This window comes from Quercus suber, unplaced genomic scaffold (assembly GCF_002906115.3).
Source record: "Quercus suber isolate HL8 unplaced genomic scaffold, Cork oak 2.0 scaffold_14, whole genome shotgun sequence".
NCBI lineage: Eukaryota > Viridiplantae > Streptophyta > Magnoliopsida > Fagales > Fagaceae > Quercus > Quercus suber.
Genome location: NW_027069479.1, coordinates 1903047 through 1960864, shown reverse-complemented (window position 1 = coordinate 1960864; position 57818 = coordinate 1903047). Strand labels below are relative to the sequence as shown.

Here is a 57818-nt window from a genome sequence, read left to right as displayed (position 1 = left end):
TATTCATATTGCTCACAATGATGTCTTCCATGAACGGACTAAACACATTGAGATCGATTGTCATTTTATCCGTTTTCATCTTGTCCATGGTGCTCTCAAGCTGATCTCAGTCTCCTCTAAAGATCAACTTGCAGATATCTTCACCAAGTCACATCCTAAGGGACGCCTTCGTACTTTGGTTGACAACCTCAAGTTGGTCTCACATCCACCTTGAGTTTGAGGGGGGCTGTTAACATATATAGTGTTGTGGGCTTTAGGCCCAGTTAGGTTACTTGTATAGCACACATATTTACTTGTACTGCACACATATGCCTCCTATATAAAGGCATCTATGTACATTCTTTTATATAAGAAATACAATACAATCATTCAGTATTTCTAACAAAGGCGAAGTGGATGGGATTCAAACCATACGGGTATGGGTTTTAAGGTTTCAAACCGCCGTAGCTTCGCCGATGGTGGACCTGAAAAGCCATGGACACAACCGAGTGGGACAGCGGAGGGACAAGGAGGCAAGGTAAATCACGTGAGCACACCCTCAAACACAGAGCCTAGTGACCAGACGAGGGTAGGCCTTAGGTCAGATGAAAGTAGAGAGGCAGGGTCTGACTTACACAAAGATGGAAAGGTCAACGAGTTGGTGGAAAAGTTAAAGAACAAGGAAACTACTTTGGATGACAGAGCATGGGTTTTGATAGAGGTTAAGGCAGTCAAATCAACGGATATGTAGTGGGAAAAAGATACGGTCCAAAAGAACGAGCCCGTTTTTTATTTCAAGTTAGCGCCAAAGAATTTGACCGTAGGAAAAGAAGAAAGCCCAAACACTGAGTTGGGCCCAGTTGCAATGACTTATGACCCAAAAGAAGGATGGGTCTCTGAGAAACTCGGCCCAAACAGCAAGCATTGGAAAAGGCTTGCAAGGGAAGTGAAGACCACTGGGAAGTGCACGACTGGAAGTCCAGGTAGCCAGAAAAGGGAGGGCCCAACGCCACTTCAAGAACTTGATCCTAATGTACTCAGTCAGAAGAAAAAGAAGGGGAAAACTAAGGTAAACGATATCTCTGTGCAACACAATCATATGGATGGCGATGAGGCGGTGGCTGCAATGCAGCCCCGCCGAGCCAAATGAGTTTACTCGCATGGAACTGCCAGGGATTGGGGTCTTCCCTAGCAGTTCGAGTTCTCACCGATGAGGTGAAATCCAAAGACCCAACACTGGTCTTCTTAGCAGAAACGAAGGTGAGTGCGAATTGGATAAAGGGGATACAACGAAAAACTAAGTACACTTAAGGAATAATTGTGCCTAATGACGGTTGAAGCGGTGGTTTAGCTTTACTGTGGAGAGAGGGTACTGATGTGAGGTTCAAAAGCTGCTCCAATTCACACATTGATGTAGTGGTTCACGGGGTTGGCTCTTCCGAACCGTGGCGGGCAACAGGTTTCTACGGTCAACCTAAAGCCAGCAAGAGAGGCATGTCGTGGCAGCTCCTAGAAGTGCTTCGCGCTTAGTGCAACATGCCGTGGGCGGTGCTCAGAGATTTCAACGAAATCTTGCACCCGGGTGAGAAGTTGGGTGGGCCAGAGAGAGAAGCAAAACAGATGGAGGCTTTTGGTGAATGCCTTGATCGATGTGGTTTAGTTAATCTAGGTTTCTTTAGACAGAAATACACTTGGTGTAACGGCAGGCACGGAGACCAGAGGACAAAATTGCGGCTAGATCGAGTGGTGGTAAACAGGGAGTGGCTGGAGAATTTTGCTGATGCAAGATTAGATCATGTCTCAATGCCCATCTCGGACCATTGTTTGCTGAGTCTAAGATTAAGCAAGGAGCAGAAGCAAAGACCGGCCAAGAAGAGGTTTATGTTCGAAGCCATGTGGACTAGAGATGACAGATGTAGAGAAGTTGTGGAGGCAACCTGGGATCCAGTAAGAGGGGACCCAAATTGTCAGATCACAGATCGAATTAAGAGATGCCAAGAACAACTCCAACGGTGGAATTGGAGGGAATTTGGCAACGTGGGGCATACTATAAAGCAGAAAAGGGAACGGCTCCAACATCTCGAAGCCTTAAATAGTCTCCATGATAGCATGGATGAAGTTCAGAACCTTAAGAAGGAGATTAATGAAGCTCTATCTAGGGAAGAAATGATGTGGTGTCAAAGATCAAGGGCGATGTGGATAAAGTGGGGTGATCGCAACACAAAATTTTTTCATGCTACCGCCAGCCAAAGACATCAGCGAAATAGAATTACGGGACTACTGGATTCAGATGGCAGGAGGATCAGGGGGCAATGGAGGGTATTATTCTTGACTACTTTGAGTCCATTTTCAAGTCAGACAACCCTTCAAGCTTTGAGGCCTGTGTTAGTACCATTACACCTAAAGTTACTCCGGACATGAATACCGCTCTGTGTCCTGAGTTCCATGCTGTTGAGGTGTGGAATGCTCTTCACCAAATGCATCCAACAAAGGCACCAGGCCCTGATGGTATGTCTCCCATTTTTTATCAAAAGTACTGGGATTTAGTTGGTACAAATGTGATTGATTGTGTGCTAAAAATTCTTAATACTGGAGTGATGCCTTGTGGTGTGAATGAAACCAATATTTGTCTTATTCCTAAAACTAAAGCCCCCCGTAAAATTACTGAGTATGACCTATTAGCTTGTGTAACGTTATTTACAAGATAGTATCTAAGGTTCTTGCTAATCGCCTAAAAAGGATTCTTGCTGAGGTTATTAATGAGTCTCAGAGTGCTTTTGTTCCAGGGAGAATCATAACCGATAATGTGCTAGTGGCCTTTGAGACTATGCACTGCATTGATGGGAGGAAAAAAGGTAAAGAGGCTCTGATGGCCTTGAAGCTCGACATGAGCAAAGCTTATGACAAAGTGGAATGGCTTTTCTTGGAGATGATAATGAGGAAGTTGGGATTCCACGATAGATGGATAGCCCTTATGTTAATGTGCATTACTACGGTCTCCTACTCGGTTCTGATAAATGGGGAAGCAAAAGGCAATATCATTCCATCACGAGGGCTGAGACAGGGGGATCCATTATCTCCCTACTTATTTTTGTTATGCACAAAGGGGCTGTCCGCTAGGTTGAGAAAGGAAGAGATTGAGGGCAACATTAGGGGAGTCTCAGTTAGGAGGGGGGCACCACAAATCTCCCATCTTTTCTTTGCTGATGATAGCATAATATTTTGTAGAGCGACAGTGGATGAGGGTAAAAGAGTACTAAAAGTATTGGAAGAATACGAGGCTGAATCGGGGCAGAAATTGAATAAGGAAAAGACTTCCTTATTTTTCAGCAAGAATACAAACAGGGAGTCCAAGCCGAAGTGAAACAGCTATTTGGGGCTCAAATTATTCAGCATCATGAGAAGTATCTCGGGTTGCCTCCGCTTGTGGGGAGAGGCAAAAGGAAGGCTTTTAGTCGTATCAAAGATCAAGTTGGAAGGAAAATAGCCGGATGGAAGGGTCGGTTACTCTCAAATGCGGGTAGAGAGATTCTTATCAAAGCGGTAGCACAAGCAACCCTTACCTATACTATGAGTTGCTTTAAACTCCCAGATACGCTTTGTAAGGAACTTAATTCTATGATGAGCAAATTTTGGAGGGGCAAAAGGATAAGGAGAGGAAGCTGGCTTGGATTGCGTGGGAAAAGCTTTGTACAACAAAAGAAGAGGGTGGAATGGGTTTCAGAGATCTCAAAGCGTTTAATCTTGCGCTACTTGCCAAGCAAGGGTGGCGTATCCAGCAAAACCCAAATACATTAGTCCACAGGATGTTCAAAGCAAAGTATTTTGCGGATACGACGTTCAAGGAAGCCCAACTAGGCCGTAGTCCCTCATATCTGTGGCGAAGTTTGATGGCAGCCAAGGATATTGTAGTAAGTGGTGCCAGATGGGTTGTGGGTAATGGGGAGAATGTGAAGATCTGGGAAGATAGATGGATCCCTACTCCGGACTCTTTCATGGTGGTAAGCCCGAAAACTCTTATGGAATCAGAAATGGTGGCATGCCTCATTGACAAGGAGACAAGATCCTAGGACATAGACAAGGTTAAGGGAGTTTTTTTGCCACATGAAGCAGATGCAATTCTGGACATATGCGTGCCTTATAGAGGTTAGTGTGGAATCTAAATTGCCCAAACAAACTAAAACAGTTCCTGTGGCGCTCGTGTAGGAATATTTTACCAACAAAACACCAGTTAAAATCAAGGGGTGTTGATATAGATGTGGGGTGTGACTTTTGTGGGATATGTGAATTTGTTGAACATGTGTTGTGGGGATGTAAATTTGCTGCAGAAGTTTGGGGGGAGTCAAGACTCAAGCTGCCTCTTATACCTTACCCAACAGAGGAGTTCTTAGAGGTTGTGTGGGAGATTAGGGACAAAAAACCCGATATTGATTGGGAGCTGTTTGCTGCCACAGTTTGGGGTTTATGGAACCAAAGGAACACAGTTAGGTATGGTGGACAACGCAAAACTGCTCACAGACTTACCCGAGACATGGAGGAGTATTTGAGGGAGTTCCGTCACGAAAATTCCCCCCCTTGTAAGCCCTCTAGACCCTTTGCTCCAACCTGGACTCCTCCCAAACAGGGCTGGTATAAAGCCAATATGGATGGGGCTGTTAGTAAGGAGAGGGACTGTTGTGGGATTGGTGTGGTGATTAGAAATGCAGAGGGTCAGATTATGGGGGCAATGAGTAAAAGATTGGAGCTTCCCCTTAAGGCTTTGGAAACAGAGGCTATGGCAATTCAGGAAGGGATTCAATTGGCATGGGACCTGGGTTTGAGGGATGTTGTGTTTGAAAGTGATTCCTTGACTGTAATCTCGGCCCTTTCAAGTCCTACTCCCCCACCTTGGTCGATACAAAAGGTGATTGAAGAATCCAAGCTGAGCCTCGGATGCTTTAACACCTGGTCTGCTGTCCATGTCCGTCAAAGTAGGAACATGGCTGCCCATCTCATGGCAAAAAATGCCATAACAGTTTTAGATAGTGTTGTATGGGTTGAGGATATCCCACCCTTTATAGCTATGCAGGTCTCAAAAGATGTATCAAGCTTGAATGCTGATTTAGGTTAATGAAAATTTCCAGAGTTTCTGATTAAAAAAAAAAAAAAAAAAAAAACTTCATGCACGGAAAATTCTGCTATTTGACCAATTTGGTGGACCGTATCGAAGTAACATCGGCTTTGGTCCACGAGAAATTAATGGTTGGGTCCACACGCAATTTAAAATAAAGCACATTTAATTTTGAACTATTTTCTGTTACAAACGTAACTGCTAAACAAGTGTATATGTGTTTGAATATGGCTTATTTTGCTAAAAATAAAAAAAAAATTTATTGTTAAAAGTACTGTAAATAAAGGTAAAAGTTAGTTAAAATAATACAATAAAACCCATAAATATTGTCAAAAAGTGCAGTTAGATCTATAAATAGTAGCAAAAATAAGTTGAATAGTAAAATAATTTTTATTTTTAATTTTTTTCCAAACTCGCACATGTCTGTATTGTAAAAGTCTGTAAACACAACTAAATGATGGCTGTGAGTGATACGAAAAACTCAAAAAATCAGTGAATCAATGTGAAAGCAATGATTCACCCATCATGCTTGCACATATTATCAAGGTGTGATAAATTTGGTGATCCAAAATCAACTAACATGTACTTACGTAGATACTAAGCTAAAGTCTATAAATCCAATGGACAAGCATAACTCATAAACCCTTTTTCAAACAAAAAAATTTTATATATGACCGTTTAAAAAGTGAGAAAATTTACTTTAGTCAATAAGGCCCATGACCCAATAAGGGAGGAAAATCTTATTTACAGTTCTATTTTGATACTTGAACGTGCAAGTTAGCTTTACCGTTAAAGTTAAAAGGGGAAGGAAAATTTTAACAAATGTCATGTTTAACCGCAAAATAATCTCATAATATGGAGACCAAAATATGGTATCTAGCACACTTTGAAAATCAAAATATGTAATGAGATTTAAAATATTTTGACTTAAAAATTTTTAAAAATGAGATTTACAAGTCATTGCCAAATTTGGCAAAACTAAAAATTTTGGTTCAGTGGAAAAATCACACTTCAACTTGACCAAAACAGACCGATTACACCCTGAGATTGAAGATCATCATCAAGGTTTCCAGCTGAAGTCCAAATCCATGTTAAGATACAAAAGTTTTTATTTATTTATTTATTTTAAATTTTAAATTCTATTTCATTTATTCAATTTAAAATTTTTTTATCAAGTTTTTTCATCACACCTACCAATTAAGGGTGTGACGTGTTGAACTAATAAAATTCTAAAGATTAAGAGGAACTGAGGGAAGAATGGCTCTTCGGCTTAATAAGCTTCTTTGAAATGAAAGTAAAGAAATCTGAGAAGCAATGGTGTAAGGGTCATGTTTTTATTTAATTGGCATATCCCTTAACAAAACACACTTTATATGTCATTGAGTCTTAGTTCTAGCGTGTTCAGAAAGACCTTGAAGTTGTCAAACAAGTGGTATTATTAAAGACACAAGATTGCTCAAGAAAAACTGAATTTGCTAGTCCCAATACCTCCTAAATACCTGTCGATTTATCGAGATTTAATGAACCTCGATACCTAGCTTGACATCTCTAAATCTATTGAGTTTCAAGAATATTGAATGTAAAGGTCTATTTTCAGCCCATGATGACTTGACTTTCTTGGTATTCGTGTACTAGGGTTCTAGAACATACAAAAGACATATTTTAATAGTCGTTATTATTGATATAGAGAGATAAACACAAAAGAGCATTCACATCAATGGAGCTAAAATTTTTAGCTTTTAACTCCTCAAAAACCTACTTTATTTATTTTACCACCTCATTTTATAAAACACCCAATGTCAATGGTTTTATTTTAACATTCAACATATTAAAATAATATAAACAACACAATAAAATAATATATCCAACACAATAAACAATAGCCACAACCACCCACTATCGCCATAGCCACGGAAACCACCATACAACCACAACCACAATTACCACCACCCACAACTGCAACACCCAATCATCACAATCCCTTCATATTGCAACCCACCAAACTCAAAATAAAATAACCACCCAAAACCACCATCACCGCCACCCACAAGGGCCACAACCCCTACAAATTAGAACCCCTACCACCCCAAATCAAATCACAAACCCACCAAAACCCAGCCACACTCACTGAAACCCATCCACACCTGCTAAACCACCGTGAAACCCATGAACTAAGCAACCTATATTGTTACCGATCTCAACCTTCACGACACGCCCACATTGTCACCAATCTTAGTTGTCCTAATTTCGAGTCAAAGGAGATAGGCAAGAGAGGAGGAAAAAAACAAGAAGAGAAGAAAAGGAGAGACATGGAGATGCTGAAGAGAAAAAGAATGGCAAGAAAGGAGAAGGAGAAAAAGAGAGAGAGGAAAAAAAATTGAAAAAAAAAAAACACAAAACAAAACAAAAAGAAGAGAAGAAAGGGAGAGACACGGAGATGCTAAAAGAAAAAAGAAAGAAAGATAAAAAATATTTTAAAAGGAAGAGGAGAGGTAATGAAATAAAATATTAGTTTCTTTTTATCTTTTTTTAATAACTTTAGAGCTATAGTAAAGTGCCAATGATGGCACTTTACTATAGATTGGTTGCTAAAATTTTTAGCTTTAGCACCATTGATGTAGCTTGCATTTTTGTATTTTGGTTGCTAAAATAACTTTTAAGCAATTTTAGCACTATCAATGTGGATACTCTAACAGGAGTTATTGTGATGTTTGTGTGCCTAGATTTTTGTGTCAAGCTATTTCCAGTTCAACCAAGTGTGGATTGAGAAACTTTGTAAAACTACAACAATTAAAAGGGTTGCTGTAGAGTTAATAACGTCATGTATAAATAGATTTGTGCAAAAGAGAAGTATTTTACAAGATCAAGTCTAATTGGGGATTTGAGCTAAGACTGGTATAACTCATTAGGTTCTATAGGGTAAGATTCCATGTCCTTGTAACCATTTTTTCTTGATTAGGGGATTCTTCGGGAGTGGTGACTTGAAATTCACCAATTGGGGTTTTGCTTGAGAGGTTTTTCCCCATTGTGATTAAATTGTCGTGTCAAACTTACTTTCCACTACATTTACTTTAGTTTGGCAATTTGTTTGTGCCTTAATTTGATTTATAGGTAATATTAACTAATTAATCAACTTGGGAAATTGAATTAATTAACTGGGGTCAATTTATAACCCAACAAATGGTATAAAATATAAACAACATTAACGATGCCACTGTTTCCACATATTGGCTAAGTGCATTTAGGTAAGAAGTGCTGCAATTATGACAATGTATGCGCTCAAAGGTATCAACATAAGTCCATAAAGGATTTTTTTTTTTTACAAGATATAATTCTACTATAACTTAATTTAAGTGTAATAATAATATAAAATTTTTTTACAATAATAATATAATTTTTTTTAAAATTATAAATTTGTCCTCAAATGCATTACAATTTACAAGGCAACATTCCTTGGACTTTCGGTAATTTGTCTATTGAAATATTACACCTTTTAAATAACATGCTATTAGGAGAAATACACAACGTTTGTCTACAACTAGCAGCTTATACTCATTGATCTATTTAAATCTATTAAACAATAAATCGCAAGGAAAAAAAAAAAGGCTCTCAAGGGACTCTGACATGCCAAGGTTGGAGTGGTTACAGACTTACAGGTGAAAACTTAGTGGCAATGATCACTTTGAAGGAATCATCTCACCCAGATTGCCACACTTAAAAGTTGATGAAAGAAATTGCCACAATTAAATGTACAAGGACCAAATTGAAAATAAGAAAAATGTACAAGGGCTAAAAATGTCGTTGGGACTTTTATTATTGATTTTGTTTTCTTTTTCTTATTATATTTTCTTATATGTATATTTTTTTTGTTAACGTATTTAATAGCATAAATAATTGACTCTTTATCATAAGTGTCACACTTTATTAAGAATTTTTTTTTTCTTCTTATTTTATGAATGTAGGGTTCAAAACATAAAAAAGAAAAACAATGGTATTGGAAAAATGGTAACTAATAAGAGACATTACTTTAAATCAAAGATAAACACACGCACACAAAGAGAAGATGTTAATCAATTCAATTCTTTGAAATCCAGCAAAGGGAAAAACAGGAATCTTCTTCAAAAGCCTGTACCAGTTTTCAACAATCTTAGGATCTTAGGAATCTCATATGAAAAAATTGAAATTAAAAAGAATATATATAGTTAAATCCTAAATTCTATGAAAAAGATTGGCATAGAGTTCAGTTAAATTCTATGATCTAAAGAGAATATAGAGTATTTTGCCCAAACCCAACGCAAGCTGAATCAGTGTCGCCTCCCCTATTAAGAAGAAAGTCGTCGATTTTTTGAACAAAAAAGCACGCCAAATTTTAGCCAAAAAGTAACGGAAGTTCACACTTCACACCCAAAATTCCGCTATTAGACCAATTTGGTGGGCCGAATCGATGTAACATCAGCTTTGGTTCACGAGAAATTAACAATTAGGTCCACACGCTATTCAAAAAAAAGGCCGTCTCAAAAATAAAATAAAATAAAATAAATAAAGGCCCTCGGTCAAAATAAATAAGGGCCCATTAAATTTCATTCAGAAAATTCCGCTATCAGGCCAATTTGGCGGAGAAATTATTATTTACGTTCGGAAGACTGTTGATGTGATCCGAGATTACACCATCTATGTAAATAGATATGTGAGCTTCCTAATTAGTACAAGAAATAAAAATTACTAGATGATGTCAAATTTGCATAAATAACAATATTTTATTGGTTAGGAGGTAGGGAAGGATCACGTCAACAATCTTCCTAATATAAACCTAATAATTTCTCAATTTGGTGAGCCGAATCGATGTAATATCAATTTTGGTCCACGAGAATTAATAATTAGGTCCACACGCTATTCAAAATAAAGGCCCATTAAATTCCAAATTATTTTCTATTACAAACATAACTGCTAAGTGCCTATTTGGTAGTGGCTTTTAAACAACACTTTTCAGTGTTTAAACAATAATAACACTTCTAACACGTATTTTTATAACACTCAAACACATATTTCTACAACACTAAAAATTGAATAACAATACTTAAACATTAGTACCAAACAGACCCAAAAATGCGTATATATATTGCAAAAGTCTCTAAACACAAATAAATGATGATTGTGAGGGGTAGGAAAAACTAAAAAAAAGTAGTGAATCAATGTAATATTAATGATTCATTGATCACACTAGCACACATTATCAAGTTGTGATAAATTTGGCGATCCAAGATGAACTAACATGTATTTACATGGGTATTAAGCTATAAGTCTATACATTCTCACAAAAAAAAAAAAAAAAAAAAAAAGGAAGAAGCAATGAGTCCATAAAGGATTTTTTTTTTTTTTTTTTTTAACAAGATAGAATTATACTCTAACCTAATTTAAGTGTAATAATAATATAAATTTTTTTTACAATAATAATATAATTTTTTTAAAATTATAAATTTGTCCTCAAATGCATTACAATTTACAAGGCAACATTCCTTGGACTTTCGGTAATTTGCCTATTGAAATTTACACCTTTTAAATAACATGCTATTAGGAGAAATACACAACGTTTGTCTACAACTAGCAGCTTATACTCATTGATCTATTTAAATCTATTAAACAATAAATCGCAAGGAAAAAAAAAGGCTCTCAAGGGACTCTGACATGCCAAGGTTGGAGTGGTTACAGACTTACAGGTGAAAACTTAGTGGCAATGATCACTTTGAAGGAATCACCTCACCCAGATTGCCACACTTAAAAGTTGATGAAAGAAATTGCCACAATTAAATGTACAAGGACCAAATTGAAAATAAATTATTGATTTTGTTTTCTTTTTCTTATTATATTTTCTTATATGTATATATTTTTTTGTTAACGTATTTAATAGCATAAATAATTGACTCCTTATCATAAGTGTCACACTTTATTAAGAATTTTTTTTTCTTCTTATTTTATGAATGTAGGGTTCAAAACATAAAAAAGAAAAACAATGGTATTGGAAAAATGGTAACTAAGTGACATTACTTTAAATCAAAGATAAACACACTTACACAAAGAGAAGATGTTAATCAATTCAATTCTATGAAATCCAGCAAAGGGAAAAACAGGAATCTTCATCAAAAGCCTGTACCAGTTTTCAACAATCTTAGGATCTTAGGAATCTCATATGAAAAAATTGAAATTAAAAAGAATATATATAGTTAAATCCTAAACTCTATGAAAAAGATTGGCATAGAGTTCAGTTAAATTCTATGATCTAAAGAGAATATAGAGTATTTTGCCCAAACCCAACGCAAGCTGAATCAGTGTCGCCTCCCCTATTAAGAAGAAAGTCGTCGATTTTTTGAACCAAAAAGTAACGGAGGTTTCACACTTCACACCCAAAATTCCGCTATTAGACCAATTTGGTGGGCCGAATCGATGTAACATCAGCTTTGGTTCACGAGAAATTAACAATTAGGTCCACACGCTATTCAAAAAAAAGGCCCTCTCAAAAATAAAATAAAATAAAGGCCCTCGGTCAAAATAAATAAAGGCCCATTAAATTTCATTCAGAAAATTCCGCTATCAGGCCAATTTGGCGGAGAAATTATTATTTACGTTCGGAAGACTGTTGATGTGATCCGAGATTACACCATCTATGTAAATAGATGTGTGAGCTTTCTAATATCTATGTAAATGGATGTGTAAGCTTCTTAATTAGTACAAGAAATAAAAAATAAAAATTACTAGATGATGTCAAATTTGCATAAATAACAATATTTTATTGGTTAGGAGGTAAGGAAGGATCACGTCAGCAATCTTCCTAATATAAACCTAATAATTTCTCAATTTGGTGAGCCGAATCGATGTAATATCAGTTTTGGTCCACGAGAATTAATAATTAGGTCCACACGCTATTCAAAATAAAGGCCCATTAGATTCCAAATTATTTTCTATTACAAACATAACTGCTAAGTGCCTATTTGGTAGTGGCTTTTAAACAACACTTTTCAGTGTTTAAACAATAATAACACTTCTAACACGTATTTTTATAACACTCAAACACATATTTCTACAACACTAAAAACTGAATAACAATACTTAAACATTAGTACCAAACAGACCCAAAAATGCGTATATATATTGCAAAAGTCTCTAAACACAAATAAATGATGATTGTGAGGGGTAGGAAAAACTAAAAAAAAGTAGTGAATCAATGTAATGAATTATGAAAATTGTGGAAAATATTTTCATGTGTTTGGATGTGTTAGGAAAATGCTATTTTCCGGAAAATTTTTCACATTTTCCGGCAACAACAACAACACCAAGAACAACAACAAAAAAAAATTCCGGCAATAACAACAACAAATTCCGGCTCTGGCGACAACAACAACACCAACGACAACAATAACAAAAAATTTCGGCAATCACAACAACAAATTCCGGCTCCGGCGACAACAACAACACCAACAACAACAAAAAAATTCCGGCAACAACAATCAGTTCATCCAAAACAAAAAACAACAACAACAATCAAATTAAAAAAAAAAAAAAGAAATTGAGAGATCGAGGATGAGAGAGCGTGGAGGCGATGGGTGGATCGGCGAGCTCGAGGAGGCGATGGGTTCGTCGTGCTCGTGCTCGTGCTCGTGGGTCTGGGTCTGGGTTCGCCGAGCTTTGGGTTCGTCGTGCTCTGGGTTCGTCGTGGGTGAAGGCGTGCTCGTGGTCTGGGTCTGTGCTCGCCGTGAGCTGGGTTCGTCGTGGGTGAAGGCGTGCTCGCCGTGATCTGGGTTCGTCGTGAGTGAAGGCGTGCTCGCCGTGATCTGGGTTCGTCGTGGGTGAACGCGTGCTCGTGGGTCTGGGTCTGTGCTCGCCGTGATCTGGGTTCGTCGTGGGTGAACGCGTGCTCGCCGTGATCTGGGTTTGTCTTGCTCTGGTCGTTCTCTCTGTCTCTCTCTCTTCGTTCTCTTCGTTAGTTTGGTCGTTCTCTCTGTCTCTCTCTCTTCGTTCTCTTCGTTAGTTTTCCGGAAAATTTTATTTGAAGTGAAAATAACTACTGAAAATGTTTTCACCCGATTTTGGCATAATTTTCGGTCAACCGGAAATTATTTTCCGTTTGACCAAATTTGAAGTAACAACCAAACACACTATTTTCCGTAAAACCATTTCCTGAAAACGTTTTCACCCGAAACAAACGGACCCTTAATACCAAAGTTGCAATTCCTAGTTTAACCACATATCGATAAGAACGTTAATAATTGTAATTTCCAAGTCATGCTAATTTATTTAAGTGGTGCAGTTATTTAAGTCATGATATAATAACATTTAATTTCTTGTTGTCAATTACTTATCTGCAAGGAGTAGACGAGTAGTGTATTGCTTTAAAAAATGAAAAAGAACTGAAGTAGTGTAATTTAGTTCTTCGATGTTTATATCACATTATTCGATACTTATAACACGTTCTTCTATTAACGCAAGTTTCTTCAAAGAGAACTTTTGACTACCCTTCGTAAGTTCCTTCAATTTCTTAGTTGTTAATTTGGTTTGTATTAATTTCATTACTATTATTATTGTGTTTTTCAATCTCTTCTTTTCATAAAGTCTTATTGATTGAGACATAATTGCACCCATCCAATTCACTCGCACACGCATTTATTCTTCGAGTTTGAAAAAATTGTGTAAATCAAGTCTGTAAGCAACTCTAAAGTCGATATAAACAGTCTCTTTTCTCCTTTTGTTTTGGTCCTAAAGTATTTTATTTTCCTGGTTGAATGGTCCCGGATATAAGAACTTAATAATGATATTGAAATGATAAATTGGCCTAGTTGGGTGTGGATCAATTGAACTTAACCCAGATCTTGACTTTTCCAATCGTAATCTAAAACATTGATATTGAATTTAATTGACAATGAGGTTATCAGATTTTGACTTGTTCAACTCTCCCTGCATCTGCATGGAAGTTTAATCCATTGACATAGTCCTTCCTCATGCACATTATAAAGGGAGTATGATATGAAGATCGATGCACAACCATTCAATATCTATATAGTTTCATTAACAATATATACATAACATAAGCTGCCCTTGAGGATCTCATTTTTAATCATGTCTTCTTTTGCTAATAATGTCATTTTGCTATGGTTTATTGTTATCACATTTCTACCTTGTTCTTGGGGTCAAGAATGCAGCATAGAACAGAAGAGAGCTCTCTTGGAGATCAGAAACTCCACAAATGGTTCAGTCTTCGCGGACTGGGATGGAAGAGACTGTTGTAACGCACCTGGAATCACTTGTGACGGTATTGATGGGGGAGTTTCAAGTATTTATTTGCAAAGTGACAATGCAACATCAAGTAAATGGTATCCAAATGTAACCCTGTTCACCATATTCGATGAACTGCAAGTACTGAGCCTTAATAGCATGAACATTGGAGGAGAACTTAAACGTGAGAACTCTAACTCGATTTCTCCATGATTTACTTTATGCTTCTCACGTAAGTTTGGGTTTTTTTTTTTTTTTTTAGGAGGTTTAATAACATTTTTGATAGTTAAAAAAATTAAATGTATATACTATATTCTCTGTCTTAAATTGTTGGTCTTGTTTAGAAAACCTAATTTTTTAAGGGAACATCAATTATATTCAATTTCCATTATGACTTGATATTATATATTTCATTGACTTATACAATAAAATAAAAATATATTATATTTCATTGTCAACAATTTCAATTTTAATTTTAGGCAAAATTGAGTATACTAAATTGCTTGGGAGAAATATTTTCTTTCTCCTACCATTTTAATTCTTTGCCCTTCTGATTATATACGGAAAATCACAATAAGACCTCACATCTCAACTTACTTTGTTGCAGCCTTTTGTGAATTGAAGCGATTAAAAAGTCTAAGTTTGTTGGATCTTGGGAATAATTTAATGGAAGGCACTATTCATCCTTGTCTTGGGGGGATTGAAAAGCTTGAACAACTTGTTCTATCGGGTAATCGCTTTCATGGTAATGTACCTCCATTATTATTGTCTACCCAAAGCAAGATTGTGTTGTTGGATGTTTCTAGTAATCAATTAGAAGGGGTATTGTCATTTTCAATTTTTGCCAACGTTACAAGTCTCGATTACATTGATCTTTCCAATAACTACTTGGAGGTTGAAACCGAATCTCCCTCATGGGTCCCGACCTTTTATCTAACTAAGCTGAACTTAGCAAATTGCAACCTCAACAAGAAGAATGGTCACGTTGTGCCCAGCTTCATCTCCACCCAACTTAGTTTGAATTGGCTAGACTTGTCTCATAGCTCAATAGAGGGAGGCATACCTTGTCAGCTGTTGTTCAACACAGGTATCCAAGGTTTATTCTTGAGAGGCAACAAACTCACAGGTTCTTTTCTTGATTGCAATGCTAAAAATCAAACTTCATCAATTGTATCATTTGACATATCTGATAATCAAGTCAGAGGCCCTCTTCCTGAAAATATTGGGCATCTTCTTCCATTGTTAGAGCATTGTAACATGTCCTCAAATGCATTAGAAGGCAACATCCCTTGGACCTTGGGTAATTTGTCTCTTGAAATATTGGATCTTTCCAATAACATGCTCACAGGAACAATACCACAAAGTTTGACTAAAAATGGTAGCGCACACTCATTGGTCTATCTAAATCTATCAAACAACAAATTGCAAGGAAAAATGCTCCCAGGGTACTCTATCATGCCAAGCTTGGAGTGCTTACAACTTAGTGGCAATCGCTTTGAAGGAGTCATCTCACCCACAATATCAAACAGCCCCTCCCTGGTAATCCTAGATGTTAGATACAATTACTTGTCTGGAAATATTCCAAGGTGGTTGTACAATCATCCTAGCTTGGTAGCAGTTCTTTTAAGAGGAAATCGCTTTGAAGGTCACCTACTACGAAGAATGTGTCAGATGAGAAGTTTGCAAGTTTTGGACATCTCTTTCAATCATATTTCAGGAGGTCTTCCCTCCTGCGTTAATAACATTACATTCTGGAAGAAGAGTTCTCCTACTGGCTCAAACTGTTTCACACAGAAGGGTCGATTGAGGTACCTTAAAAGTTTAACTGACTTGTATTTTGAAATTGGAACGTCCTTGCTAATAAAGAATATGGAATATACTTTCAATGGTCTCCCACTCTCATTGATGACAGGAATCGACATGTCATCCAACCAACTAACAGGTAGCATTCCTTCTGAAATGGGAGAATTGTCACAACTTCGGTCCTTGAACTTGTCAAATAATTTTCTAACAGGCTCCCTTCCCATTTCTTTTCGAAACTTGAAAAACGTGGAAAGTTTGGATCTCTCTCACAACAAGTTGAGTGGGAAAATCCCTTCAGAGTTGGTTGAACTCACTTCTCTGTCGGTATTTAGTGTTGCCTACAACAATCTTTCAGGAAGAATCCCATTTGAGCAGCAATTTTCAACATTCAACATGAAAAGCTACGATGGCAATCCTGATCTTTGTGGAGGCCCTCTGCCAAGAAACTGCTCAACCCCAAACCAACCGGATCCTACACATAAGAGGGATCAAAAGGACCAGAAAGAAGGGACTAGAGTAATTGATAGCCCTTTCTTCTTTTATGCATTTGTTGCCGTCTCTTATGCATTTGGGTTTTGGGTTTTCTTTGGGCTCCTAATCATTAAGAAGAACTGGAGGATGAACTATTTTAGAGCTGTGGACAGATATGTTGAGTCATTTTTGGAAATGTTTTCCAAGTATTGGTGATATACTGTCATATTTGTCGTGGAAACAGTACTATGTGAGATTTGTATTTCAAAGCAATTCTTGTTTTCTTCATAGAATTTGTAGCATTGAGTGGTTCTAAGTACAAGGTTGCAGCTTTTTGCTGCCTGTGATATTTGTGTTGTATTTTATTATACTTGATTAGTAAATTGCCCGATACACAATAATTTTATGATATTTTATGTATAATGGTTTGGAAAATGTTATACGTATGTTATAATGAAAAGGAAACTAAATTAGAGGATTTATGTATTTCAACGTTTAAAATAGCAGCGTTTTATGTATTTCTATCTTGAAATAAGTTCAGAATTTCAGTAATGACATCTTTTAGAAGTGCTTTTGGTTCTGGTTATGCTATGGCAGGAACCAAAATTTTCTTGTGTTTCTTTTCTTGATGGGACTTCTCAATGGATCCTTTTTTTAATGCTTAGTAGAACATGTAAATATGATTTGTATCCATGGAAGTAGACATTCCCACAATCCAAGCGTGAGATAGCTCAAATTCTTTCTCAAAAGCGTAAGATAGCACTAATCAATTTTTGATGTAGGTGAGGATTGAGTCTTAAACCTCTTATTATCAAAGACTTTAATTTACAAATTGAGATAACTGAAACCTACATATAATTATTAATTTATTTGTTTTCTGTCTCTGTAAATTATTTATTGTTGGATTTAGTGTGCCATTTTATGTATAAACATATGTTAATGATTATTTTTATTTCGGTTTATATAGTAAAATTGACTCTTTAAAGTCAAATCCTTACTTTATCATTTATTGGAATTTGATACCATCATTAATTAAAGTCATTAATAGAAGAAATGAACAATATAATACTATTTTTTTTTAGAGAAATAACATGTCTATAATATTTTTACAACATTTTTATAACAAATCTTAAGTAGTAAATTGTTATTAATTATTATTGTTGTGGCAAAAAAGTAATCTTAGTGTTGAGTTCAAATTTGAACCAATAACAACTAATCACTCATGATTTATTGTAAAAATACTGTGAAAATGTTGTTGATGTAGCATCTTTTTTTTTTATAGGAAAATGATGTTGATTTTTTTTTATATATAAACATAATGTTGATTTAATGCCAATTTGATTCTAAATAATATTACTTGCTCCTACCATTTTAATTCTATGCACTGGCACAGCTAGGAAGTGGCTGGGGGTTGGCTTTTTAAAATTTTCAATGATTACCTCATAATTTAGAAAAATTATATTACTATCTCCTTAATTTACTTCTTGAATCATAAACACTGTTGCAATTTACATACCAAACCCCAAGAATTGGAGGGGGGAAAAATACTAGAGTTATCTCTCCAAAAGTCAATTTGAACTCCTCAAAATTTAAAAATGGTTGAAATACCAAAAAAATAATTTTGATACAAATAACCCAACAAATAAAAAGTATCATTTTTTGCCCATTCCTTGACCCATTATCCCTCCAAAATACAAAAACCAAATCAACTTTACCAAATTGGTAATGCCACCAAAATATATATATGTGTGTGTGTGTGTGTGTGTGTAGGGCTGCTGCTTATTTAAACAAAAAAATTCACTCTGCTTATTCTCCCTCTAGATATTTTGCCCAGTGGGTTGTGTGATTGCAGTGGCATGTATACGTTTGATAAATGATAAGTGTAGCCACTGTAGTGTACTAGCATCTAGTGATTTCTAGGTTTTTTCTTTATTTATTTTTTTTAAATGTATTTAAAAGTCAGAAAGTGGTTTCCACATTGGAAGTTGCATCTATACTATTTTACTACATTTTATTTAAATATGATAATTGTGATTTTTTTTTTATATAATTGGGATTTGCTATTATGTTTATTATTTCATAATAGTGGCTTTGAAGTTTGAACGATTAAATTAAGCTATTTTAATTTCTTGTTTGTTATATGTTTCTTTTTCTAAATTGTTTATTATTGCCGTCTCTTATGCATTTGGGTTTTGGGTTTTCTTTGGGCTCCTAATCATTAAGAAGAACTGGAGGATGAACTATTTTAGAGCTGTGGACAGATATGTTGAGTCATTTTTGGAAATGTTTTCCAAGTATTGGTGATATACTGTCATATTTGTCGTGGAAACAGTACTATGTGAGATTTGTATTTCAAAGCAATTCTTGTTTTCTTCATAGAATTTGTAGCATTGAGTGGTTCTAAGTACAAGGTTGCAGCTTTTTGCTGCCTGTGATATTTGTGTTGTATTTTATTATACTTGATTAGTAAATTGCCCGATACACAATAATTTTATGATATTTTATGTATAATGGTTTGGAAAATGTTATACGTATGTTATAATGAAAAGGAAACTAAATTAGAGGATTTATGTATTTCAACGTTTAAAATAGCAGCGTTTTATGTATTTCTATCTTGAAATAAGTTCAGAATTTCAGTAATGACATCTTTTAGAAGTGCTTTTGGTTCTGGTTATGCTATGGCAGGAACCAAAATTTTCTTGTGTTTCTTTTCTTGATGGGACTTCTCAATGGATCCTTTTTTTAATGCTTAGTAGAACATGTAAATATGATTTGTATCCATGGAAGTAGACATTCCCACAATCCAAGCGTGAGATAGCTCAAATTCTTTCTCAAAAGCGTAAGATAGCACTAATCAATTTTTGATGTAGGTGAGGATTGAGTCTTAAACCTCTTATTATCAAAGACTTTAATTTACAAATTGAGATAACTGAAACCTACATATAATTATTAATTTATTTGTTTTCTGTCTCTGTAAATTATTTATTGTTGGATTTAGTGTGCCATTTTATGTATAAACATATGTTAATGATTATTTTTATTTCGGTTTATATAGTAAAATTGACTCTTTAAAGTCAAATCCTTACTTTATCATTTATTGGAATTTGATACCATCATTAATTAAAGTCATTAATAGAAGAAATGAACAATATAATACTATTTTTTTTTAGAGAAATAACATGTCTATAATATTTTTACAACATTTTTATAACAAATCTTAAGTAGTAAATTGTTATTAATTATTATTGTTGTGGCAAAAAAGTAATCTTAGTGTTGAGTTCAAATTTGAACCAATAACAACTAATCACTCATGATTTATTGTAAAAATACTGTGAAAATGTTGTTGATGTAGCATCTTTTTTTTTTATAGGAAAATGATGTTGATTTTTTTTTATATATAAACATAATGTTGATTTAATGCCAATTTGATTCTAAATAATATTACTTGCTCCTACCATTTTAATTCTATGCACTGGCACAGCTAGGAAGTGGCTGGGGGTTGGCTTTTTAAAATTTTCAATGATTACCTCATAATTTAGAAAAATTATATTACTATCTCCTTAATTTACTTCTTGAATCATAAACACTGTTGCAATTTACATACCAAACCCCAAGAATTGGAGGGGGGAAAAATACTAGAGTTATCTCTCCAAAAGTCAATTTGAACTCCTCAAAATTTAAAAATGGTTGAAATACCAAAAAAATAATTTTGATACAAATAACCCAACAAATAAAAAGTATCATTTTTTGCCCATTCCTTGACCCATTATCCCTCCAAAATACAAAAACCAAATCAACTTTACCAAATTGGTAATGCCACCAAAATATATATATGTGTGTGTGTGTGTGTGTGTGTAGGGCTGCTGCTTATTTAAACAAAAAAATTCACTCTGCTTATTCTCCCTCTAGATATTTTGCCCAGTGGGTTGTGTGATTGCAGTGGCATGTATACGTTTGATAAATGATAAGTGTAGCCACTGTAGTGTACTAGCATCTAGTGATTTCTAGGTTTTTTCTTTATTTATTTTTTTTAAATGTATTTAAAAGTCAGAAAGTGGTTTCCACATTGGAAGTTGCATCTATACTATTTTACTACATTTTATTTAAATATGATAATTGTGATTTTTTTTTTATATAATTGGGATTTGCTATTATGTTTATTATTTCATAATAGTGGCTTTGAAGTTTGAACGATTAAATTAAGCTATTTTAATTTCTTGTTTGTTATATGTTTCTTTTTCTAAATTGTTTATTATATGGTTAAAAGAGATTGTCAAAAAAAAAAAAAATTCAGAATTAATAATAATTTAAGGACAAGGATTAGCTACAAAATTGGTTGTAGCATAAGGTTACAACTTTACTCAATATAGGCTACAACCTTACTAAATATCTTTATATTATAAATGATTTTTGACAAATTCATCATTGAATTACATCTTCTTCATATATCTTTCATACTTACAAAATATCTAGAAAATTAAATATTGATAGCTATATTATCAATAAATTGCTTAAATTGCAAGTTTTTGTAGTTTAAAACTATACATAAAATATAAGCTTAGAGATCATATAGTAAATAATATCTAATTGACATAAAATTTGACATGTATATTAAGAGCGTAAAGGACATGCAATTTAACAGATAGATTTTCAAAATATTTAATAATGTTTATTTTATTAAGTAAGGTTGTAGCCTTAGGTTACAACCAATTTTGTAATTAAACTTTATCCGTAATTTAATTTATTAGTATGCAACAACTTTGTTGATTTAAATTTAATTTATGAAAAAAAAAAAAAAAAAAAACTTGGTCATGAACGCTTTTCTTTGTGGCGGAAGCAGTATTATGTGATATTTGTATTTCAAACCAATGCTTGTTTTCTTCAAAGAATTTATATGGCTCATCTATGATTTACTCATTATTTGAGATAATCTATTAGAATGTAAATTGTTGAGATTAAGATAGTTTAGAATATGAAATATAAGAAAATTTTACCTAATCGAGAGTTTTCTACGAGCAAGTAGAATTGTCGGTGTATATATGATTTAGAGCATATTACAAGTTCAAATCTTTGATTGATTTATTTATTTTGCTTATTACAAGTTTCCTCCAACGATCGTCGATCCTTGTCAATCGTAAGAAGTTGGCAACCATAAAAACTGTAGCCTTTTTTTTCATCGCAATACAAGGAGACAATTTTACATTGACCGAGTACTTAAAAAAAAAAAAAAAAACATTCACTAGTAATTTATAGCAGGCCATGGTACCTTTATGTGAATGAACCAAACCAAGTATTTAGGGTTCCCGAATGAGTTTCAAATTCAATACAAACTTGATTATGAATTAGGCAATACCATTCCTAAACTGGATCTTAGCATAACTTTGTACACAACCAGCTCAGAATTTCAGTGATGACATCTTTTGGAAGTGCTTTTGGGTTTGCTTATGCTAGGAACCAAAATTCTCTTGTTTCTTTTCTTGATGGGCAAGAAGGGACTCCTCAATGGATCTGTTTTTTATGCTTGTAGAAAATATGTTGGATTATTTTAATAAAAATATTAAAATTTATTAAATGCTCTTTTAATTGAATTGGTTAAATTCATTTTTATCTCAAATCTAATGCATATTTTCAAACACGTCAATTTTTAATTTCTTAATGACAATTTCTTTTTGAAAAACCTTCTATTATGAGTTGGCTGATATGGATACTACTAACTAAATGAACGTTAGAGACTTAGGGCCTGTTTGGTTTAGGCCAATTTTGAGTGATATCACTGGAAACTCATAACTTAGTGATAAAAAAACGTGGGAGCCACACAATTTTTTTTGTTTGGCTTGATTTCTTAATCTTGTTTTCATCACTCAAACTCAAAAATTTTGAGTGAGAGTGATGAAAACCGAAAATACCAAATTGGTGTTTTCAGTTTCTGAGATACATAACTCAATGGCATGATTATAAAATTTTAGACTCTGTGGAGTCCACAGCTTTTGTGTTGTCAACTCCATCGGCTTTCTCTTTTCTTTTCTTTTCTTTTCTTGCTTTTCTCTACTTCTTTCTTTCTTCTTCATACCCACTCCAGCACCAACCACTTTTTTGTCTTCTTCTTCTTCATTCTTTCTTTCTTTTTCAACTGAGTTCCACTGGCTTCCCTTTCTTTTTTTTTTCTTTTTTTTTTCCTCTACTTCTTTTTTTTTTCCTTCTTCATACCCACTCCACCACCATCAACATTTTTTTCTTCTTCTTCTTCATCAAACCCACTCCACCCAAGGGCAGAACCAGAAATTTTAGTTTGGGGAGGCCAAGTTGTGATGTTAATATATTAGTTAAGATAAACCTCTACACACACACATATAAAAATTAATTTACTAAGAGAATTTATCATCTTCTAAATTTTAATGAGCATACAAAAGTCATGTATTTCTTCTATTAGACATGTACAAAAATTTATCATTTTTTACCTAGTTTAATTTATTAAACCTCTTAAATTATATGATTTTAATATAATTTCTCTTTTTTTTAAGAGCACCATTGAAATGACTCAAAATTTGGAGGGGCTAACTTCAATTTTTACATGCTACTTTTAAAAAAAAAATGTAAATGATATAAACACTATAAAATAATTTTTTATAGTGTTTATAAAAAATTGATATAAACACTATAAAAATGTAAATGAGTGTTTATAAACACTATAAAATAATTCTCCTCTTCCTCCTGGTTTTTTCTTTCTTTCTTTTCTTCTTTTTCTTTCTTTCTTTCTTTCTTCTTCAGAACCACTCACCATGTTCATCCATGCATAAATATATACCCAGAAACAGAAACCCACTTCTCATTTTCATGATTTTGTTCTTCGATCTAAGGATTTCTATGTTTGGATTCGGGTTTTCTGTGTTTGTGGGTTTGAGTTGGTAATTTTGGATCACCGATCTGAAGATTTTGTGTTGGTATATTTGGGTTTTCTGTGTTTGTAGTTGTGATTTGAAGCTTGGGCTGTGATGGAGGTGAGTTTGTGTGGTTGGTGGTGGTATTGATGATCGGAAATTTTTTCTTTTTATGGTTGTAGCTGATGGTTGGATTTTCTTTTGGTTGAGATTTTTTTTTTTTTTTTTCGTTTTGTGGCCGTTGGAGGTGTTGACAGTGGTGGGTTCCGAGTTTGCCATTGTATATGTGGTTTTCAGTCTGTGGGTAAGAGAAAAAAAAAATTTTTTTTTTTTTTTTTTTCGTTTTGTGGCCGTTGGAGGTGTTGACAGTGGTGGGTTCCGAGTTTGCCATTGTATATGTGGTTTTCAGTCTGTGGGTAAGAGAAAAAAAAAATTTGAAATTTGGAATAGGGAATAGGGAAAATATGTGCTATGAGTAAGAGAAAAAATTCAAGGAGAAACGATGCCGAAAGTGGGAAGGAACCAGTCTTTTGTTGGGTTATGTGAAATGGATTTTGTGGTGTACAGAGGCGTGAAATCAGTTGCTGGGTTTTGTGATGGGAAGGAAGAGCAGTAAAATGAAGAGAGAGAATGTCATACGCGGGTACCCATATGACCTTTCTATGTAGTGTCAATAGTGGGGTCCACGGTTTTGGAGAAAAGTTGTAGAGACATGTATCTGAGAACTGAATCCAAACATGTGTTTTGCAATTTTTGAGTGAAGATGAAGTTTAAGTAGGAAATTTGAGTTATGAGTTTTGAAAACTGAGAAATAAAAATTAAGTCAGCTCTAAACCAAACGGGCCTTAACGTGTATAGCAATATTTTCTTGTCATATACAATTTGTAATAAAACGTTTTCCTTTTCCTTTTCCTTTTCCTTTTCCTAATACAAAGTAACCACTATACATTGATCGAGTACTTCCTAAAAACAAAATTGAAGAACCAATCAAATCTTCAAGCCGGCTCTTAGCCCCAGCCGCCAGAGATGTTGCCCAACACCTCTGGAGATGCTGCTTAAATCCGCCAAAGAATCCGCCACAGAATCTGCTCATTCTGAAGAACCACCGAACCTACAAGCCGCTGAGTGGCCGGAACCGCCAAACGCCGCTGGAGACGTCACCACTGACCTCTTAAGTTTCTTTGTTCTTGATTTTTTTTTTTCTTTTTTCCAATTTTCATTATCCAAGGAGCAATCTTTTTAATTTTTCTAATTTTGCTCATGTGGGTTATAAAGATATGTATCCAATCTGGGTTGTGTGTAAGTTTGAATCTGGGTTTTGCTCAAGATTGTAGTAATTCGGTGAGGGAAGAAAAGGTGTTGTTTGTAGTGATTAAATTTTGAGGATTTTGCTTTTGCATGTGGGTTTTGGAACCAGTTTTCTTGGTCTATTGTGGGGTTTGTTTTTGTTTTTAAGGTTCTGCAAAATAAAATTTAGAGAGAGGAAGAGAGGTCACCAATTCATTGACAGCAGTGGACCGTTGGTGGAGTGGCATTCTCAGCTTATTGGGCAAAATTTGCTAAATAGACTGATTTTTGGAAGTTTTTTGGTGGGCGAAATGTGCGTGAAACTATATAGTTAGTTAGACTGTTTTCAAAAAAAAAAAGTGGAACTCGAGTTTAAGAAACTCGAGTTCTGTGCAAATGGAAATCGAGTTTCTTAAACTCGAGTTCCACTTTTTTTTTTTTAGTCCATGACAGGATGGGGGCAACAGAAAAATGGGTTGAAACTCGAGTTTCTTAAACTCGATTTTCAAAAACAGTCCAACTAACAAATTAGTTTCACGCGCGTGCTGTTCACCCCAAAACTTCTTAAAATCAGTCCAACTAGCAAATTTTGCCCAGCTTATTGTGTCTCCGATAACATTACCGCTGCCAACATCAACACAGGCATCTATTGTTTTTTTGTTTTTTTTTTTAAATGAGATTTTAATTGGGTGTTGACGTGGCATTATACTATTGGTGGGGTAAACCACGTCACATCCGGACACAATTTAAGCTCTAATATCAAAATACAATTTTAGTAAAATATGTATGTAACAAGATTTTTCTTTATAGCAAAGGACCGTGCAAGAAGGTACCTTTTATGCGGATGAGGAAGGCCAAGTGTTTGGGGCTCAAGGAACGTATCTGGTGTGTTCTCTACTGAGTTTCACCTTTGGTTCATTGTAAACAGTTATGTAGGTGACCTGCTCATGATGTGTTTCAATACAAACTTGATTGTGAATTAGCCAATATATACCATTCCTTGCACTCTCACTTGAATCTTAGCATAAACTTTTGCGCACAACACAACCAGCTCAGAATTTCAGTAATGGCATCTTTTGGAAATGCTTTTGGTTCTGGTTATGCTATGGCAGGAACCAAAAATTTTTGTGTTTCTTTTCTGGATGGGACTCCTCAATGAATTCTTATTTATGCTTGTAGAACATGTAAATATGATTTTTATCCATGGAAGTAGACACTGCCACAATCCAAGCGTGAGATAGTTCAAATTCTTTCTCAAACTTAAAGAAAAGAGACCTCATTAACGGTCTTTAGTGAAAGCCTTCTTATAAGAAGTTTTTCTTCAACCTTCAGCATTCGAGAACTCCATTGTAGATACCAAGAGAGTTGATCAGGCAAAAGAGAGGGATAAAGTTTAGGAAGTGAAGTGAGAGATTTCCTTGTCCGTTTATAGTACTTCTTGTGATGGACAGTCTTCCATCGACATACACTTTTGCTACGGGGGGTATTAGGACATGTTTGGTTGAGTGAATAACATTTTCAATGATTCCCTTCTGTATCATTTTCTTCCAAGTTCCAAATTCCAATCCCTACGACTACTCGCTATCATTGTTTTTCATTGGAAATTTCCACTGAAACAACGGAGCAATAGATTTCATTATTAAATTAAAGTCTAAAATCGTTTGGCATTCCTATGATAATTTTTTTTTTTTTGGTCATATTATCGGTTAAATAAAAAACAGAAAAAGTAAGGGCCCCTTAACTTTTTTGCTATGAAGTAATAATCTTTAAATCGTTTTCTCCAATTTAGTACATAAATTTTAATGCTATATTTATTAAATAGACCCTTCTTACTATTTCTTTTTCATCTATTTAGCAATTATTTTGGCACAAAATCGTTATTAAAAAAAGAAAAAAAAAAAGGGTCTTTCTATAAGTTTACACAAAAGTTCAGAAAAGATTCTTACATTTTACCCTTATTCTATTACAAAAGGTCAATTTTATTTCAATGTATTTCAACATTTATTTAATGAAGTCCATCCTAATGGATTTCATTAAGGCGAAACTACACTATTAGTCCCTGAAGTTTACTGTGTGTGTGCAATTGGTCCTTCAAGTTTGAAGCGAGCATAATTAGTCCCTTAAGTTTTAAAACTGAGTTGATTTGGTCATTTTATTAACTGTTGTTAACGGTGTTACTTATGTAGCTAATGGAATAATGACTTTGCACTTTTTTTTAATGATGTGGCATGTTTTTAATTAAAAAATTAGAAACTAAATTTACACCTGAGAAAAAAAAAATCACCAGTACCAAATTAAAAAATTTATTTTCTACTTGTTGTGGTTTTAACGAGAGAGACAGGGAGAGAGGGAAGAAATCAAACCCTAGCTGCCACCGGCAATAGCCCAAGCTGTAGCTGCCGCTGGCGACAGCACAAGCTGTAGCAGCCGCCGACGACAGCCACTGCCGTAACAGCCGCTGACGTCAGCCACCGGGTTTTCTCTTTATGATTTCATCTGGGTTTTTTTTTTTTTTTTTGGTCTTTGGTCATGTAAATTGCAAGGTTCACGCCTCACAAGAGAGAGATGTGAGTGCGCTAGTCGGTCTTACAGACGGGTGAAAACAAGAGAGGAAAATAGGCTTTGATCTATTTTGCTTGAAAATCTTACAGCCTAACCACGACAAAAATGCGAGATGTCTTCAAAGGTTGGCTAAGATAGATGTGCCGCTTTTCTTTCTTGGCAGGTTCAATATCTATCCTTAGCTTTCATGGTCAGTAGTGGATCAGTTGCAGCTTGGTTGTCTATCTCTAAGAGGGATGGTCCAATCCATCTGATCTTTTCCTTCACTCATGAATCCGGTTGGTTTTTTTTTTTTTTTTTTGGCTTGATTTTTGGCTTTGAATTCTGATTGGCTAGATCAAATGCAAGGTAGATGCTGATTTTGGATTGGATTTTTTTGTGGGTTCATGGTGCTGGAGGTGTGGGTTGCCGTTGTGGTGGTTGGGGCGGAGGTGGGGGTTGCCGTCAATATGATTTTTCAATTTCATGAAACTATTTTTTTTTAATTTTTTAATTAAAAACATGCCATATAATTAAAAAAAAGTGCAAAGTCATTATTCCATTAACCACGTAAGTAACACCGTTAACAATAGTTACTAAAAGGACCAACACAACTCAGTTTTAAAACTTAAGGGACTAATTGTGCTCGCTTCAAACTTGAGGGACCAATTACGCACACAGTATAAACTTCAGGGACCAATAGTATAGTTTCGCCAAAAGAAAAAAATGACAGAAATTGGCAATAGACCATGATGGACAAGAAGCCCAGAAATCATTCATATATAACAAACTCCAGCGATTTTTAGGCCTACTTGTGCAATTGGGTCTCCTGCTTATATAAATGGGTTAGGATCAATTTGGATCAGAATCCTCCTTTTGTCCCAATGCAAACGTCTGAAGTAGTTTTCGTATAAACAAGTTAAGTGGCCCAGAGAAGTTGCTAACAAAAAGCCCAACCTTGTGGGCTTAAAAATTAAAATCACTGAAGTTACCACAAAGACAGCCTTAAGGCCCTATAAGCAAAGTACTGCAATCGGTCAATCTTTTTTTTTTTTTTTTAATAAAATAAGATCTCACCCCATAAAAAATATTAAATTACTGATTTGGTCTTCTAATTTTTTTTTTTATTTACTAAGGTCTTTTAAATTCTAACAGTTTGACAAATTTTAAATTGGTGTATTAGGCTCTTAGCCAAGAGTTTTGTAGTAGTGACATCCTCTCTTCTCCTTAGGCTCTGCTTGGGAGTTTATAAGGGAAGAAAATGGAATGAAATTGAATGATCATAAGGGAATGGAAAAGAATGGAATGGAATGGAATGTATTTAAGTAAGGGAAAGGAATGGAGAAGAATGAAATGGAATGGAATGGAATTAAGTAATCTTGATTGGATGTTTTAAAATAAATGAATGAAAATGAATGGAATGTAAATAATCTTGTTTGGGAGCAGCATGAAGGAAATGAAATGGAATCATTTTATGACAATATTACTAATAGACCCATATTTTAAAATAAAGAGTTGAATATATAGGGGTATTTTGGGAATTTTAGTAAAAAAAATCATTAAATATAATTCTATTCCCTCCTATTCCTCCCAATTTCAGGGGGAATGAAAATTTGAGGTTCTAAAGGGAATAGAGAGGAATGAGTGTTCCCTCATACCCATTCAATTCCCTCCAACTTAAACTCCTAAACAAGGGAATGGACTTTCCATTCCATTCCCTCCATTAAAACTCCCAAACAAGGAAATGGAAGAATATTCTAAAATGATTCTTTTCATTAATTTCTATTCCATTCCATTCCCTCCTCCCAAGCGAGGCCTTAGGTTTCGTTTGAAAGTTTATAAGGAAATGACATAGAATTGAATGAAATGATCATAAAAAAAATGAAAATGAATTGAATGGAACGTATTTAAGTAAGGGAAATGAATGAAAAAGAATGGAATGAAATGGAATTAAGTAACCTTAATTGAATGTTTTAAAATAAATGAATGAAAATGAATGAAATGTAAATAAAATTATTTTATGACAATATTACTATTAAACCCCTATTTTAAAATAAAAAGTTAAATATATAGGGGTATTTCACTATTTTGGTAGTTTTAGTAAAAAATTCATTAAATCTAATTTCATTCCCTTCCATTCCTCTCAATTTCGGGAGAAGTAAAAATTTGAAGTTTTAAGGGAATAGAGAAAAATGAGTGTTCTCTCCTACCCATTCCATTCCCTCCCACTTAAACTCCTAAATAAGGGAATAGACTATATATTTTCTCAATTAAAACTCCTAAACAGGGGAAGTGAAGAGAAGGGAAAAAAATTCTAAGAATTTTTTTTTCCTTTCATTTCCTTTTCATTCCATTTCATTCACTCCTCCCAAACGAGAGCTTAAGGAGAATCAATGTCTGAAATTTTCCCTCTCTCTTGTGTGTATATTTGATTGGAAAAAAAAAAAAAAAAAGAGTGTCCAAATATTTCCTCCCTTATTGTTGTAAGTATTGATTATATAAAAAAAATTGGTTTCCATTATTAATTGTGTCAATTTAGTTTCTTAATTTTTAAAATTAAGTCAATTTCATCGAGTTTCTTATATTTTCAAATTTTAATGTAATTTAATATGAAGTTGACTTGATTTTAAAATTTTTATACTTTCCATAATAAATTTTCAATGTGTTAAATAGATAGAGAATCTAAGAATCAAATTGGTTTTTTTTTTTTTTTTTTAGAAAAAGGAATCAAATTGATTTGGATTTAAAAGTTTAGGAACTAAACTAACAAAACACTGTTGGTGAGTGTATATATAGTTAATGGATCAACATTGAAGTTGAAGGGTATAATTAATAATATAATGCACACACTCATCCCATGGTTTTAAAAACCGGTACGGTAAAATAACCGGAAAAAGAGCTAAATACCGGTTTTATGGTCGGACCGGGGTCCGACCGATGGTCGAACCGATGACGTCATAAATAATTTAATTATTATTTATTTAAATTATATAAATAATTAATTAAGGAGTCTTTTATTTGCAAAAATGGTCACCACCAGCGGGATACTTGGAAGCTGGAAACAAGGGAGAGCTTGAGTGAGTGAGGGAGAGCTTGAGCGTGCTTGAGCAGAGAGCTTGAGCGTGCGGCAGAGCTTGAGGGCGTGAGGCAGTGAGGCAGAGCTTGAGTGAGTGAGGGAGTGATCGATCTTGAGAGGAGAGTGAGTGAGGGACTGCTTGAGTGAGTGAGTGAGGGAGTGACTCGAGTGAGGCTCACTGGCTGAGGCCGAGAGGCGTGAGTGTGAGTGAGATGAGATGAGAGTCTGACTGTCTTAGGGTTAGTTTTTAGGATTCTAAAAGGCCCAAAACGACGTAGGTTTGTAGGAAAAATAAAAAAAAACCTCCAACCGGACATTAATCGGTTCGACCTCCGGTTTTTCCAGTTCTCAGGTCGAACCGGCCGGTTATTACTGTTCACCGGATTTTATGCTATTTCCGGTTTTTTATCATAACCGGACCGGATTTGCTGCCGGTTCCCGGTCGAACCGGTCGGACCGGCCGGTCCGGTCCGGTTTTTAAAACTATGACTCATCCATTGAATAGGCGATTGCTTGCTTTTTTAGAATGATTAGGGTGTCCACTAGTTGGGTCTTATTTAAATGGAAGGGTTTGGGTAGATAAATGAGTTTGAGTTGATTTTGTCACCTCTTAGTCCTATGGAGATGGGTTAATTTAGGCACTGAGTCTTGGGATAATTTTTTACTTGTTTAAATGGAAGCTAAAATAATTATTAACATTTATCATCAGTTAAAACTTAAAAGCAATCTAACAACATCGTTACTCATTAAAAAAAAAAGTACATTACTAGTGAATGCAAAAAATTGCTCTTTGCTTTCCAGAATTGCCAATTTGCCAATTTGCCACACTGACACAGCTTAAAAGAAACAAATACACTCGACAATACATTAGCTGAGAGAGCTTATTGCCAACCAGAAGATTTGTTGTTTATTGAATGCCTTTTTATTTTATTTTATTTGTCCAACTAAAATGTTTTAGTTCAAGACCAAACTAAATGTTTTAGTTACTTGCCTAATTGCCTTTCAAGGATAGCAATAGACAACCCCCCCTTTTTTTTTTTTTTTTTTGAGAAACACACACACATATATAGGGAAAGTGGGATGAAATAAGAGAATATACTCACACGCCAACACCAAAACTGCATGCAACAGTTAGTGTCGCGGAACAAGTAATAAACCATTTCTCAATATCACATCTTTATATAACCTGTCTAACACATCTTTTTATTCTTTTTGCTTATTAAATTTATGTATACATTTTCAAATTTATTTATAATGAAATAGAATTTAAAACTTACAAGTCTATGTTGTGTCTATTTTATAATAAATTTTCTTTATTAGTATTTTTTTAATAAATTAAATGGAATTCAAACTTTTTTTTATATACAAATAAAGGAATTCAATTTCAAATCTTTTTTTTTTTGAGAAGAAAATTAATTCAAATCTAGATCCCGTGTTTCATCACATATGTGTCAAAATTTTAGGAAATTTTTAGGTGTAAGTTTTAGAATTTTTTCGGTCGACAAATTCCTTAAATTCATCTTTTAAAATTTAATCATATATATTTTTTTTTTTCATGTGAAAGTATATTTTTAGTTAAATACAACCATATGAATAAATTTTAAAAAAAAAACTTAAAAAACATATAAATACTGTATCTAAATATTTTGCCTGATAAAATAAAATCAATGTTATGAATTTCGTGCCGTTCCACCGGTATGGATGAAATTTTTCGTATCGGTATGCAAACCGGAACAGGAATAGCCTTTTTCCACCTCGGGTCAAATTTCGGCAATTTTAGCTAGTTTCGGATATTCCAGTCAATTCCGGGAAATTTCGGTCGAAATGTAATTTTCGTCCGGAATGAGTTTTGCCTTTTTCTTTTTTCTTTTTTCCCTTCTTCAACCTAAGGATATTTTTCACCATTAGATGCAAAAACATTTCGAGTTTCACAGATTCGATTCTACATCACAGCATCAAATACAACCCAAAAATCCACAACAATGAAGTGATGAACAGAGAGAGAGAGAGAGAGAGAGAGAGAGAGAGAGAGGGGTAAGAACCCAAAGGTGAGCTTGGATCATTCTTTGAGCCTGAGGTAGATTACTCATGAAACTTCAACCTTCACATATTTGCAATTTTGCAGCACAAAGAGAGTGGTAGAAAAAGTCTTGCGGCGAGGAGAGTGCTGTGAGTTAAAAGTGAAAAACTCAAACACATAGCAAAGAGTTTGAACACTATGACTTGGGCAAAGGAGCTGGGTTTAGGTGGGGTGGGTGGAATATCCTAAATGTGTAAGCAAGCAAATGATGCCACGTTTTCTTTCTTTTCTAGCAAATAGGGCCACATATCCTAAGGCTAAAAGTCTAACATGTGCTGAAAATTAAAAATAGTACCAGACTACTACTTGTTTGGAAGGAAAAAAAAAACACATTGTTCTAAAAAAGGCACCCAATTGATAGTATATAAATAATATTTAAAAAATGAATAATCACCTCATTATTAGCTTATTTATGGTTACTTTGGTAATTAATTAATAACTTATTATTATCTTTTGAAAAATTTATTGAAAGATGTATCTATATATATATATGAAAATCCGAAACACTCTAAAACGGTACGCCGAAATCGGCCGGTATCAAAATATTTCATTTCGTTGGACAAACCGAAACGAGCTTCGACACGGTATTAATAAGAATGATAAACATACATTTGCTTTGCCTAACCTAAACAGCACCGCCAAGCGTGTGGGGATCTCATGTCACGTGCATAGTGTATTATGATATGATACGGGTGTTAGTATATTACAGACCGCCGCATAACAGTCACAAACACACACACACACACACCCGCGATATCCTCGTAGTCAAACTTATCGAGTCCTATATTAACAGCCAAAACCCTATACGGCCCTTCATTTCTTTAGTTAACCTCAGCTGTCATCTCTCTCTTTCTCTCTGCGCCTCTCTTTGTTGAGTTCTCTTCGATGTCGGCGGCTACCTCATCGTTCGCCCCAGCAGCAGCAGCTATATCAGCCCCTTCATCGTCGATCTCCAAGGCCCTAAACCCCGTCTCCAAACCCTTCTCTCTAGGCTTCGCCACCTCCTTTTCTAAGGGCCTCAAAGCTCTCAGAGCCACCTCTGGTGTTACAGGCTCCACTGGGTCCTCTCTCGGCGCTAAAATGGTGTCTGTTCCAGCCGTCAAGCCCCCCACTTTGCTTGATTTCGACACCAAGGTGTTCAACAAGGAGAAAGTTAACCTTGCTGGCCATGACGAGGTACCTCTATCTCTCTCTCTCTCTCTCTGTTTGTTTATCGGGAAAATGTGTGAGGGAAAGTGTAGGGAAATGTTATAAACTTCATCATTTTTTGATGATCTGAAAAACCCAGATACGAAATGTTAATTTAGTATGATATTTGCTTTAAATTGATTAGATCTTTGGTTTTGATTGTGAATACATGTATTAGGTTTCTCTATTGATTATTTGGTGAATGATAGTTTGTGGTATTGTGTGTAATTGTGAATGCAGTATATTGTGAGAGGAGGAAGAGATTTGTTCCCTTTGTTGCCAGAAGCGTTCAAGGGAATTAAGCAGATTGGTGTTATTGGCTGGGGTTCACAGGTGAGTCACTGATTTGCTACTCTCATTCAATATCTCTTAAAGTATTACACTTGATTGGATTTGGTTGGGTGCAATATTTGTACAGTATTGTGATTGTGTTCGTGAATTTGTAACTAGTATTTGTCTCTGATGTTTGGAAATAAAAGAAAGTTCGTATCTTAGATGAAATTTTTATTTTTGCTATTGGTAATTTTAGTAGAAATGACGTAAGCAAAGGTGGGAGATTAGAAGATTGGCTGTCTACACAATATATACTCTCTGATGCTGCAGAGTTGAGAGATTAGGGGAGTGGGGGGTGGGGGTTATTCTTCTTTAAAATCCCTGATGGGCCTTATTTATTTGTAACCTGAGAAAGTGAAAAGCTTTTATCGCTATTTAAGATGAATTTAATTTTAATTGATTCTCCTCTGTACATTTAGGGACCTGCTCAAGCTCAGAATTTAAGGGATTCTCTTGTTGAAGCAAAATCTGATATTGTTGTCAAGGTGATTCTTATTTTTCAACTTTTCTTTTAGAGTTTATTTGCTCTATGATTTTGATGTCAAATAGATCTATCAGTATGAATATTTTTCTTTACATTAATGCAGATTGGACTCAGAAAGGGCTCCCGTTCTTTTGCTGAAGCTCGCGCAGCTGGTTTTACTGAAGAAAGTGGCACTCTAGGCGATATTTATGAAACGGTCTCCGGCAGTGATCTTGTGTTGCTACTAATTTCTGATTCTGCACAGGTCAGTTCATTGTACACTTGAAACTTAATACGAGCACTATTGATTTATCATACAAACACTATTCTTAAGTTGTTGAATTACTCAAACAATTTTGTTCTCTGCCTTTAAAAATATACTTGATATAACCATGTAAAATTTGAGCTACTAGGAAAAATACTGTGTTATGTATCTTTTTATTAGAGGTTATATTTAAAAAAATATGTGCGCCTAGGCTTCGGTAAGCCTTTGCACTAAACTGCAAGCAACATTTTTACCAACATTGTAACAATGGGTGGGTCAAGTTGGTAAAGTAATATTATTTTATTTTCAGCATTTGATGTGATTTGATTTTTGATAAGTCTTGTTACAGTTTATGTCATGTCACAAATTTTGATCATTCCTTTATCTGTATAATTTAAATGCTCCAAATGTTAGCTTTATCAAATATCTGCATATTTGCACTTGATCTCTTTGTCAATTCAGCACCTATTCTTTTTGTTGCACAATTTCTGTTTGTTTGTAGGTATTGTATTGATGTATAATCCACTTTCGTTTTTTTTTTTTTCTCAAAAGCCCATAAAATCTAAAAATTAGGAAAGTTGTTAAATAAATTGATTTGTAAAGATTTTGTTTGCAATTATGCCCTTGGTGTTCCATTGTGTTTCCAGTCATTGTATTTTCCTAAAAGGGTATAATTTTATAATATTTTACAGGCTGACAATTATGAGAAAATATTCTCCCAAATGAAGCCAAACAGCATACTTGGGCTTTCCCATGGTTTTCTTCTTGGCCATTTGCAATCGATAGGACTTGACTTCCCCAAGAACATCAGTGTGATTGCTGTCTGTCCAAAGGGAATGGGTCCTTCCGTAAGGAGACTTTATGTCCAAGGCAAAGAAATAAATGGTGCAGGGATTAATTCCAGTTTTGCAGTCCACCAGGTGATCTCTCTATCTCTGTCTGTCCGTCTGTTTGTCTGTCTGTCTCATCTTAACTAATTATTCTGTGTCTGCAGGATGTTGATGGTAGAGCCACAGATGTTGCCCTTGGATGGTCAGTTGCTCTTGGTTCTCCTTTCACATTTGCCACTACTCTAGAGCAGGAATATAAAAGTGACATCTTTGGGGAGCGTGGTAAGTGTAGATTACTTCTATGGTGATTTCAATTTCCTTCAATACTGGATCCTTAACTTTGCTTTTGTGATAACTAGGCATTTTACTTGGTGCTGTCCATGGAATCGTGGAGTCCTTGTTTAGAAGGTACACGGAAAATGGAATGAGTGAAGATCTGGCTTACAAGAACACTGTTGAGTGCATCACAGGGATAATATCAAAGACCATCTCAACCAAGGTTGGATTGTAGTGCTTAAATTGCGGATTCATTATTTTCCTTTTGCATGTTTGTGTGTTGTCAGTAATGTGTATCTATATTGATAATTGTTTCATCTTTTTCTATCCAAAGGGCATGTTTTTTTTTTTTTTTTTTTTTTTTTTTTTTTTTTTCCAAAAGCCCATAAAATCTAAAAATTAGGAAAGTTGTTAAATAAATTGATTTGTAAAGATTCTGTTTGCAATTATGTCCTTGGTGTTCCATTGTGTTTCCAGTCATTGTATTTTCCTAAAAGGGTATAATTTTATAATGTTTTACAGGCTGACAATTATGAGAAAATATTCTCCCACATGAAGCCAAACAGCATACTTGGGCTTTCCCATGGTTTTCTTCTTGGCCATTTGCAATCGATAGGACTTGACTTCCCCAAGAACATCAGTGTGATTGCTGTCTGTCCAAAGGGAATGGGTCCTTCCGTAAGGAGACTTTATGTCCAAGGCAAAGAAATAAATGGTGCAGGGATTAATTCCAGTTTTGCAGTCCACCAGGTGATCTCTCTATCTCTGTCTGTCCGTCTGTTTGTCCGTCTGTCTCATCTTAACTAATTATTCTGTGTCTGCAGGATGTTGATGGTAGAGCCACAGATGTTGCCCTTGGATGGTCAGTTGCTCTTGGTTCTCCTTTCACATTTGCCACTACTCTAGAGCAGGAATATAAAAGTGACATCTTTGGGGAGCGTGGTAAGTGTAGATTACTTCTATGGTGATTTCAATTTCCTTCAATACTGGATCCTTAACTTTGCTTTTGTGATAAATAGGCATTTTACTTGGTGCTGTCCATGGAATTGTGGAGTCCTTGTTTAGAAGGTACACGGAAAATGGAATGAGTGAAGATCTGGCTTACAAGAACACTGTTGAGTGCATCACAGGGATAATATCAAAGACCATCTCAACCAAGGTTGGATTGTAGTGCTTAAATTGCGGATTCATTATTTTCCTTTTGCATGTTTGTGTGTTGTCAGTAATGTGTATCTATATTGATAATTGTTTCATCTTTTTCTATCCAAAGGGCATGTTGGCTGTATACAATTCCTTGTCTGAAGAGGACAAAAGGGTATTTGAGACTGCATATAGTGCTTCATATTACCCTTGCATGGACATCTTGTATGAATGCTATGAAGATGTGGCCAGCGGTAGTGAGATCCGGAGTGTTGTCTTGGCTGGGCGTCGCTTTTATGTATGTTTACTCATCTATTTTCAAAATTTGATAAGTGATCAAAATGTGGTACTATCATTTTTGAATTTGGAATTTGATCACTGTTCTAACTATGATGAAGTTTATGTTCATCATTAAACACAAATCAATGTTTTATAAAGTGATCCTGGTTATGCCTTTTTTCTACAGGAAAAGGATGGTCTACCAGCTTTCCCAATGGGTAAAATTGATCAGACCCGGATGTGGAAAGTTGGTGAACGTGTCCGATCAGCACGGCCTGCAGGAGACCTAGGTCCATTATATCCTTTCACTGCTGGTGTTTATGTAGCATTAATGATGGCCCAGGTATGAGATATGGTTTCTTTCACTTAAGCTAGTTGTAACCTTTGGTGCCTTAGGATTTCTCTGGGTCAAGTGTCTCAGGAGTTAATCCTTCCATTTAATTTCCTTTTTTTAACTTTGCTAGGTTCACAAGTTTTGCGAATGGTGTTACAAATAAAATCTTGAGTGCATGCTGTCTAACAAATTTCTTTTGAATATATATTTTTAAATAATCCAGATTGAGATATTGAGGAAGAAAGGTCACTCGTACTCTGAGATCATTAATGAAAGTGTGATTGAGTCAGTTGATTCCTTGAATCCCTTTATGCATGCTCGTGGAGTTTCCTTCATGGTTGATAATTGTTCAACAACAGCACGGTTGGGATCTAGGAAATGGGCTCCACGTTTTGATTACATCCTTACTCAGCAGGCCTTGGTTGCAGTGGACAGTGGTGCACCCATAAACCAGGATCTAATTAGCAACTTCCTGTCGGATCCAGTGCATGGAGCCATTGGAGTATGTGCCCAACTGAGACCTACCGTTGACATTTCAGTGCCTGCAGATGCAGACTTTGTGCGACCTGAGTTACGTGCATCTGGCAATTAAAGGCTTTAAAAATCTGTACCCTGAGATGTCCAGCAATGCCTTTCGAGATGGTTTGAGCGTGAAGACTTAATATTTAGGGGTGCTGTAGTTTTTTCATTCTAGGCTTCTTGGTTATTCGATGTTTTTGTAGAGCCACTATATGTTCCTATTTGACCGGTAAGGAAATAAAGACGTGGCAATGTGTGTACTTCTTGTAGCTTTGGTGTGGCTAAATTATTCTGAGTTATCTTTGTTAGACTTCGTTATGTGCAACTTTAATGAGAGTTATATGAAAAATGGGGTAGTTGTGGTTTAATAATCAAAGCACCTAGAAGGAAGACTTGGATTTTGTGACATGTTAAGTAATTTGAAGGGAAGGTAATTCGTGATGTATCTCATGAAAGGAATTCTAGTTCTCACAGATCCATAAAGTTTTTATGGCGCCCGTGTTTAGGATAAATTTGCATGTCATATCTCTGGTAAAAAGTCGTGTTGGTGTTTTTTCTTGGCTACACGTGTCTTCGTTGTATAAAAATTACGTGCTTTTCCTTCCGTTTTTACAAAAGCCATACAATGATTTGTGTAGTGTCCTTTTTGTATGTCTTGGCAAAGTCCATAGGTACGTTAATCATGCACCAACATCCTTCTAAACTTGATCGCAGGCCTCACACTTGGGCGTAACCAGAGAAAGAGGTTAAAAGATAGAAATGGAAGAAAGGCTCTATATACTATATTTACTGTTGCAGGACTCGGTTTTTTAGTAATGTGTTAGTGTTACTTGGTGCAGTGTAGTGTCGGTTCTCTAATTCCTTCGGTTATAAATTGTTCATAGAAAAATTGAAGTCGTATCTTTGGCCATTCCATGGGGTTAGGAATATAATGGAAAGAATCAATTCCCAAGTCCCCCACCACTCTTCTAGCTATTGCTTTAGTTGAAGAAAAATCTTCTCTTGGATACTCAATGTGTTGAGGAATATCTGAATATGCATGAAGTTTTAGATACTGTCTTTTTTCTTGTTGTTAGGGAAATAATATTCTTGAAAGTCATGTCGCTGGCCAGATTGTCTGGGAGTAAAACATTACTGATTTTTTTTTTACATTCTTATTTCTGGTATGAACCTTACACTAGTTCTTGCCAAGATTATGAACAATCAAGACTGAGAACAAATGAGTATGAGAAACAAGCATACACATAATATTTTACATATCAAATATGATACTTTGATCTGATATGGAACTTCATGCAGTGGGGTAAGAGGTTTGCATTGCAATGCCACAGAGGCCTTCCTTTGCAGCAACATCTCTTTGCACCCGTATGTACCCCTCTTCACCCCATTGTGTACCCCATGAATTCTTCACTAGCCAATACTTAGACCCATCATTAGTAACCCCATTACCCAACAGCAGTAACACCATGGTCTAGGCTAGTGCCACAGGCTCCGGTAAAGACACCACTTGAATATAATTGGAAATCCGACCCCCCAGCATCAATGGCAACAGAAACCGGCTGGCTAGCAACAGCATTCAGAAGGGCGTTTTCATTGTTAGCAGGCACATTTTCATGCCCATTAATTGTGGCAGCGTGTTTTGCTTCTTGGTTAGTGTTGTAGGTTCCATCAACACCCGTGTAGGGCTAGCTGGCTTCAGTTGTGAGGCCGTGATTGTCTTGGATGAATTGGAAGGCGTTGTCCATCAACCCCCCTTCACAGCCTTGATCTACGCCACTGGTGTCACAGTCAACCAACTCTTGCTCGGATAAAGAGATTAATTTGCCAGTTGTTAGCTGAGTAATTCCTTCCGTTGCAGCTACTGCTGAAAATGCCCAGCAACAACCTGTTGTTTGGAAAAAAAATAAATAAAGAAAGAAAAAAGAAGAAGAAGAGAGAGTAAGAAAACATTTGGTTAGTATTGTTCCCTAAAAGAGTTTGATACTGACTACATTGTCCTTGGTCCTTGATCGGTGTCATGGCTCCTTTCTTTCTCCAGTCTAAAGTGGATGGCACGGCAGTAACATTTTCATATTTGAAAGATGTTGTCTTTGTGGAGCATTCATGTCCCTTGAATCTATTTCGTGAGGCTTTGAACTCCTCATTTGTGAGATCTGCCAAGTTGGTTAACACTTAGCTTGTAAGGCTTGTCTGCAGCATTGTTGAAAGATTCTATGTATGCTACATCTTCCTTGAAGATCTTGTAATGTTTCTCCTTCTCAATAATGTCCTTATATACACGTCCATAATGAGCCATCCATTGCTCGTGCTTCTCATACATCACATCTTGGAGAGTGCGAGGCATGGCTTGAGAAGTGCAAGCTACCAAGATGAAAAGCAAAGCCAAACATATGTAGTGGAGTTGTTTTTTGGAAGCCATGATGGTGCTGGCTACCTAAGAACATTAAGGATGAATATGAGTGAGTAGACACACTGGTTGCTTGAGATATTTATAGAAATGGTACCTGTCTAATTGCTCCCCTGCGTGGTTGTCATTGTTGATGGCGGGAAACTATGGAGTACAAATTTAAGGTTTTATTCTAGGAAAATTAGTAAACAAATAAATAAGAAAAGTATTTACATTCTAGCTCCTTTTATTCTTGGTAATATTGATTATTCTTCTCTGCATGCTTACCATTCCAGTATGCCAAAACTATTGTACAGGTTCTTCTAGAAGAGTTGCAGTTTGTAGTTGATTTCCAGATATTATATTTTCTCTTTTGTTTGATCATCTTCTAGTTTTTGATGAATTCTGATACATTAATGGTCTTGAACAATAACAGGTGATTGCTAGTAAAAACAAATGCAGAAACCTTTTTTCTTTTTCAGTTATATTGTTCTTGTCACATTACATAATCGTATCATTCTGTTGGACACCCAAGCTTAATTCATGATAAAATCTTAGAAGTTTAGAATATCACATGCCTAGGAAGAAAAGTAAATGCAAAACTCCAAGCTAATTTCAGAAAATGGGAAAAGCATTAACATTTTTTCCAAACAAAAATGGAAAAAAACAACCCTTGCATCTTCTAACATCAACAGATCAATTTTCCCTGCATCACTGCATATTGCATGTTCCATGAATGGGTCTATTTTAAGCACATATCTCACATTTAGTGTAAAATATGTTCTGCAAAACTAAAAGGCACTTTCTTTGAGTTTCGATTCCTACAATATGTTGACTTCTGAAGAGATATATTTCATTTTCCTGCAAGATATTTGGGAAAGTTATTACACTTAATATATACATACCAGCAGATTTTGTCTGTCTCAAGCCTCATTAGTCATTACAGCCTTAATACATTTATTTCATGTCTCTTAAGCTATTGGTGAATGATGCTTTATATGTCATGAAAGTTTCCTGTCCTTGATCACCCTCCCAAATCAAATGCTGAAAATACTTCCTGTCCTAGATGATTATACTCCTGAAAGGGTATAAGGTCAGTTGTAAAATATGATGGTACAATTGATCATAATAAGCTAGTTGTTGGAATGCAGTGTAAAGGGCACTGCTATAACAATGGGGAAACTATTTATTGGTTAGCTTTTCAAAAGCCATAAAGATCCTCTTCTGAATGATTGTATTTGAACTATCTAGAGGTGAATTTCTTTCCTGCTTTGACTGGCTAGGAAAAAGTGTTGGTGAATCAAGTGCCCTTAGGCTACGCATACATAAAACAAGTTCTTTTATGCATAGAAAATTTTCTGAGCTGCTCTACCACAAAACTTGCTTTCAGAGATTCAGCTCAAGCAACATGTTCTCTTTCTGAATCAGTTTCAGAAACTCTTAATAATTGTCGAAAGCTGAAGTCCATTTAACTTATGGCATTGGTCAGGTTGGATAATTCGCTGAGGTACGGTCTCATATTTGAAGCTGATAAATTACTAATTATCCCTATAGTTTGAGCTGTTATAAAATGATAAATTTAATGCAATTTCTAACTTGTGAAATAGGAGGTAGAGTGGAGACAAGGTTGGAATTTTGGACCATCTGCTCTAATACCATGAAAAATTTACAATTGTCTCAAAAGATTAAGCTATTAAAGAAATGAATTTAATCATTTAACCAATATTCTAATAGAAGCGAAGTTCTGAGTTAACAAAAGAAACTGAAGATATAATCAAAATATTATATCATAGCAAGGAGTAGTCTTATAGACATATCTGTGTACTAAAGGATACACAAATCACAAGTAGAGATTATGAACAATAGCAGTATAGTTTAAAAAATGAAAAACAAGCATACACATCATTTTACTTTGAGGTAATGGTCATTGATTTTGATTTTAAACTTTATGCAGTGGGGTAAGAGGCTTGCATTGCTATGCCACATAAGCCTTCCTGTGCAGCAACATCTCTTTGCATTCGTATGTACCGCTCTTCACCCCATTGTGTACCCCATGAATTCTTCACTAGCCAATACTTAGTCCTGTCATTACTTACCCCATACCCAACAGCAGTAACATCATGGTCTAGACTAGTGCCATAGGCTCCAGTAAAGACACCAATTGAATAGAATTGAAAATCCGACCTCTCAGTATCAATGGAAACAGAAACCGGCTAGCTAGCAACAGAATTTAGAAGGGCCTTTTCATTGTTAGCAGGCACAGATTCATGCCCATTAATTGTGGCAGTGTGTTTGCTTCTTGGTTAGCGTTGCAGGTTCCATCAACACCCGTGTAGGGGTAGCTGGCTTTGGTTGTGAGGCCGTGATTGTCTTGGATGAATTGGAAGGCGCTTTCCTTGGAACCCCCTTCACAGCCTTGATTTTCACCTCTGGTGTTACAGTCAACCAACTCTTGCTCAGATAAAGAGATTAATTTTCCCGTTGTTAGCTGAGTAATACCTTCCATTGCTGCTACTGCTGAAAATGCCCAGCAACTACCTATAGTTTGATAATAAATAAAACAAAAGAGTTAGAAAACATTTAGTTAGTAGCGTTCCTTAAAAGAGTTTGATACTGACTGCATTGTCCTTGGTCCTAGATGGGTGTCACAGCTCCTTTCATTCTCCAGTCTAAAGTGGATGGAACGGCAGTGACATTTTCATATCTGAAAGATGGTGTTTTTGTGGAGCAGTCATGCCCCTTGAATCTATTTCGTGAGGCTTTGAGCTCCTCATTTGTGAGACCTGGAAATTGGTTAACACTTAGCTTGTAAAGAGATGTTGCTGCACAGGAAGGCCTATGTGGCATAGCAATGCAAAGAGATGAGAAGCAAAATAGAGAGGTTCTTGGCGAGGAAGGGTGTTTTTTCTGGTGCAGTATTGGGCTTAAACGCTTTGTGCAAAGATTGTTTTAGCCATGCAACAATTGTTGGACTGTTGTATCCTGAGAGAGACAAGTCGGAGAAGGTCTACACCGGTTACAAAGTTTAGCCAAGCAAGAGCTTAAATCTCCTTAAAGATAGAGAATGTGGCGCCTCAGTCCAAACAATGTAGTGTTGTTGGTTTTAGCCAACTAAGGGCTTAAATCTCCCTCCAGCATCAATAGCAACGGAAACTGGTTGATTAGCTACAGCCTTTAGCAATGCCTGCTCACTGTTGGCAGGCATATCTTCATAGCCAGTTATTTTTGCTGTATCGTTGGCTTCTTCGTTAGCGTTGCAAGTTCCATCAACACCCATGTAGGGGTAGTTGGCCTCTGTTGTGAGGCCGTGATTGTGTTTGAATTTGAAGGCATTATCCATCAAACCACCCTGGCAGCCTTGGTCCACACCTTTAGTATCACAATTGACTAGCTCTTGTTCAGACAAAGAGATTAATTTACCAGTTGTTAGCTGAGTAATTCCTTCCATAGCTGCCACTGCTGAAAATGCCCAGCAACACCCTATATGTTCATCACAAGAAAGAGTCAAAATCTTTTATCTTTTTTTTTTTTTTTTTGGGTGTGTGGATAATTCAATAGTTGGAAGAGAGGGATTTGAACTCCCGATGTCTCCATTGGAAACACTATGAACTTTTAGACTTTTAATTAAGCTACAAGGTTATATTGTTGGCAAAAGGGTCAAGAATCTTGAAGTAAATAAATATTGTTTATCTCAAAATTAAACACTTACCACATTGGCCTTGGTCCTTGATGGGTGTTACAGCCCCTTTCTTTCTCCAATCCATACTAGAAGGCAAAGCAGTCACATTTTCATATTTGAAAGATGTTGTCTCTGTGGAGCACTCATGCCCCTTGAATCTATTTCGTGAGGCTTTGAACTCTTCGTTTGTAAGATCTGCAAATTGGTTTGCACTTAGCTTGTAAGATTTGTTTGCATCACTGTTCGAAGATTCTATACGTGCCACATTTTCCTTGAATATCTTGAAACGGTTCTCTTTCTCGTAATTTTCCTCGTATACACGTCCATAATGAGCCATCCATTGTTCATGCCTCTCACGCATTGATTCATCTTGGAGCGTGCGAGCAGTCGCTTGAAAAGCCAAAGCTCCCAAACCGAGGATTAAAGCGAAAAAAATCCATTGGCTCTGGTTAGTGAACCCCATGGTACTGGTAGCAGCTAGGATTTGATAAATTGAATGAATGAAAGGCACACCAACTCCACGGTAGCTTATGAGATTTATATAGATTAATTCATGTGTGTGAAGTCCTGCTAGAGGAAGCTTTGTCCATCATCTTCAACGTGCACGCAAAGGTTTTCTGATTTGAACCCATAAAATTATCTAATTTGATTACTAATATGGTTTTCTCTAGAGTTATTACCTGGTGCATGCACTAGTCTCTTTATGTGTATTAATATGGGTTGAATCTTAAATTGATCCATGCCTTGGTCTCTAATAGTGAGCAGTTTAATAGTTTTTCTTTGTACTTTTCTTATATCATAACAGGCTGTAAGGTTGAAATTTATCAACCATCTTGTTGGCTTTATTTCGTGTCAATTGATTTGTAATTTAGCACTTAGTAACCATATATTTAGGTAGGATTCATGTAAAGGTAGTGTGTGAAGAGAGTGTGAAGAATTGCTCATCATTGTACAAAAAAGCAGAGACTCGCGGCTAGGACTTGCGACTGACTCGCAAGCCGCCAAATGTTGTGCACGTGAGAAGCATGCGGGAAGGTGAAAGGTCATGCCAGCTGTCGCACTACTGGACAAAAGTCCCAGGCTGGCCAGGCCGTTACCTCACAACTTGGACTCGTGACTTGGACAAGCCGTGAGGCCAAGCCACCAACCAGTCCTGTTTGGCAAAAATTGACTTTTCGTATTCCAAACACACACCACTATATATAGACCCTTATACCCACGAAATGTAGAGAGTTTTCAGAGAGAATTTTGTAAGAGAAACTCTAGAGAAAAATAAGATTGCCTCATCTCCAATTTTCACTGAAAGACTCTTCAAATTCCTCTACTCTCTTCCTCTCCATTGATACATCCTTGAGAGGTTCTTGACCAAATCATTTTCTCATCACACCCACGTCTGTGAGAAGGTTCATTTAGTGCTAAGGGAAGCAGTTCGGAAGGGACCAATGACTATTGGTTGATGTTATGATTTATAGCGGAATCCGGTAAATTAAAAAAGAAAAAGGTTCGGCGCAACCTCGTTGGAGTAAGAAGCTTGGAGAGCTTAAGTACCTAAGTAGATTAGGCTTGGAGGGTCTATTGCTATTCATGTATCCCAACTACATTTTCTAGTGGATTATTTGCACCTCTCTTCCTTTATCTTTGCTATTTATTTTATGTTATGGATGTGATTATATTTGGCTTAGATTGTTTATCAATTTTGTATTTGGCTTATGTTCATGTTCCGCGCATTAATTATTTGATAATAAGCTTGAATTGATATTTTGTAATTTTGGGTCTAAACATTCAAGGGTGTTTTACACACATATTGAACTTTCACATGCCAAAATGCTCTCACCGTACCGTTTCATTCCATCATTAAAGGGTTGTATATCAAATGCATGGTTATGACGATACAAAAGGTGTTAAAAGAAGCTTCAAAGTTCATAGCACAAGCTAAGGCTTTGAATTAACAACCAATATCAACGAACACTTGAACTGGACAGAACTATTTAACAACCAATTTCACTTCTATTTAACCAATTGGTCTCGCCTGTGAATGCAGAGAAAATTCCAAAAAAAAGAAAAGAAAAGGATTTCATGTGATTATTATTAAGGCCCAACAATTGAATTTGGTTAATCAAGCATATTAAGCACCGAGTCCACCATGCTGGCTCACATTGTGGACCAGAAATGAATTTACAAAAGGTGTTAAAAGAAGCTTCAAAGTTCATAGCACAAGCTAAGGCTTTGAATTAACAACCAATATCAACGAACACTTGAACTGGACAGAACTATTTAACAACCAATTTCACTTCTATTTAACCAATTGGTCTCGCCTGTGAATGCAGAGAAAATTCCAAAAAAAAGAAAAGAAAAGGATTTCATGTGATTATTATTAAGGCCCAACAATTGAATTTGGTTAATCAAGCATATTAAGCACCGAGTCCACCATGCTGGCTCACATTGTGGACCAGAAATGAATTCGGTTCGCGAGAACCTATTGGGCTGTGGCCTGTGATCATATTGAATTTGAGTCCATTCTTGAACTCGACAATCCTGCTAAGCCCGTACACATTTGTTGGGCTAGTTCAGCCCACGGGTAATTACATTCTTACAACTTTAAAGATACCCCAAATTACACCGCGCACTATAAATTTTCAAAATATACTATCAATACCTTACACTATAACCCGTATTACATTTTGCATCTGTCATCAATTTTGCCATTATTTTGGATGAAAAACCAAAGTTTAGGGCACAAAGTGTAATTCAAAGTATAGTTTAAGATGATGAATATAATTTTTCTTTTGTTTTAAATGGATTGAGAAGATGAGCAATTGAGTCTTTTCACATGATTACCATCCATGTTAACAATAAAATTGATGATAAGATACAAAGTGTAATACAAGTTATAGTTTAGGATGGAAAGTTAGTAGCCATGCATTCTAAAAATTTAAAGTGCAAAGTGTAATTAAAAGTATAATTTACACTAATCAATTTTTGGTGTAAGTGGGATTTGAACCCCAGATCTCTTTTTCAATCATCAAAAGCTTTATCAGTTGAGTTAAGTAGAACCCATTAGAAGAACCTAATTAGTTGAGTGTGATGTTGAGTTGAATATAGATTTATATAATGGTTGGCCTTTAGAGTGAACATTTTGACTTCGTAAATTAATCCCATTGTGATTTATCCTTTAATCAAAAAATAAATAAATAATCCCATTGTAACTTTGCACATTCTTTTTAGACATGTTAAACTCAATCAGGTTAAGAACTTTTGAAGTCAAACCCAGCCAAACCCCTCTTCTTTACTGCATTGAGAAGTATTCAACCTTTATTTTTTTAAGGGAAGAGAAGTATTCAACCTAAAGTTGACCCAAATCCTTGTTTTACTTTTACATCTTTGATTCTCTGAAAGAGGAAATAAAGGGGTATTTGCCTAAGCCATAGTTGGAAATAGAGAATAATTTATTAACCCTTTTTTATTTATTTTATTACATCACCACCACTTGCATGGTGGATATTCACAACTTCTTAGCATATTCCTAACATATGGGCCAGAAACTCTGACATTAAATGAATACTCACTTTGTATTTCGTAAAATAATAGTGAAAACCCTAAACTTATAGTTGAAGCCTTCCCTGTACATAGATATTATAGAGGATAAGTTATCCATGACATGATACTTAAGAATGGTCACTTAAGTCCCCTTAAAATCTTACTAGAATCTAATTGGAAACATCAGATCCCATTCATGTAGCTAACGAAATTCTTTAGCTATAAAATATAAGGTAAATATCATTTTTTAAGCAGTGTTGTTCTACGTGGTTCTTGAATTATGTATTCTTCATATATGTAAGGCTGCGTTATAGAAATCAAGACAAACAAGTTCTATTAAAAAAAATTACAAAAAGTACAAATCTTGGTTAATTGGACAGATCACATTGGAGAGATAATTTACCTCTGTCACAAAAGTTTCTTTATATTTTTGGATAATCACATAAATAAAAGTGCACTAGCTATTTCGGACGAATTTCTTTCGATTCACTCAAATAGGTTCGAAAGAAAGAAAGGGCCACATTAGAAGAACAGTTATGATTCATAGCAATACATTAGCAGTATATTATTTGTCTAATTTTTTTTTTTTTTTTAATTTGGTTAATTATAACTAAAAAGCAAATGAGATATATGACTGGGCAGTGGCTATGAATATACAATTGATAACCTATAAAATAGAAAAATACAACACCAAAATTGGGATAGAGGGCCACAAATATTGCTGGATGAATTTTCATTTGGCTAATTAGATATTTAGCATGATTATGCAGGTAATAAACTCCTAATTTTAAAACTTTATGTACTTTTTTTTTTTTGGTTACAATAAGTGAAGAGGGACTCAATCCCCTTAAGAGTAAAGGAGACAAGTCTTTGATATCAAACTTCTTATTTCAAGTGGATTTCAACTAATTCAATTGGTAAAGAATCTTATTGTTAAATGAGAGATTTGTGGTCTAATATCCACTTACACTAAAAACCAATTGATGTCTTAGTCTGATAAAACAAAGTCATCAAAAACAGACAACATAAATTAAAACTATCTCTCAAATAAAATAAATTAACTTCTTTGTTCTTTTTTTTTTTTTGAATGAGAACGATGAAAAGAGTTGAGTTGGGTTTTTGAAAAAAGAAAGATTAACTTCTTTGTTCTAATTTCTCAAGGCTCACCGTATAACACGTTTTTTTAATGTGAATGTGAGTTGTTAAAGCACTTGCATAATTTCTGAGAGTGATCATATTATCATATTAACAGTACTTAACACTAATATACCGAATATCATCAATACAAATTCTGACTTACTTTTTACAAAGGCCGACAAATTCATAATTTTAATCCTATGCCTTGTCTTTTGACTATTAACTCCAGCTTGAGTCACTTAAGATTGGTTGAAAACATACAATTTCCTATTCCCCCAAATCTCAGACCAAACAGCTTACCCTTTTTAATTGATTGAATTTGAACCGCAAATATAAATTAAAATTGTAAGTTATTATATAAAGATGTACGAATAGTACCGCTGTTTTGCTTACCACATTATGTTTGTTCAGATTATTTATAGAAGTCCCTATTTTTATCTGAATTGATGGTTTGAGAAGTAGGCCCGCCTTGCACTTTTTTTTTTTAACATAAATATATTTGTGATAAAATAACTTAACTTACCATAATTTGTTTGGTTGCTAGTTTTGGAGCTGGAGGTTCCATTTATTTTTGACCAATTGTCAATGTCATAACAACCTAGCAAAAAACCCATTGTCATACCCACAACACTAAAAATATTTAAGTAATGTCTTTTCTATTTAAAAAAAAAATAAATAAGAACAACAACAACAAAATTGTAGAAAAACATTCTCAAAAAAAAAAAAAATTGCAGAAAAAAAATTGATATTAACTTTTTTTAATAAGTAAATTTATTTTGTATGCATTTACAAAATTATATCAACTTCTTTGAAGTAGAAATTAATCATTGGGCCTGCTTTCCATCATATTAAAAACCCATAAAAGCAGGTAATTTCGGTTGGACTTCCAATCAAAGACTTCCTTTTGCCAATATTATTGCCTCGGAGAAGCAAATGGCCTTTTTCAGGCTTGAGTTAAAGACTAGATGCTCAACATATTTATGCGCCTCACAATGTTATTCTTTTGGTCTCAATCAATATTATTGCCTCGGAGAAGCAAATGGCCTTTTTCAGGCTTGAGTTAAAGACTAGATGCTCAACATATTTATGCGCCTCACAATGTTATTCTTTTGGTCTCAAGTCTGAATGCACCTAAAAGAAAAAACAAACACCATCATTATGGACTAATTACCATATTCCCATTTTGGGGTAACTCTTTCCAGATTGTCATTGTTGGATTGAGTGAAGGCTGTGAAGCTGTTCTTGTTTAGTGCCACTCGAGTTTTTGCACTGTGTAGGCTCAAGTAATATTGCCTTGGACCAGTAAAAATATCCTCATAATTCCATAATATTTTTCTAGACATGCTTGTTAAGTTGTAATTTTAACAAATTATGTGAATGATAATATTTGACCTCATAAATTGAGGGCTTTACTTTGAGTTGTCACTTATTTTCTTTAAATTAAAAAAAAAAATTAAGAAAACATTATATTTTATGGATAGAATTGAAAATTTACATTTAATTAAACATAAAAATGAAAATTACATAGATACAATCTAAGAAATTATATGGTTTAGATTTCCTAATTACATTTTAAAACATGATAAATTACATCAATAAAAGATCTAGTTAAAACCATTGATCTAAAATTGGAGACTAAATTATAAAGTGAAAAAGTGTTAAGTAGTCTATCAATGTTTGGCACCTCAATTTAGCAACAAGGTAGCATTCTATCTTTTGAATTTTTCTTTGTTCTTTTTTTTTTTTTTTTTGTATGTACCTTGTTGCTAATATTATATCATATATTGAAATGAATTTGTAAAATTTTATTCAATTAATATAACTTTCTTTTGAACGCAACTAAAATGTAAATTAAGAAAACTATATCATTATTGATTAGTGAACTCCACCTTCACTCCTAACTGGCTGCTAGCTAATCTGATTGTTAAATTCCTAACAGATTGGAGATAATCTATAAACATGCATTAGACTTTCTCCTTCACAGGAAGAAAATGTAATAGTGTTGTACCAAAATATATTATACATATATGTATGTATGTATAAATTAAAATTAAAATTAAAAAAAAAATGACGTGCCACACACCAATTTTATATTAGGACTTGAGACAATGAGTACTTTGCTGTCTAGTGATTTGGAGGCAAGAGAATAGCGTGGAAGCACGATTACAAATCCTATCCCACAAAAAAAGTGAGACATGAGGCATTAAATGCTATCTCCTTTTCCTTCCTAAATTACCCTAAAAAGTATTTTTTGAGAATAACCTTACAAAGTAGTTATTATTATTATGCATAGAATCGAATACTTAGGCTCTTTTATAGTGATATTTTAGGTTAAATAATGTGTTAGAATTTGATAAAAAAGTGTAATTAAATGTGTATGTTTAACAGTTTTGTTTCTTTTAAAAAAAATTTGAACAATGCTAAAATTACAATAAATTACATAATTTTTATCACAACAGACTATTGATGAATTGTGAGTGATTAAAAAAAATGTGGTAGATTAAAAAAGAAAATTACCTCAATCTAAAAGACATAAATATAAATAAGAGGAAAGGATTTCAACAATGCTTTTGGTTGCATCAACTCACATAAAGAAATTAGAGAATAAAAGCTTTGCTGATATGTGTTGGATCTCCTTACTTACTACGAAGTAGATAGTGTTTCGCATCCTTACTAAGAATTAAAATACCTTAACTCAGCATATTTTAAACCAGAACTTGAACTTTACTAATATATGTTGGATCTCACATTCTCACCTATACTTGTTCGTCACCGTGATCATTTAATTGAGGGGTATATTGTCCTGCGCTGTAATTTGAACTCCCAAAGCCAATAAGAGAACAATAACGCAATGCAACATCTATAAGTAAAGAATAATAACATCACAAGTAAATTACTAATTTGTTCATTCAACTATAGAGATGTTGGTTTCAGTTATCTTAACTAATAAAGTTTCTTATTGTTGAATAAGAGAACTAAGGTTTAATCATCGTCTACACTAAAAACCAATTGATGTTTTAGTATGACAATAAAGAGTTATTATCAAGAGCATGCATCATAGATTGAAACTCTTAAAAAAAAAAACTATAAAAATCGATTCTCAACTATTAATTGTGACAATTTTGTTTATAAATTTTTTAAATCAAGTCAATTTCATCTTTCAATCTTCTCTGACCATTAAAGTTTTAAAAGAATTATGTAACAAACGGAACATTGCACTTTTATTTTTATTTTTTGGGTCAAAAATGCATTTTACACCCATAAAGTTTGAGATTTCTTCTAAATCAAATACTTGACTTTTAAAACTTTAATTTACACCATTGAATCCTACAACGATGCCAATCTACCCATTCTGTCATGGTATCATTGTCAACTTTTTAGAAACGATTATTTTCTTTTTCTATCTAAAAGGACGCCATTTTTGTGTAGGTTAGCAACAAGATTCAATTAGAGGAGCACATCGATAATGTTGCAATACTCAATAGTATCAATTACATGTTTTCATAGTCAAGCGATCAATTTATAAGCAACCTCAAACTTAGAGTGTGTAAATAGTATTTTAACTCTCTCTCTCTCTCTCTCTCTTAAATGCTCTGAGAAGCTACAAGTTAAAATTCACCTATATGTATGGTTTTTTTTTTTTTTTTTTTTTTTTTTTTTTTTTTTTTTTTTTTTTTTTTTTTTTTTTTTTTTTTTTTTCTCTGATGAGACAAGGGCTCGGTCAGTTCACCGGGATATAGAACAGAGATGAGAGACCCACAACAAAGAGACCAACGGAAAAGGGGGAAAAAAAAGGGGGAAAAAAGGGGAGAGAACAGAGAGCAGAGAGCGAAGAAAGCGAAGCAAAGGGGGAAAATAAACCGGTGAAGGATATAGATCAGTGATGGTAGAGAGGAAATCGGAAATCACAACCACAACCCACAATCGGAAATCACAACCACAACCTACAACCAAACCCACACTCGGAAATCAACCTACAACCAAACCCACACCTACAACCAAACCCACACTCGGAAATCAACCTACAACCAAACCCACAATCGGAAATCAGAACCACAACCTACAACCAAACCCACAATAGGAAACTACAACCAAACCCACAATCGGAAACCACAACCACAACCTACAACCAAACCCACAATCGAAAATCACAACCACAACCCAGACCCACGCCGAGAGAACAGAGAGGAAAGAGTGAAGAAAAGGGAGAAAAAAAACCAACGAAGGATATAGATCAGTGATGGTAGTCGGTGGTAGCTCATATACTTGAACGGGAAGAAAATAGAGCAACAGGGAAGAGGGAAGCGGAAAGAGAATGAGAGAGTGGAGATGGAGATGGAGGCGGTGAATGCTGAACACTGAAGGAGACGAAACAGAAATGAGAGTGAACGAGGATTAAAAAATTAATAAACCAATATACCACATCTTACCGTACAATTGCAAATTTGTGATTGTACTGTTCAATGTTGCAAAAAATATAACATTTACACCATCTGATAAATGGGGCTAAACACGGTTTAGTGTGGGATATGTGCCAAATATTCAGCATTTGGCACATATCCCACATCTGCTGTGGGTGCTCTTACAAATAGTTTTGGCAGTGGCATTATTCATTGTGATTTGTGACTTGCAACGATAGTAGACTAGGGTAGTCATGACTGCACCACTTGCGTTTGGTGTACATTGTACCATCAGCTGAAAATGAAAAATGTATTGTAGGGCAATGATGCACTCTTACCATGCCACACATACCATGTAAGGGTATAAATACCTCCTCCATTCGGTGCTCCGACTAGTTACAAAGGTATGATTAAACCACACCCCCCCCCCCCCTTTTTTAGCTAAATCCAAATTTCATTAGCAGCAACAAAATCTATCTTCCAAGCTTCCTTGATAGCAATTGTCCCCCCTTTTTTTTTTTGCTAAATCCAAATTTCATTAGCAGCAACAAAATCTATCTTCCAAGCTTCCTTGATAGCAATTGGAAAGGAAGATATATTATATCCAAAAGGCTTATTAACATTTAATAGCATTCACATCAGCTCGTGCAAAAATTTGTGTCTATTTTAACATAAGAACGCTATTTTTTATTTTTACTTTTTACATATTTACTTTTCGTAACACCTCACATTAGATTATCTATTTTGTACAACGTTTCATTCAAATATCAATTTTTCTTGATTTTTAAAATTATTTCTTTTTTTTCACACACAACAATCACCATTTACTCTATTCCTTTGTCCTCGAGATACTTAAAAGAAAAAATAAAAAACTAAATACAAAATGAATAGTATCAATGTAAATTTACATGGTTCATGTAGTAAACTTATAAATTTACACAATTATACACTGACTGATATGAATTATTTTTAAGTAAAAGTGTGCAAATTTTACATATTTTTTCTATTATACACTCACTAATATGAGTGCTCTAAGGATCATTTTGTCAAGTATGGGCTACATTTTTTTTTTTGGGAGAGAAAAAACTACGTATTATTATTCAAATAACTAAACAAAGAAGCAACAAAGTGAGAAATATCTGGAGGAACAAACTCTATTCAAACTAACAGAAGTGAAGATAATCTAGTTCTCCTAATTCAACTGCCTCTTAATCCAACCAAAAAATCTTGAGTTTTAGGACATTACAAATAGTGTTACAAAAAGCATGATTAAAACATAAATGCCTTTGGTGGGATTTTGAACAATTTTGAAGATGAGTTTTGTCGGGCTTTGATTTTTTTTAATAAACCAAAGGACTCTCAAATAAAAAATAAAAATTAAAAACCAAAGGATCCAAGGCCGTTGAATGAATAGTCACCATCTTAGCAAACTTACTAATAACTCCTCAAAAAAGTAAAAAGCTCGTATTTTCATAGATCTTGTCTATACTCTATAATGAAATTCTTTTTTAGTAAATGAAAATTTATTAAAGCAAAAAAATAAAATAAAATAAAATAAAATCCCTACAAATGGCAATGTGACTTTCATATAAGCCATCTATCAAAAACTTTTAACTTGTATAAGATAACATCAATCTGGTATAAAAAGATATTGGTTGAAGCTTTATACTTTCTACATAAATCTATGGCTGGTAATTATTTTTTTCCCCATATAACAGGATTTAAACCCATAGCTCTTTACTGTGATAATATAAAAATCCATGAACATATTTTTATGTCATCAAATAGAAAATTATATATAGCCTTCTAAAAAGAGATTATATAAAGATATATAATATATCTATCGATTCTATCCTTTGTGTCTTTTAATTTTTAATTGTGCGTAATCCTAAGAAGTCAACGAACCTTTCATCTTACAATAAATGAAAGTTCAGCTGAATTTTTTTAAAATAAATTTTTATATATATATATATATATATATATATATAACTTTCTGGATTGAGGGAAAGGAAGGAGGCGTAGAGTAGAGCAGAGTAGAATTGACAAAAAATTAGCTTATTTTCACTTTTTAGCTAACTTTATTCTACTCTCGTTTCACTCCTCCAACTTTCCTTTCAATTCAAACGGACTCTAATAGGAGAAGCCATGACAAGATAAAACCCACTATCATAGTTTTACTCAAAAATTAATTGTACAGCAATTTCCTAATTTCGTCCATTCTACTTAAAAGAAGAACTTGTGATAATATAACATTTTGTCATGGTAACTTTACTTTAAATAATAACCTTTGTGAACTGACTATACTTTTTAATTTCTAGTCACTTTTTTGTGCAACTCTATTGGTAATAACCATGTATTTTTACATAATTTTACATGACTTGATGTAGGTGATTTTGAGCTTAGTTGGCTAAAATGCGTTCATTTTTCTATTGTACAATATTCTACTGTTGTCATTGTCTTCTAAATTGAGGACATGGATAATTTTGCTCCTTATTCTCGTGAAAACAGGTAGACGAATCAGTAATAATTGACCTCCTATAAGAGGACCACTTTATAAAAGCTAGTGTGTGCATCAAAATAAATATACAATACAACTGTTTTCTCAAGAAACTATACAATATAACTGCAAAATTTACCCAGTTATCAACGCAAGGAGGAAGAAGTTTGTAACGGAATAGTGGGAAAATTCATATCCTGGTATCAATGGCCTGGGTGCTTAATCTTTTCGTAGAAAGATGAAACTATTGCACACTAGCTCGTAACTTTCGTAACAAATTTAGCTAACTCAGAACTTGCCAAAAAAGAAGAAGAAAAAAAAAAAACAGTTGTAATGTGGCATCTAAAACTGGTTTAAGTTTTTGGAATTGAAAACAAATTAGTTTTCTTCTACTTGATGGTCCCAATAGTGTGGATGATAATCAGGTTAGGGTGAGAATCATTGACACTGACAAAAATATAAAATAATCTAATGTTATGAATGAATGAGAAGTCCTAGTATTTATAGACTTTTGCATGTCTATTGAGAAAAGATACATATGTTTACCAAAAATTTCTAAGGGTGTGAACAGATTGGATTTGATGGGTTGAGGGAAAATTTTTAATCAATCTACCATTAATGAGTTGGAAAAATTCCAAACCATTGTCAATCTACCAAACTATTAAAAAAAAAAAAATGGTAGGTTGGTTGAAAATTTGGGCAGTTTCAACTAGGCAAATTGAGCGAGTTAAGAGCGGTTAGTTTTAAGTATACGTTGTATACTAAACTTCTAAATTTATTTTATCATTTACAAATAAATTTAAAAAGTACTTCTAAGTCCTATAAATCATTGAAGAACTCAAAACAAATATATAAACAATTAAAGAAAATCATAGGAAACAATTTCTTATAGATCAAAGTACACACAACTTATGGTATGAGCATTTTCTAAATTTTTTCTCCAAAACAATTAAAAAAAAAAAGTTTTTAAGCATATCCACGTCATTGTGTATGCTTACAAATATGTTGGAAAAGTTTCATATTTTCCATATTACTATGTGTAAATTATGGAGTTAATTAAAAAAAAAAAAAAAAAATACTTTAGTCAAATGTTATTTGACAAAATTTTCCAAAAATTATGCTATTTAACAAAATTTTCCCAAAAGTTGAGAGCTTCGCCATTAATCACTGTCTCCTTGATGTTTTCTTCACCACCCACCATTTCAATCTCATTGATCAATTATTATGGAAAGTGATACTAAATGAAAAATGCTCAAAGCTTTGTCTTTGTCTTATTTGTTGCTTATTTAGATTCTTTGTGCGAGGAATTATGGAAGGAGTTGCATATTTGTAGGGTTCAAGGGAAGTTCCAGAAGAAAAGAATTTCATAATTTTCTTAGTCATTAAGTAAAGCCTTTTTCTTTTCATTTTTGTTTTTAATTTATGGGTTCTTATATTTTTTTTTTAATTACTATTTTTTAATTTAGAAATAAATAATAAAACAATAAATTTAATAATTAATATTAAAAAAAGACCAAACGGCAAAGATAAACAGAGTTAGATGACTAAATCGAATGAAATCAAAGTTAAAAGATTGAAATGAATAATGGTAAAACTTAAATGGTGGATTTTGCATTTTACGCTACTTTTTAATTTAAGGAAACTTTTTGTTTGATTCCAATATATATATATATATATATATGAATGTGGTAATATAATTGTAAATAACACAAGGAAACTTAGCTATTTTATTTATTTATTTTTTTTTTATAATGGGTTCCGGTTAACTCAACTGGTAAAGTCTCTGATGGCTGTATAAGAGATCTGGGGTTCAATCTCCGCCTACATCAAAAACTGATTGGTGTCTTAGTCTAATGATAAAGAGCTATCATCAGGAGCGGACGCTATAGGTTGAAACTTTCTATAAAAAAAAAACTTAGTGTATATATAAAGTTAAAAGATTGAAATAAATAATGGTAAAACTTAAAGGGTGGATTTTGCATTTTAGGCTGCTTTTTAATTTAAGGAAACTTATTGTTTGATTCTATATATATATATATATATATGAATGTGGTAATATAATTGTA

General features: G+C 34.5%; 4 protein-coding genes and 2 pseudogenes across 4 annotated transcripts; 3 read left to right on the top strand and 3 right to left on the bottom strand.

Moving 5' to 3' along the window:
* Positions 1 to 3692: 3692 nt before the first annotated feature.
* Positions 3693 to 5089, top strand: LOC111993138 (uncharacterized). Its single transcript, XM_024025004.1, has 2 exons — positions 3693 to 3980; positions 4124 to 5089. Exons 1-2 carry the CDS (start codon positions 3693 to 3695, stop codon positions 5087 to 5089), a joined length of 1254 nt encoding a protein of 417 aa, XP_023880772.1.
* A 9075-nt stretch (positions 5090 to 14164) lies between these two features.
* LOC111988900 (receptor-like protein 56) lies at positions 14165 to 17015 on the top strand. The gene is made up of 2 exons (XM_065780911.1): positions 14165 to 14537; positions 14961 to 17015. Exons 1-2 carry the CDS (start codon positions 14198 to 14200, stop codon positions 16841 to 16843), a joined length of 2223 nt encoding a protein of 740 aa, XP_065636983.1. The 5' UTR covers positions 14165 to 14197; the 3' UTR covers positions 16844 to 17015.
* Positions 17016 to 33252: 16237 nt separating this feature from the next.
* On the top strand, positions 33253 to 38385 carry LOC112002027 (ketol-acid reductoisomerase, chloroplastic). The gene is made up of 10 exons (XM_065780899.1): positions 33253 to 33665; positions 33918 to 34010; positions 34430 to 34495; positions 34598 to 34738; positions 36367 to 36594; positions 36669 to 36786; positions 36864 to 37003; positions 37115 to 37282; positions 37451 to 37606; positions 37821 to 38385. The coding sequence occupies exons 1-10, from the start codon at positions 33375 to 33377 to the stop codon at positions 38187 to 38189; spliced, it is 1770 nt and encodes a 589-aa protein (XP_065636971.1). The 5' UTR covers positions 33253 to 33374; the 3' UTR covers positions 38190 to 38385.
* Positions 38386 to 39335: 950 nt separating this feature from the next.
* LOC112002086 (senescence-specific cysteine protease SAG39-like) lies at positions 39336 to 40852 on the bottom strand (annotated as a pseudogene).
* Positions 40853 to 42448: 1596 nt separating this feature from the next.
* LOC112002060 (senescence-specific cysteine protease SAG39-like) lies at positions 42449 to 43349 on the bottom strand (annotated as a pseudogene).
* A 210-nt stretch (positions 43350 to 43559) lies between these two features.
* On the bottom strand, positions 43560 to 44644 carry LOC112002061 (senescence-specific cysteine protease SAG39-like). The gene is made up of 2 exons (XM_024034225.2): positions 44212 to 44644; positions 43560 to 43982 (listed from the first exon to the last, which is right to left on the bottom strand). The coding sequence occupies exons 1-2, from the start codon at positions 44642 to 44644 to the stop codon at positions 43606 to 43608; spliced, it is 810 nt and encodes a 269-aa protein (XP_023889993.2). The 3' UTR covers positions 43560 to 43605.
* Positions 44645 to 57818: the final 13174 nt, after the last annotated feature.

Coding starts and splice junctions, on each gene's coding strand:
- LOC111993138 (XM_024025004.1), top strand. CDS start 3,693: ATGGGTTTCAGAGATCTCAAAGCGTTTAATCTTGCGCTACTTGCCAAG. Junction 3,981..4,123: donor CTCCGGACTCTTTCATGGTG/GTAAGCCCGAAA, acceptor CGTGCCTTATAG/AGGTTAGTGTGGAATCTAAA.
- LOC111988900 (XM_065780911.1), top strand. CDS start 14,198: ATGTCTTCTTTTGCTAATAATGTCATTTTGCTATGGTTTATTGTTATC. Junction 14,538..14,960: donor CATTGGAGGAGAACTTAAAC/GTGAGAACTCTA, acceptor ACTTTGTTGCAG/CCTTTTGTGAATTGAAGCGA.
- LOC112002027 (XM_065780899.1), top strand. CDS start 33,375: ATGTCGGCGGCTACCTCATCGTTCGCCCCAGCAGCAGCAGCTATATCA. Junction 34,739..36,366: donor TAATTTCTGATTCTGCACAG/GTCAGTTCATTG, acceptor AATGTTTTACAG/GCTGACAATTATGAGAAAAT. Junction 36,595..36,668: donor CCAGTTTTGCAGTCCACCAG/GTGATCTCTCTA, acceptor CTGTGTCTGCAG/GATGTTGATGGTAGAGCCAC.
- LOC112002061 (XM_024034225.2), bottom strand. CDS start 44,644: ATGGGGTTCACTAACCAGAGCCAATGGATTTTTTTCGCTTTAATCCTC. Junction 43,983..44,211: donor CAAGGACCAAGGCCAATGTG/GTAAGTGTTTAA, acceptor ATGAACATATAG/GGTGTTGCTGGGCATTTTCA.